The sequence below is a fragment of the Oncorhynchus masou genome, chromosome 5 (genome assembly GCF_036934945.1).
Source record: "Oncorhynchus masou masou isolate Uvic2021 chromosome 5, UVic_Omas_1.1, whole genome shotgun sequence".
Taxonomy (NCBI): Eukaryota; Metazoa; Chordata; class Actinopteri; order Salmoniformes; family Salmonidae; genus Oncorhynchus; species Oncorhynchus masou.
The window spans coordinates 32,869,763-32,941,851 of NC_088216.1; the positions used below are offsets into that span (position 1 = coordinate 32,869,763).

General features: G+C 42.8%; 1 protein-coding gene across 1 annotated transcript; it reads left to right on the forward strand.

Moving 5' to 3' along the window:
* The first annotated feature begins 2,508 nt into the window (after positions 1–2,508).
* On the forward strand, positions 2,509–59,704 carry LOC135539455 (heterogeneous nuclear ribonucleoprotein L-like). The gene is made up of 13 exons (XM_064965348.1): positions 2,509–2,873; positions 29,346–29,464; positions 33,209–33,446; positions 38,472–38,557; positions 41,653–41,749; positions 41,863–41,935; positions 48,439–48,510; positions 49,969–50,189; positions 50,668–50,789; positions 53,303–53,504; positions 53,952–54,009; positions 54,435–54,533; positions 58,390–59,704. Exons 1-13 carry the CDS (start codon positions 2,661–2,663, stop codon positions 58,443–58,445), a joined length of 1,656 nt encoding a protein of 551 aa, XP_064821420.1. The 5' UTR covers positions 2,509–2,660; the 3' UTR covers positions 58,446–59,704.
* Positions 59,705–72,089: the final 12,385 nt, after the last annotated feature.

Consider the following 72,089-nt stretch of genomic DNA (forward strand, 5'->3'; position numbering starts at 1 on the left):
GTATAGAGAGAACCTCATGAGAGAGCTGCTGGAGGAGCACCACACCCCTTCGGCGCCGATCCACTGGGGGTCGCCCTGTTGCGGACAATACCCTACGCCTCACTGCATGGCATTTTCCCTGCAAAGTCCCTCAAACTACTGCTCAAGGTAGTCACACATAGAGGCACTGCAAAGTCTGCCTGTCTGTCACCAGGGGAAGTAAGCAGAGGAAGTTGACAAAATACATGTGTTTAGCTTGTGATACACCTCTATGTATTTAACCATGCTTTGATCAGTATCATATGCTCAAGCACTATTGAGCTTGAATTAAATATGGGTTATGCATATTCAGTTTTTTTCAGCTCCAAAGATGTCCAGCTCCAGTTATGATATTGGCAAATCCTGTTTGTGGTTTCTGAAAGTACAGAATAAAGAGAAATTATTCAATAGAATACAATATAAGGATATAGCAATAAAACAATATTACAAAGAAGTAACATAATAAACACTGCTATAAAAATAGTATATTGCATTGACAAAATCACAAATTTGAGTTATGACAATAAGAAACTACCTTTTGAGCTCCACAAGGGGGCAAGGCAGGGCAGAACTGAGCTATGCTGAATAGACCAAATAAACAAACCATGGTCATATTTTTATTTTATTTCACTAGGCAAGACATTTAACAACAAATTATTATTTACAATGATGGCCTACACCGGCCAAACTCGGACAACACTGGGCTAATTGTGCGCCGCCCTATGGGACTCCCAATCACAGCCACGTGTCCGCGGTTATACGGAATATACACAAATAGATTATGCTCCACACATACAGTAAGCTACAATACAAACGACATACAGAAACTATTACAACGTAATAAGGCACTTACTTTGATAGAAACGCACACATTTTGAAAGTTATTATTAGTAACTAAAACAACAATGACTGCGATGCAGGCAACAGGTGGAAATGTGAACACGTGTGCAGATCCTGTTCTGACGGAAGAAGCGCAAATGTCTGCAGACTTGAACTGCACAAACATTTGGGAAGTGCTTGGGGAATTTCGTCTGGGTCAAAAATGTCCCAAAAAATAAGTTGTCCGCAAAAGTAAAAATTACTATTTTTAAGTAAATGAATGAGGAGGCGGAACACACCTCAATTCAAACTGTTCTTAGAAAATAAAAACTTGTTAGAAAATAATTTGAAATTGAAGTTGAAATAATAGCTGTCTAAATTTCTTGGTTTAAGGGCAGCGCGGATTAAATGTACTGTTGTGTAACAATCGCATTCTGGAATGGAGAGAACGTTCTAACATCACGTGGATTAAAAAACTCATGCTGGGACAACCGTTAGAGATATTTGGAACTCATGCATAAATGGGTTAAGAAGGAAAGAAATTCCACAAATGAACTTTTTAACAAAATACACCTGTTAATTGAAATGCATTCCAGGTGACTACCTCATATAGCTAGTTGAGAGAATGCCAAGCGTGTGCAAAGCTGTCATCAAGGCAAAGGGTGGCTACTTTTAAGAATTTTAAATATAAAATATATTTTGATTTGTTTAACACTTTTTTGGTTACTACATGATTCCATATGTGTTATTTCATTGTTTGGTGTCCTCACAATAGAAAATAGTAAAAAATAAAGAAAAATCCTGGAATGATTTCTGTGTCCAAACTTTTGACTGTTACTATATATATATATATATATATATATATATATATATATATATATATATATATATATATATATATATATATATATTTGTTTACTTAAATACAAAAGTGTTGCCTCTTGGGCCCCCCACTGGCCTGGGCCCAGGGGCTTCAACCCTGGTAAGCCCCTGCATTATTCCAACCCTGCTGGTTCTACAGCCTTTTTAGGTAAGGTGCCCAAATACATTTGGGAGCTAAGTTTGCTCCAAATATTTTTTAAAGTTCAGGTAGGCCGAACACGTGGATCCAGTTACTTAATAATTAGTTGAAACAACTAGACTGTTTTCTTCATTGTGTAGTTCTAAGTCTAATACTACCGTACTAGTACATAGTAATAACAGAATAGTACTTGACCAATAGCCTATGGATTGCCTATAGAAATGAAGTGCTATTTGCATGTGAAAGTAGGGCGGCAGGTCACCTAGCTGTTAAAAAGGTCGCTGGTTCGAAATTCCTGAGCTAACTGGGTAGGTCGGTTACGTAACTATAATTGCTCCAGTAAGTCAGAGCATCTGCTAAATGACTAAAATGTGAAGTGTCATGGGATACATTTGCTTCATTGTTTACCTTTTAATTAGGCCTAGTGTTCTACTCTTTGATGGTATGCACGTAGACTACAGACTTTGGCTCGTCTTCCGCGATACAGAAGCTTCTATCATATATTCGCTTTTTACGCCTAACCGCCATAGCCAATCAACGACTATATTCAGAACAGAAGCATAGGTTGTCCAATGGAACAAAATCTGCAATGTGAAAAAAAGAGTGAACGTGCACGCACAAGAAGGGGGCGTACTGGAGGGTGGCATTACCGTCAATGCGCACAGCTGTCAGAATTCTAGTTCGCTTGGTCGACATTCTGTTTTAGAGCCACGTGCATGCAACTTTCCTGACTGCTTTTTGTGATTTATTTCTCAGGTGTTGAATTAATCTAACACCCAAAAATTGTTGCTATTCATCAACAATGTCTCTCATTGAGGAATACGAGGAAGGGGAATACGAGAGAGCGCCTAAGCGTCTCAAGACGATGGATGTGGAGGAGGGAGAGGATTTGGAGGAGGGGGAGGATTCAGATACAGCTTCCGCGGGGCTGCTAGGAGATGAGGAGGATGCTACGGGGACCGCCGGGGAAAACCGAGCCCGGTGGTCAACAAAAGAATATGGGTCTGGAAGAAAGGTGGGTGTAGACATAACATTGCCCATTGTCTTATGTTCCTTAGATGGATGCTTGGCTTTGAAAAAGAAAGTGAGCATCATCAATGACCGTATTCAAAGAAACAAGTCAGTGTTGTTTTCTATCTCTGGGCAAGTGACAGTCTTCAATAAAGTTTTTTGACTTGGATTGACAGATGGGCCTTTGATCCAGCTGCAGTTCTGAGAATCTTTAGGCTACTTGATTATTTAAGGACTGATTTCCAATAATGACAATTTAGTTTTGTGTCCAATATATCTAGGAATTTTCTTTAGAAAGCTTACAAAATAAAAATGAAAGATCTAAAATTGTCCATAGAAAGTGTGTGGAGCTGTGTAGCTCATATCTATCAGAACATAAGACTTGGGAGTTCTCTGCCGAACGAAGCACGCTATTTAACTTCGTTACCCCGTAATTTGATTTTACATTAGTGTCCCCGACAGTCTGGCGGCTTGAAATCTATTTTGTCTTAATAATAATGAGACAAATAATACGCAGGCTGCCATCGATTTAAAGACTGCCCTCCGAAGAAATTTGTCCGTGGGTGTCTTAGCTTAACTAAATTTAGACAAACGCTATGAACTGGGGCTTAAAATATTTATTATAACATTTGGATGAATGTCACTGTGAAGAACCATATCCAATTTCTCACCCAAGGCTAACATTGTTTCACCAAAGAGTATGACAGAGATGCTCTGAAGTACGTACATTCACATTCACAGTCACAACATAGTATTATCCTCATAAATATGTATTTACACGGTTATATACAAAACTATGAACATATATGTTTATCCACATGCTGAAATAGACTTCAAAACCCAAAGTATTCTATATCTAGATTTGTGGTCTAGGATCCTTTATGAGAAATGCAGGAGGGTTAGTTTAGGATTCCAAATCACACATGCATCAGGTCCATCTCCAGAGAGAGCAGTAAGAGAAATGTAACTATTTGAATACAAAGTGGTCATGGAGTCTGCCTGGTTGAGCACTGCTTATCTTGCCGTATTTGACATTTGCTGCTCCCTGTGAAGCCTCAGATAGCGCTATCACTCGTCCAATCAACCGAAAACACACACTCTTGTTCAATCTTTGGACCAGTCCGTACCTTTGTGGGCTGCCAATACATCCAGTGTGTTCCTCCTTGCGTTTCTTAAAGACCCACAGTCTAAATAAACGAAACATTAGTTTTAAAAATTTCTGTCCTAGTCCTGGAGTAAAAAAAACATTCTCAATGGATATTTTCAATTGAAAGCACTTTTTAGTCCAAGACTCGCCTAATCTGTGTCTGAAAAACTGTCCCAAATGTTCTCAATCTTGGATATTGGATATCCTTCCCCAAACTGTTGCTGTAATAATATGTGTCCTTAGTCAACCTAGTACTTACTAAAATAAGAGTTTTTTTGTATTTCGCCCTGATGCCTCAAATTGGTAATTTAATAAAGAGTTAAATCAAGAAGGAACACTTTTTCACTTTGGCATGCTTTGACTGTAACGAGCGCCCTGAGAGTCGGGAAGCAAGTACAGGGAGTGAGTGTTTTAATAAATAAACAAAACAATAGCCACAACCAACGCACCGACATGAAACTGAGTCCGTAACACCTGAAGAAAGAACCAAGGGGAGTGACAGATATCGGGAAGATAATCAAGGAGGTGATGGAGTCCAGGTGAGTGTCATGAGGCGCTGGAGCGCGAGACGATGGTGACAGGTGTGCGGGATAATCAGCAGCCTGGTGACCTAGAGACCGGAGAGGGAGTATACGTGACATTGACACCTCCCCTGTGTTCAACGGTAGCACCGCTCCCCTTTTGATAGATTGTCCGTTAAAGGATTATCAATAAGAGTCAAATCAAGGGGAAACACTTTTCAACCATGATATAACACATGACATCACACCCTCTCATGTGTTCAACCGTAGCATGTTGCTACGGTTACCTCCGCTCCTCTTTTAATAGCCTGCCTGTTAATCGGATTATCACCATCACCCTCTGGTAACTGATTGTCTATCATTTTTTATTGGCACGAGGAAGGGGGAAGTGGGGACTTCCTATATGGTTTTATTCGCTACACTTTTTTATTGGTATATCAATCTCCTACTTGGCTTTGCAACAAAAGCTCCTCAGTTTGGGCAATGGCAGCCGTGCATCCCAAATGTCAGGGCCCTGATCAAAAGCAGTGCACTATATGAGGAATAGGGTGCCATTTGGAATGCTTCCAGATAGCGTCCCCTATGTGAAAGTGATCCGCAACCCTGACACGCACATCAGAAGAGCCTAGGTGGGCGGCGGTAGGGCTTATCGGGGCTCAATAGAACATTAACATTTTTATTACGTGCCTAACAATGAGCCTCGTGGGTGTGTTTGATAGGGAGAGATAGATCGAGGTGCAGTTTGCATTCTTAATCGTATCCCATTGGCATATGCAAAGAGGGAATTACAGCGTGGTCTCGTGGATGGTAGTAATGCCACTATGGCGCGACGCTAGGCACTATCTCATAAAGCCAAGGGCCCTGGCTGATAAACATCTGGGTGCAAGGCAGAGCTTTGTTCAGATGCCGGGATGGATCTCCCAAATGGCAAAATATTCCCTATATAGTGCACTACCTTTGACCACAGACATATGGGCCCTGGTCAAAAGTAGTGAACTATATAGGGAATTAGGGTGCCATTTGGGAGGCATACAGTCCCTCAATTTGGCATTTTGTGGGCACAAAAGATGGCAATGTTTGCATTTTGTGACAAGGAATTAATCATTTCCACAGAATATAGCATGTTACAAACGACACCTCATACCAGTGTGACTAAAGCCTCAGCTTTGGGCTGCATGAAACCTGTTTTCAAAGCTGCGGTAGCTTAGCTAAGAAATTAGCTTCAGTGTGGATCTGGGTGACACAGCTCTGGGAGAACTTTGACTGGGACTATATTCCAATATCCATACTAACTGTGGACATTAGATCGAACGCTGCAAACATACATTTTCTCAATTCAAAACTTTGCTCTGCATATCCCCTTCCAATGTACTGTACATGTGTAATTATTTTACTGTAAATTAGTTTGAGTGCCTTGCTTGTATTTAAATTTCTGCTAAAAGTTAATCTATTTTATTCTACATCGCATAAACGGATCTAGGACCAGGCTAATTTACCAGTGTCTGGTCTACTTCCTTCACTAGATTTGGGAATTTTAATGTAAAAAGACCCATTAGCACTGACATGAGAAGTTCACAGGAGCACATCAAATTGGGTGTCAAATGACATCTAAGAGTAAATACCTTTTGAGAAATTGAGGCATAAATAAATGTCTACATTTTCCATCTTAAAAATGAGGAATAAGCAAAGGCTTTGATTTCTGGTCAAACAGATGGAAAATGGATCTTAGAAAACATCCAGCAGAAACAGGCTTAAAGGGTATTAGAAATACATCAAAACACAATAATGCTGAAGTAATGTCCCCCTACCAACTAATATAATTTATATTTAGTTTTGCCAAGATGATTGGCCATCTGTAAGTTTAAGAAATATTGCCTAGTGTCTTGTCATTCTGTTACCAAAACACCACATATCTTTAAGATATTTTCTAATTTCTGTCCCTCATGAGGAGGGAGGATGATGAAAGTTCACAGAAGTAACAAGTACCGTAAAGGTAGACCTGCTAATTAGTTAAAGTGTTTTTGCGGATAACATTTGGTTTATGATTTATTATGTGATTATAGCGTGTTATTCTGTTACCAAATCAGTAACCGAATGACTGAACTGAAATGGCTGCAATGAACATTTATAGTAGTCTCAAACCACAGTTGGGTTACCTTCTACTGTCCTCCCTTCCACTGGCATACTGTTATGTTCAGCCCATTACTGTTTACTTTCTCCTTCTGTCTCATGGTCAAACCAAGAGTGTGAAAACAGTCTGGACACCACCTCCCTCTCTCTCTCCCTGTCTATCTACTCTCTCTCCAGTTAATGTCACCACTTCCAGCTCTTATTGACACTTAGGGCTGAGAATTACCAGGGACCTCACGATACGATATTATGATGATACTTAGGTGCCAATATGATATGTATTGCGATTCTCACAATTCTATATGTATTGCAATTCCATACTGTGATTTATTGGGATGCGATGTTCCAAACATATTGCTCACCACATGTCTGCTGCTGAGGGACAAGAGAGAGCCATGAGAAAACTAGCTTTGATCAGTCATGGAAGTAAAAGTGCCGAAAACAAATTGGCTTCCTGTTTAAAAAGAAGATGGAGAACAAGCTATGAAGGAAAAATACTGGAGTTTGTGTGCCGGTACAGCAAACTAGCGCAAAAATTATATTGCGATATTGTCAAAACGTTACTATACGATATATCATCAAATAATATACCAATATGTAACTTATAGATCTTTCCCCCGTCACCACTGACACCTACCCATGAGCCCCCTCTCTTTCCATGTACTGTAGCCAGCCCTCTCACTCACTGAGCACTGACCGACACCGGACATCCATGGACATTGAAAAGTAGTGAAAATATGGTCAGTTCAAATCTGGACCAATCATAGACATCTGCTTCATGTTTGAACAGCACAATACACTACAGTAGAGTATAGTATTGGTCAGTGCAATAAAGTACAGTACTTTACTGTACAGTAGATAATGGTTTAGTACAGCACAGTAGAGCACACAAGTAAAGTACAGTATAATTTACTGTGTTGTATTGTACTTTACTGTACTAAACTATCTTATAGTCTACTAAACTGTACTGTACTGAACTCCACTGTATTTTATTGTACTGAACTCCACTGTATTTTACTGTACTGAACTCCACTGTTTTTTACTGTACTGAACTCTACTGTATTTTACTGTACTGTGCTCTACTGTGTTGTACTGGGATGTCCAAACTTGTGAAACATAGGCGTCTATGATTGGCACAGATTTGGTCCATTTCGGACCAACCAAATGTGGTATTATTTGGGGTCTGAGCTCATTATAATAATAGCTAGTGTGTAGAATAATACCCAACCATGCAAAGGAGGACATCCTGTCATTCTGAGGCAGACTGAAGTATACCAATCAGTCTTTGTCTTGGCCTGTACCTGTATAAAGTATGCTGATTTGCATTGAAAGTGATCCAATCCCATGTGTTTTCTTCAATCAAAATAAAATCTGAAATCGTATGCTTTTATCCTGTCATAAAGATGAGTGTCAGGGACAGGCTATCGGTAATCTAGTATTACACAATAAAAAAAGAGAATCATTCAGAAAATATGTTACATTTAAGGAGCGATGTAAAGTTGTTAGAAACTAAAAACCTACGTTTGAGCTGTGATAAAGGAGACTCCAAGGAGTTTCATGTTTGACGAACCAGCAATCAACACTGTCAAGGTTGAAGAACATGTCTGTGTTGCTAAGTGTTGTTCTGTTCGCTCAGTCTAGTACGCTTGTTTTCCACATTTCACCGCAAGGTAGTTACAACGCAAGCATCTGTTGACCTCTTAAAAAACACTATTACCTACGACAGATGCTGAAGATGCCAAAGATAGCTTATATTAAAGTGGTTGTGGCTCATTTTTTTCTTCTTTCCTTTTGACTTCCACGCACCAGAGGAAGTGTTCAACTGATGCTATCTTTCTTAGCTTCGCTGTTTGTGCTTTCCAGCACTCTCTCTCTCTCTCTCTCTCTCTCTCTCTCTCTCTCTGTCTGTCTCTCTCTATCTCTCAGTCTCTCTCTCATAAATTCATTGAGCTGTAGTGGGAAGGCTTAATGCTCCCAGGGTGGTGTTTGAAGTGAATCATTATTGTCAGTTTTTTTCTATCTCCTACCCTTCTTCTTCTTCTTCTTCTTCTTCTTCTTCTTCCTTGCTGACAGGCTCTTGGGCAGATTCCCACTGTGCTGATGTTATCAGGAGTCACTTAGGAGCTTATGATTTAAACTCAGCCGAAGCCTGAGTGTAACGAAATTCTCCACCTTTCCCCATTCTCTTTCAGTCTCTCGATCTATTGTCTCTTCCTTTTCCTCCAGTAGCTTAGCTGGCCCCATAAGTGTCAAGCAGTGAGGCAGCGAGGCAGCTATGCCCGCTGTGAATGCCTTTCTGTGAACACTGTCACTATTGGACTGTTTTCTATTTGATATCATTTTGTATTGCTCCCAAATCAGTAGGGAAAATGAGGTTTGCAGTCTAATCTCAGAACTGTTTGTGCTCTGTAGCACTCCTATCACTAGAAAAGCAGGGCCTCGAGGGACCCCGCTTTGAGCCAATGAGCGGTCATTTTGACTGCGACATTCAAGTATAAGTCTAATAGACACATTTCATATATGCTATCGTATATGCTATTTGGTTGTGTTTGTGGAGATATTTGATAACATTAGAATAAATGAATACATAAATTCAAAGAACACAATGGCATTTTCATGAAGTTATTGTAGGCTGCCTGCTGCCACATGCTCATTATGTGTAGTGCATGGAACAGGGGATATTCTCTGAAAAAGTGACATTTTGAAATAGAGCTAATCTCTTCAATCTTGAGAGTTATTGTCAAAGGTCAGTGTTTTGGACACGTCAAAATCTGCTCTTTCTGATAATATCTAGAAATCAAAACGTCTTACCTGCATGTGACTCTGCAAGAGGATTTGATGCTCTGCGGAACATACCTGCATTAAATAGACTTATTTAGGAAAAGTCGAGGAAGGTGGGGGGGGATGACTTTAAAAAGAGAGATTTCAATTTGATTTGAATATGCAGTCAACCTTTCTGCCTCTGTGTTTCTAGTGCTATGGCCGTTAGCATGACAGCGCAAAGAGATATGGGACCATGCTAGAGCTGTAATGCCACAGAAATACACATTTTGAAACCTAGTCTGTAAAGATGGCCGTGATGTTGAGATCGCCTTAAGCTATTGTCCCTAAAACATGAAAACAGTACTACTGTCCAATTGAAGAGTGTAACAAGAACTGAGCAGCTAGTGCTGTGAAGTGTATTCCCATCGGAAATCACTGTGCAAACAATTGAAAAGGAAAACATTAACAGATGACTGGAGCAGAGGGAGAGAGGGATAGGATTTTTGCTGGTGGCTTTGTTGACCATCCCTCTTCATTACCAGGATAAGGCTCTCTGTCCAACTCGCCCTCTCTTTTGCAAAGGCCTCCCCTCTGCCTTGGGCCTCTCCCTTTCTCTCATTCTCCATCTCCCTTTCACTCCCTCCCTTTCTCTATCCCTCTCTCCATCTCTCTCTCCTGTGAACACAAGTACAGCAGTAGTTGCAGCGTCACGGCCAGAGTATGCCAAGAGCTTGCGCTTGATGAAGCCACTGCTGTAAGACATGGGGAATAGTGTGAGTCCGAGTCCGTTCCCCCTTCCAAGACTGACATGGCGATGTGGAAATACTGGTTAAGATCTCTGATGACGGTCGGTGAGGCTGAAATGTCGGCATTCAATAAATAAGTGATACTCTGCAAGCGCAGTGAGAGAGCGCTTCTTTTCTTTCGACTGTTATTCAACATTTCCTAAGGCTACACACCTACAAAGCAATGCCTAGATGTAAAATTGCAGTGCATTTCACCTATTTTCTACGGTGCCAGTCCAAACAAAGCAACATGGAAAATCTCTTGAGGCAATACTGGTACCCCAGAATTTTTTTTGAACAGCAATTCAATAGTAATATTAGCAAGGGCTGAAATGATATAGGTGGTGTTGGTTGTGGCCTTGCCAGTGGCCACCATCTTCTTCGAGACTCCCTTTATAAGCATACAGCGACTGGTCTGGCAACTCTCTCAATGCAAATCAAATCCAATTTTATTTGTCACATGCATCGTAAACAACAAGTGTAGCTAACTGTGAAATGCTTACTGACGGGCCCTTCCGCACAATGAAGAGAGAAGGAAAAAAAGAGAAATAATAAAATAAAGTAATAACACGTATTAATAAAAGTAATAATAAATACACAATGAGTAATGATAACTTGGCTACATTCACTGGGTACCAGCATGACTTCAAGGCTGTGCTGCTGAACTTTGGCTGCTCGTCATTGCACTGCAACCAGCCAGGGACCGGGCAGCGCAGCTCCGTATTAACTCTGCTGCCCTGTCTGTCTTTATTCAAGTTTAATTTTGAGACTCGAGTGGGGGTGGGGCGCAGGAGGGAAGGGGATGGAGGTGGGGGAGTAGAATCACAGGCGCTTTATCTCCGCAACTCTGTGATCTCAGCATCGTCTTCAGAGGGAGAGCTTGAAAGCAGCAGTTCGCCCCCTTGCAAAAGGAGAGTTCTGAAGGCAGGCGGGCTGGCGGTGGCAGCTCCCGACATGCCCTACTTAGCTGGCACATCGCACTGCGGGACGTTATTTCTCCCAACCCTTTCTGACATCAGAGATACTGGCGGAGAGGCGTTTCTTAGTATTCCTTGGCTTTTGCGAGTCAGTGTCTTATGTAATCCGGCGCTGGAATTAATGCTGATCCCGACAGTTTTTTCTTTTGTGTGGTTTATTGAAGTATATGTAAATGAGGCCTGTGCCCTCGCCTATTAATGCTTCTCCAAAGCTAGCGTCAGGTGGAAGCCTAGAGACGAAATGTTGGTTTTCCTGCACCATTTACATTGTTTTTGGTGTTGTTAACCATGGTAAACGTCACGCAGAGATAGGCACACTTACTGAAACAGGTGTTGAGGACGTGCTCGAAGCAGAGAGACATTTCTGACTAATTTACATTTTGAGGAGGCTTTATTTACATATAGTAGCTGTTGGCATTTTGTCAATACGATTTTTTGATTTTCCAACGCAGGAACACCAAACAGACGAGATGAGGATATTACATATGTTGTTATTGCTGCTGATTTATTTATACATTTTCATTATCTTCTTTGATTTCCTGTTTGGGGAATGTACTGCAATCTTATTGTATGTGTAGAAGGAGATTTACTACCATTAGTAAGATGAAGTAAGATACACCTGGAGAAAGCTGTAGCACATCAGAGACGGACTGGCCATAGGGCCATATTTTTGCCCATTTGGTTTGTCTAAATTGGGAGTTTTGCGCAAAATGATCATTATTTGGCTAATAACGGGGCCTGGAGGGAAAAAATATCCCGGTGTGTTAGAAATGCTGGGCTGATTTCTGGTCCCAGTCTTCCCTGCACTAGATTCTACATTAAAGCGGCAAGCAGCAGTTGAAACAATAACAAAGCATACTCTACGCCCCTGTTTCGGTAAAAAGCTGAGGGATGGGGCAAGAGAAATGTAACCACTCGTTAGTGCATAGGCAGAGCTATGGATGCAAGGACTGACCATCCATGATATCAAAATGATTCCCCCTCACACCGTCAACTTCTAGGAGAGCCTCGACATTGTAGTCAGTTATAGAAGTGAAAAAAAACCTTATGTCATTTGGAGTATTGGAGACAATGAGCGAGATTCAGTCCAAAAAATAATAAGAATTCAGTATGAGGGTATATTAGGCACTAGGCTAAATCCTGCTGGTCTGTCAGCATGATGAACAAGCCGGTGGCCTTCTTGAGATTCCTCAACCAGGTGTGACTTTGAGAGTAGTGGCAACATTCCGTGATGTAACCCACTGTGAGATTGTATGGCCGAGCCCTTCCCTTCACTATCACCATCACTCTCAAACGCATTTACGTATTTAAAAAAAATGTTTTATTGGACAGAGATAGTGAAGGAAGACAGGAAAGTATGGGTGCGGTGCGAACTAAATTCAAACGCCAACACCTGCGTACATACTGTATGTCATATCTTAATTTGACCAGTTTCTCACAGCACGAATGTATGCACTCACTATTGTAAGTCCTTCTGCATAAGAGTGTCTGCTAAATGACTAAAATGTACATGTAGGGAAATAATCCTGCAGTAACAGGAAATGTGAATTATTATGTGGATTGTAATTAATTTGTCATTTTGGTAGGGGTTTACAAATTACAAACTTTAGAAGCCTTTTTAAACCTCTAATACAAGTTCGCATTTCCCGCTGTGCAGGAGGATTCTTCGCAACAACAGAGTGATCAAATTAATCTGTACATCTGTACATGTGCTCTGAAACCGACAGCAACAGTAACTGCTAGACCAATCCAGGCCACTGTCTTTACTGTTTCTGTCAGCCTCAAAACAATGGACCAACATCATCAAAGTCTGCCAATCAATAATCAAGGAAATGCTCAGCATTTATTGTCGCTTTTCAGCTTGAAATGCAATCAGGCTACATAATGGCACGTCTTAATGATGGCCTAAACTGAGTAAGAGACGGACACACCTCACTGGCCCTTCTGAAACATTTGGAACATTAGTTTATTTTGAATAGCTGCGTTTCAATGGCTGTTTCGGTATGGTTCCAACTAGGGTTCCTATCAGGGTCTCTCGTGTGTCACAAGACTGCTAGCTCGCTGAGCTATAGCCAAGGCTGGTCATTAGCTCGGGAAGTTAACCCAAATCCTCAGGCCTCTGGCAAGGTTAGTCATCTCATGAGAATGGTTTCACCTCATTACATGTTCACTCATCTGGTAGTAAAGGTCCTCTTCACCTTTTCCTGTATGTTTTAGACAGCGTCTGATGAGAATAACAATCGGTTTGTTATCTCTTCGTGTGATTAGGGTGATTATGCGTTTGAGTGATTAAAAATACTCGTCTGATATGTAAAGATATGAGAATGAATATTCCACCACATCTGTTGACAAGTTTGGCCCTTTTTTACGTTGGCATAATTATAGGACATTTGCATTTCAGACAGACCTGCATGCCAATGATGTTACCCAAATTAAAATTGGATGAGAATCTTTTTTCTTTTGCGATAATTAGAAGTCAAAGGCACATTCCAATGTTGAGCCACTGAGGCATATGGGTAGTGTGTCTGTGTGTGTGTGCGTGTGGGTGTGGTGTTAGGATGTATGTAAAGCATGTTCTCTCTCATACTAAGTAGTTATTAACCTCACATTCAAAAGATATGCTGATCAGTGGGGACATTATTTAACTTCAAGGTTGAAGGTGATGTTTCTCAAAGGAGCACTGGGATGTATTAACTCTGAATACATTGTAATCAACGAGAGGAAAAGCAATATGGTGGTAACTGCACTGCTGTTTGAATTAAATGAATAGAACAATTATCATATTCAAACAGCAATGTAGGGATAGTTTCCATCCATGCAACTAGAATCTTTACACAGAAGAAAAATCAAGAAACCGGATCTTGGATCAGGTGCCCCCCGCCCATATAATGTATCATGATCTAAAAAGCCAAACTGATCCTATATTGACACTCCCAGACCCTCTCCGATGAGGTCTCAGGGGGAGAGGGATATGTCAAAAACCTCACACCTGTACAGGTTACCCTCTTGTACATATAGTGAAACAAGACTATATACAGTAAGCATCCCCAAATTATGATTATGATTATTTTCATACAGGCCCTAATCCATCAGATAGAATCTATGGACAGTTAGCAACTTTCTGTCAAAGGCTGATGATCAATTTAAATATGGGGATTATCATAGACAACGACCTTGAATGATTTTCAAAATACACACATTGATTGCAATGCACCGTGCGCATCGCGGTCTCTTTAAAGCCTATTTTCTTTCACATGCGAAACAACGCATGATCATTGATAACAGTTTCATTGTGCACGCAACAACACAGAAACAATCCAAAAGCCTTGTGAAAATAGGCTTCCCCTTTGAAGTGAAAATATAAAAGCAAGCTTCAGCACGCACAACGTTAAAACAATATAGAGAAAGAGATGGGGGGGGGGGTCTGTGAAGATCATCAAAGCGGTGGAAAATTCCTCCCGAATGTCAATGTGTAACTTGAAAAGTAGGGCATAGAATCCAATCATATCCATATTAATAACCTCTGTGGCTGAATGGTTGAGAATGAAAGGAGAGAGAAGGTGTACGTCTCAAATGGCATCCTATTCTCTGCATCACTTTTGACCAGGGCCCATAAGGCAGAAAGGGCACGGGAAGCTGGACGATGGGGATATTTTGTGCCTTCACCCAGTTTCTGTTCTTTTATTTATTTTTAATTTACCAGGTTAGTCTCAATATAATTAAAAATCTATTTTACAAGAGAGACCTGGCCGAAGTAGTAGCACACAAAGTTTCCGAACACTTTTACAACATAAAAAAACAAAGCACTACAGTTTAAAGGCATACATTTACACATTGAGCAGCAAGATGGTTCAGGGATGTGTGGAGCAACTAGGGTTCAAATTATCGACAGCCCCCCACTTCATTTTCCATCAAAGTGTTTATCTTACCTTTAAACTAATTTTAAGGGATGAGCTCCTGTAACTTCAGGGACTTTTGTAGCTCATTCCAAGAGGAAGGGGTAGATAACTGGAACTGTAGGGGCCTAAGGCACAGTCAACCAAACACTGTCATATGAGCACAGGCAATAGTTGTCTTTTGTCTGATGGACAGGTTAAATGGGAGCTGCCTCAGTTTGGCCTTATTAATAAAACCTTAGTTAGTCTTTCCTTCCTTAGTCTCCGAAGAGCTAAGGAAGGCCAGCCCACTCTCATATAGAGGAAACAGTGATGAGTCATAATTTATTGGATGGCGCACTACCTTCGAGTGGGCAAAAGTCCAGAGTCCCGCTGGGGTTAGGTTGTCATTGCGTTAATGCTAGTTAGCATTGTCTCGTGAAAATACCTCTAACTTCCTTTATACAGGACTCAGAGACATAAAAATGGTATCCATGGGTTTATCTGACTCTGGGGAGTAGATACAGAGCTTCATTGCCAAAATCCTGAACTATCCCTTTAAGGCGCTGTTTGTGTATATGGGTCGTGTGCTCTCCCAATTGCCCTCCAGATGATTGTTTGAGAGAATAGCCATCTATTTAATGAAGAAGGATACAAAAATAGCCTCCAACATCAACTCAAAGGGCATTAAGGATAGGGATCACAATATAGCCCTTTCTTGAGTTGTGTTAGTGTCTGCTGTGGCCTTAGCCTGATGACGCTAACACTGTTTGAACATTGTTGATTACCGTGGCTTTGGAGGGGAGTTGACATTGGCCAATGCAATGCAGTATTTTTCTGACGGCTGGCTTCGAAGGCGTCCCTAAGTGATATATTGTGCAGGATATTGCTTGCTATGCCCATACTCTGCAGTTCTGGGTTGAGGAGTTGAAAAGATTGGGCCGTGTGTTTGTGTGGGTGTGTGCGTGTGTATGTGTCTGTCTGAGAGGCACACACACACACACACCAAAATTGATTGACAAATAGACGAGTGGAGATCTCCTCTCCTGTGTTCAAGGACTTTGGGAAATTATCTACTTACATTTTTTGGGGGAAGTGCCTTTAATTGAACCAAATGAACAATGGTCCATCTTTTCTCATATGAAAGACTTGAAGCAAACCTCTGTTTTGTATACTCATCCTCAGTTTGTATATTTCATGAAGAAGTTTTAATGGAAGGATATTGTCCCAGAGTGCCTGAAACACTAGTGTCCACGTTCTCCCTTTACCTGAAAAAACACAGATAGGTACTGGCAGAGAACAAAAGCTTCAAAATGCCGTCTTGTCTCACCTTCTGGCCTCTGGAATTCTGCCTGAAATACTAATTTGTCCAAAGCAGGAAAGATGGTTGAGTTCAATATCCTGTGTATGGTGCAGACCTGGGTTCAAATACTATTTGAAATCCTTTTATATACTTAATGTGTGCTTGACTGAAACCACACCCATCTGGAAATCCAGGCAGGCTAGAGGAAACACTTGAGGTATTTGACTAGATGTAATAATACTGGAACCCAGGTCTGGTGGTGTGAGCTAGGCTCTCTTCATCTTCCTTGTTTTGCCTTGTCCATCAAATAAAATACAATTTTGTATTTGTCACAACCAACAATGCAGTTCAAGAAATAGAGTTAAGAAAATATTACTAAATAAACTAAAGTTTAAAAAAGTCACACAATAAAATGACATAAAAATAACGAGTCTATGTACAGGGGGTACCGGTACAGAGTCAGTGTGCGAGGGTATAGGTTAGTCGAGGTAGTTTGTACATGTAGGTAGGGGTAAAGTGACTATGCATAGACAATAAACAGCAAGTAGCAGGAGTGTAAAAACAAAGGGGGTGGGGGGTCAATGTAAATAGTCTGGGTGGCCATTTGATTAATTGTTCTGCAGTCTTATAGCTTGGGGTAGAAGCTGTTAAGGAGCCTTTTAGACTTAGATTTGGCGCTCTGGTACTGCTTGCCATGCAGTAGCAGAGAGAACAGTCTATAACTTGGGTGACTGGAGTCTTTTGACCATTTTTTGGGCCTTCCTCTGACACCGCCTAGTATATACTGTAGGTCCTGGATGGCAGGAAGCTTGGCCCCAGTGAAGTATTGGGTCGTACGCACTACCCTCTGTAGCGCCTTACTGTCGGATGCCGAGCAGTTGCCATACCAGGCCCTGATGCACCCGTCAGGATGCTCTCGATGGTGCAGCTGAAGTAATGTGACATGGGGGTATCAGAGAAGAAGGGGATTGTGGGGGTTTGTTGCATGAGGAAACAATATAAAATATTTAACCAGGAATTTTCTAACAGAAATGGGGCCCTTCCGAACCCAAGTGGCGAGCAGAATAATTGAATATGACGGGGGCATTTAATTTGTCGGCTAAACCGCATGCTTGATCGGAGAACGATCCAGAACCATTTTTTATTTATGTGATTAAAGTGTGTCAAACTTTTGGCATATGGGGACATGGCATAATTTTTCTGGTTGAGGAGACAATATATAACCATATTACAACCAATTACCACAACTACTACAGATTATAAGAACTGCTACTATGCAATGGTGTCTACGTTTAGGAACCAATTCATGTTGTATCTTTTGTTATATACGTATATCACTCTCTATATAATCTTCAAATTCAGTTTCAAATGAGGTTATGCAGTCTCTACTACCCGCCTACCAGGTTTGCTCAATAAAACAATGTTAATAGTTCATGACCAAAATATATTAATTCAAATGTGGTTCCATGCAGTAGAAGAGGAGCCTTGTTTTCATGTCATCCCCAGAAAAGTAATCGCTTTTGACAAAAGAAAGCCCAAGATATTTCACACTACTTGCACCTCCTGATTTTCTTCCATTCTATCCGACAGCCTGAAGGAAATCTTCATCTGACATTTTATATTTACACACTATTCCCTATATAGCACACTACATTTGACTAGAGCCCTATGAGCCCTGGTTAACAGTAGTGCAATATATAGGGAATAGTGTGCCATTTGGGACGCCACCTGAGACATTATCAGAATGGTTAAATTAATGACGACTCTCGAAAAACCGCACTAAAACAAATGTTCCCTCGTCAGATTGTTTGTTCTGTGGAACCTTGGCTGTTGGCGAGATAAATTATGCATTACTTCTGCCTTGTTAGCCCTGTTTGTGCAGCGTTTGACCTGGCAAATGTTTACCGCTCTCATTTAGCGGTAGCAGACAAGGCCAGGTTTAATGAGAAACATTCTGGAAGAGAAGAAGGACGTAAAAAGAAATGAGAGATTAGTTAATGGCCCTCGCTCGGCAAAACCAAAATGCCTGTTAGTCGCAAATCAACGGGTGGCTAGAAACTAAGTAGCAAGCACTGATGATGAATATGTATGTTAAAATTGTAATTATACATACATCCGTCCTTGATCGAAATGTCACTGAAAGGGATGTGTCAAAGCTTGTCACCCCCTCACCCCTTATTCCTCCCCCCAAAAAGTGGAGATCCTGTTGCTATGGAGATGTAGAAAAGGGCAAGGGAGGGGAGCGGGGGGTGGTACATAATGCCCTTTGCCGCGGCTGTGCCGCGACTATGAGATAGCTGTTCTCCTGTCATATCCACTCTGTTCTGTCTGATGGTGGTGGTAGTGTGTGTGTGCGCGAGGGGTAGAAACATGGTCGTCTCGCCTGGCACGGATGATAAAATCGCCGACCCCTACTAACGTCATGTGAAACAAACTGCCACAATGATTAATGCCACAGGCTTTACGGTTGTCAGGGATGTTTCACTGATGACCTACAGCTAGCATCACCCTCTGCTCTACTCTGCTGCTCTGGTCCCAAAGGCTAAGTGCTAGTGAGCTAGCTAGCAATGACAACAAAAATAACCTGCTCTCAATTTAATTCGAACTTTGTGTGGGGAACTGCTTTGAGACAGTTAATGCGTTATAAAAGGCCATGTTCCAACTCAGCCCAACCTGAACGGAAAGTGATGCGTGAAGAGACTTGTCTGGCCCGAATGGTGACTGACTCAGCAGAAAACCACATCCAGCCAGTGACAGGAGAGGTCGTGCTTCAGCAGGCAGGGCATTGCGGTGAGCATAGAGCCAGAGCGAATCATCAATGCCGTAAGGTTTTCTGTGCATTTGGGTTGGCAGGCTGTGCAGTTAGAGAAAGTATTGGATATTTGTAGCTCGAAGTCGATAATCTGTTGGTTTCTAGATTGGTTCCTCTCTAATGAAATCTCTACCGTAGATTTTATGGTGTAGATCAGCGTGTTCCCAAATGTTTTGTAGTCCCCTACCCCTTCAAACATTCAACCTCCAGCTGCGTACCCCCTCTAGCACCAGGGTCAGCCCACTCTCAAATGTTGTTTTTTTTACCACCATTGTAAGCCTGCCCCACAAACACTATACAATACATGTATTAAACAAAAGCATGAGTTTTTGTTACAACCCGGCTGGTAGGAAGTGGCAAAGAGCTCTTATAGGACCAGGGAACAAATAATAAGAATCAATAATGTTGCTCTTTATTTAGCCATCTTACATATAAAACCTTATTTGTTCATCAAAAATTGTGAATAACTCACCACAGGTTAATGAGAAGGGTATGCTTGAAAGGATACACATAACTGCAATGTTGGGTTGTATTGGAGAGAGTCTGTCTTAAATAATTTTCTACACACATTCTGTGCCTGTATTTAGTTTTCATGCTAATGTGGGCCGAGAATCCACTCTCGCATAGGTACGTGGTTGCAAAGGGCATCAGTGTTTTAACAGCGTGATTTGCCAAGGCAGGATGCTCTGAGATCAGCCCAATCCAGAAATCTGGCAGTGGCTTCTGATTAAATTACATTTTCACAGGGCCGCTTGTTGCAATTTTGATGAGGCTCTCTTGTTCAGATATCGGTAAGTGGACTGGAGGCAGGGCATGAAAGGGATAACGAATCCAGCTGTTTGTGTTGTCCGTTTTGGGAAAGTACCTGTGTAATTGCACACCCAACTCACTCAGATGCTCGCTGTATCAGATTTGACATTATCTGTAAGCTTGCGTTCATTTGCACACAAAAAAATCATACAATGATGAAAAGACCTGTGTATTGTCCTTCTTAATCATAGCCTCAATTTTGTCCCGTACATTGAATTTAGTTGCTGTAATTCTAGATTCAGATCATTCAGGTGAGAAAAAACATCACCCAGATAGGCCAGTTGTGTGAGAAACTCGTCATCATGCAGACAAGTGAAAATGATGGTCGGTAAAGAAAACTTTAAGCTTGTCCCTCAATTAAAAAGAAAACGTGTCAATACTTTGCCTCTTCATAACCAGCGCTCTTCTGTATGTAGTAAAAGTGTTACATGGTCGCTGCAGTATAGGTGGACGCTGAAGTATAGGTGGATGCTGCAGTGTAGGTGGATGCTCAAGTATAGGTGGATGCTGAAGTATAGGTGGATGCTGAAGTATAGGTGGATGCTGCAGTATAAGTGGATGCTGCAGTGTAGGTGGATGCTGCAGTGTAGGTGGATGCTGCAGTGTAGGTGGATGCTGAAGTATAGGTGGATGCTGAAGTATAGGTGGATGCTGCAGTATAGGTGGATGCTGCAGTAGGTGGATGCTGAAGTATAGGTGGATGCTGCAGTATAGGTGGATGCTGCAGTATAGATGGATGCTGCAGTAAAGGTGGATGCTGCAGTATAGGTGGATGCTGAAGTATAGGTGGATGCTGCAGTATAGGTGGATGCTAAAGTATAGGTGGATGCTAAAGTATAGGTGGATGCTGCAGTGTAGGTGGATGCTGAAGTATAGGTGGATGCTGCAGTATAGGTGGATGCTAAAGTATAGGTGGATGCTGCAGTGTATTTGGATGCTGAAGTATAGGTGGATGCTGCAGTATAGGTGGATGCTGCAGTATAGGTGGATGCTGCAGTATAGATGGATGCTGAAGTATAGGTGGATGCTGCAGTATAGGTGGATGCTAAAGTATAGGTGGATGCTGAAGTATAGATTGATGCTGAAGTATAGGTGGATGCTGAAGTATAGGTGGATGCTGAAGTATAGGTGGATGCTGAAGTATAGGTGGATGCTGCAGTATAAGTGGATGCTGCAGTGTAGGTGGATGCTGCAGTGTAGGTGGATGCTGAAGTATAGGTGGATGCTGAAGTATAGGTGGATGCTGCAGTATAGGTGGATGCTGCAGTAGGTGGATGCTGAAGTATAGGTGGATGCTGCAGTGGTGCTGCAGTGTAGGTGGAAGTTTGGATATAGGTGGATGCTGCAGTATAGGTGGATGCTGCAGTATAGGTGGATGCTGCAGTATAGATGGATGCTGAAGTATAGGTGGATGCTGCAGTATAGGTGGATGCTGCAGTATAGGTGGATGCTAAAGTATAGGTGGATGCTGAAGTATAGATGGATGCTGAAGTATAGGTGGATGCTGAAGTATAGGTGGATGCTGAAGTATAGGTGGATGCTGCAGTATGGATGCTGGTGGATGCTGCAGTATAGGTGGACAGTATAGGTGAATGCTGCAAGTGGCGTCGGGAGCAGGTGGACTGCAGTATAGGTTCCACGCAGTATAGATGGATGCGTAGGTGGATGCCACTCCACTATGTCTCCCTGTCATGACTTTTGCGCCATCAGTACACATACCAACACATCTTGACCACCAAAGTCCACTTGATGTCACAAAGCTGTCCAGTACAACACTCCTGTTGTCCTGGTTTCTAGTGTTTTGCAGAAGAGGATGTCTTCCTTAAATGACCCCCCCCCCCCATAAACGTAACGGACATATACCAGGAGCTGTGCCAGGCCGGCCACATCTGTTGACTCATCCAGCTGTAATGCATAGAATTCACTGGCTTGTCCCAGCCATATCCACGGCAGCAGGAAGAATGAAGTCCTCCACAATAGTATGTGGCTTGCCTGTCCTCGCCACTCAGTAGCTCACCATATAAGACGCTTCTAGCCCCTTCTTATTAATGGTATCTGTTGCTTTTATACACGTCTTACTACTCAAGTCATCATAATATGCGCTCAAAAAACTCCTGTGGCTTATTTTTCTAATTGGCTGATGGTTAGTTTCTAAATGTCTGTGCAAGAGTGACGGTTTCATCGAGTTGTGAGATAGTACTTTTGCACATATAACACACTGTGGCTGAGGAAAGGCACTACTCCCAATATAAGTGAACCCCAGATCAATGTCGTTCTCATCATATTTGCGATGGTCCAACGTCCCTGTCTGTTGTTGGGTGTTTTCCCGGGTAAGGGGGCAGTAGCTCTTCAGCTGCATCAGATTCACAACTTTCAGTGTCCATGCTAACTGGGCTAGCAACACATGTAGAATTACTGATGCTATCAGTGAATGTGCTTGTGGAAGCAGAACAACTTGTGCAGTTGACAGGTGCAGGTGTAGTACTGCTGGTAGTAGCAGTACTACCAGTAGAGCTGGTATGAGTCTCTATGGAGACGGGCCTTCCTTTTTTTGGACCATTTATCAATTTTAGAGAAAAGGGAAAGAGCAGCAGCTACGTTTGGCTCCATACGTTAGTGGAATTCCCGCGAGAGAGTAACGGTTAATGTGATTTGATGTTAATTATTTGACTTGGCTACCTGTATTTGACATTGTGTTGTTATTTTGCTGAACACGAGATGGTTTATTTTTATTTTTGGCAGTGAAACAAGGTTTTTGTCTCGCCTGAGTAGCATCACCCAAATGTATAGCCCTGTTTTATTTGGCGTATCCCCCGACGGCATTGTGCATACCCCTGGGGTACGCATAAGGCGGTGTGGTGTAGACAGTGTGTAGACACACACTCTCTCACATACACGAACATACACACACATAACCTGGCACACATACATTCTCTCACAAATGAACACTCTTTCTCTCTCTCACACACACAAACATGCACATACACATGCGTGCACTCTCTCTCTCTCACACACACACACACACACACACAAACAGTATGTCAACCCCCGTATCTAGCCTACAGTTACACCACACTGTTAAACATGGCTAAGTGTCTATTCTCTGACAGAACCCTCTTTGCCCTAAGTTGCTCTTTGAGTGTCTGCATCATTCTAAATATAACATGTGCGAGTGGAGAAGAGATATCTGATGCTGACACCTGATGTTAAAGTGCACACTTTGCTTAGAAGGCTGCTGGAGAGGTTAGTTGTTTTTGGGGATGGTTTTGTCAAATGATTCTATAACATCTAAAAAGGATAACAATCAATAATGTGTGTGTGTATGTGTGGATTGTAACAATGGGTTCTTGAGATGTGCTTTGTGGCAGGCAATGGTTATATCTACACTAGAATGTTTTTTAAAGTGTACTTTAAAGAGCCTTTAGCAGAGTTATCCCAAAAAGGTTGCTCAAGCAACGACAAACCAAAGTGTGTGTCTGTGTGTTTAGTGTTGGCAGATGGTTGTCTCCCAGGTTTTGTACTGTATCGTGAGATGAGGTAGTATGGCCTCACAAAGCCTTCAATTCAGCTGCCGGAAACAAGGTCGAGGTCTGCATTGAGCAAAAACTGCACGCTCTCGTGCTTTTGCTCATGCTAAGGTGTTAGTGGCAAAGCTTAGGAAGGTTGACATTTTGTTATTTCGTTGTTGTTTTTACCATTTTGAGTGTGGGGATTTTCCAACCACAACTGCTGACTGTTCAGATAAACCAAAAAAAGGACTCCTGAATTAGCGGGTCTCTCGGACGACAGAAGAGGTACTGTTTCAACATCACAGGGAGTAAAGCATGTATCAAAAATTCAACAAAAAAAATAATAAAAAAACACTTTCTGAGAATATTGCTCAATAGGGCATTGTTCTGCAAGGTGTAAAGCCAGAGGGACATGGCTTGCATAGCAGTAGAGGTGGAGTAAGTGGTGCAACAGCCTTTGATGTAGCTATATCTCAGATCAAACTGCAAAACAGAGCCGGGGAGATGTGTATCCTGTTGTGTGTGTGGCCTGCTAGGCCCTCTGCTGCTGTGTTCGTCTGGATGCTGTTCACAACAGCAGCATAAGCCTGTCACTGTGGTTGAGCCTGAATCAGTGGGAATTGTCATTATCAGCTACCGTGGGAGAGGAGTGTGTGAACAATGTGAACAGGTACTGTTTACAAATACAAGAGTTCCTTAACCTCTTGTGACATTGCATTTTATCTCCTCGGCTGGCTGCACTGGATTATTGGCTGGATTCATAGGATGAATCGTTGCTCCAAGACCCCCTTTCTCGTGGGGACAGAACTTTTGTCCACGTTTCCTCAGTGCTATTTTTAAAGGACGAAAGAGGCAGACTGCAAGTGTCAGTTGGTGAAAATAGCTTTGCACGTGGGACTGCCAAAAGGGGCCAAGGTCTGTCTAGGTGTGAGCGACAGAGAGAGAGAGAGAGAGAGAGAGAGAGAGAGAGAGAGAAAGAAAGAAATACAGACAGACAGTGAAAGAGAGGAAGGAGGAGGAAGAAATACAACTGAAGACAGGAAGAAAGTCTAGATAGTAAGAAAGAGGGAACAAGGAATGAAAAAAATGGAAGAGGGAAAGGTGCAGAGAGACACGTTCAGTTTTGAAGACACCCTTGAAAGTTCGGGTAGTTAAAGTAGTGGTAGGTATGCCTGACTGTTCAAGTGCAGGCATCAAAAGAAGACAGCTCAGATATTTTCCAAACAAGCAACTGCTCGAGAGCCACAAAGCAGCTTTGAAATAGTTTCTATGCTTAATTTTACCCCAGCGAAAAGCACACCAGTTATTCTGTTATTCGTCGTCTGTCTCGGCGTGTCATAGAACTGCACAAAAGAAACTTGAGTCTTTCCTTTACCACTGTGACAGGCGGCAGTTTTGCATGTCGTCCCCCCCCCCCACTCTCCAATTTCCTGAGCATTAAAAAGATCCTCAGTGAAGGGATATGAATATATCAACGTCTTTACTGGAGCTTGTTGAGCTACATGTTGCTTTCAGAATGAATTGACGCTCTGCTTCAGACAAACACCGTCCCTGGATTGCGGTTGTCATTTCTAGGGCGTTTTTGAGTTGTTTTCAGGGACGTTTGCCTGCGTCCTGATTCTCCACACTCACCCACTCCCCGTTATGGAATTGAAAGCTAATGATCGGTGTAAACATTGGCTGTAGGGAGTTTCCATCATTGTTAAATCCATGGAAGAAAGTGTGCATATTCCGGGAGAAGGGTGGTGAATCGGGACACAGCCTATCTATCTCTCTTTCTAGATAGGCTGGGGGGTAAGAATGTGGTCAATTGTAAACGAATATCATCTTAAGCACAGTGCCTGTCGGCGAGGATTCAATTTGTCTCTGTGTCTGAAGCCGAGCCGTGCGGGGCTCGGCGTTGTCCCAGAGCGCATGGAGGGTTAGACTAGGCGGGAGGAATCCGTTGCGACGGACAGCTCCCGTAATGAACCATTCTGGGCTCCTGGAAGAGCTAGCTTCGAACAAAGAAGAGGGCCAAATAATTGGTTGCCTCAGAAGTGCTGTGCCCCTTGTCGATGCGGTTTCTCAAAACCGGTCTACGGTGGAAACAAGGCAGGCCAAGTAGTCTGAAGAATACAGCGTCAAGACAGTCTGATTACAATTACTGTTAGCTTCTTTTCTTATGTATTGTAGCTCCAGTCTCATCGGGGTGACATGTTTCTTCATTCCCACAATTTGCATCCATTTGGAAGATATATAAGAATGGATGCTGTAACCTGTTCACCGCAGCTGCTGCTTTTTTTTAAGGTTCATTGTGATTCTGAAAAAAAATCTCATTACTTAAAATTGGGCTGAGGTCATTCATTCATCGTGAAGTGGTTTTAGAGTAATTTCATATTGGCCTTCCCAAATTCACTCCTCTTGTTTCATAGCGGCTTTTAGGGCATCATTATTTTTTTAAATATTTTTTTTTGTGTGCTGTTCATCATTGTTTGTAATCTGTTTTCCAATTTAATTGGAGACAAAGAAAAGCTTGTTGCATGTTACAGCTTTCAATTCGCAGATGAATTGTGTAATTTTTAGGTATTGGCTCTTGGTGCTGTTGCCAGACTTGCATTTTCATGGTTGGTCTGTGAAGCATATAAGCAATTTTGGCAATGACTCAGAACAGTTTTCTTTTATATTTCAAACATACATATTTGAATGCCTGAATAGCCAGTCCAACATGGATGTATCAGTGAGTATTCAGATATGGTTTTCCTCTACTTTCAATTCCCCTTGTATTGTCGTATGTAAAGCATTCATGAATTTTCAAACAGCTCACAAAGGTGTTGTGCAACAGTTTACAAAATGATTCTTTCAGAAGTCCTTCCGCTAGAGGTTTTCATCATTAGCATATTTTCCTCACTTTGAGAAAAGTGCGAAGGGCGTGTGAGTTGTGAAGCCACTGTAAAACAGGTGTGAAGAACTACGGATTAACAGTCTGTGCTGCGATTTAACAACACCCAGCTGCAAGACAAGGCTTTCAGTAGTGTTAGGTTTAAATTATGTTACATTTAAGTTGTGTGACAGACCAGGATATACAGTGCATTCGGAAAGTAAGCAGACCCCTCTCTTCCTTCCTCATGCGTATACTTCTTTCCTTTTCTCTCTTTCACCTCTGCCGGACAACGAACCCTCTGAAAATCAGTAGTTCTACTGAGATTTACATAAGTATTCAGACCCTTTACTCAGTACTTTGTTGAAGCACCTGTGGCAGCGATTACAGCCTCGTGTCTTTTGGGGTATGATGATACCCGCTTGGCACACCTGTATTTGGGGAGTTTATCCCACTCTTCTCTGCAGATCCTCTCAAGGTCTGTCAGGTTGGATGGGGAGCATCACTGCACAGTTATTTTCAGGTCTCTCCAGAGATGTTCAAGTCCGAGCTCTGTTTAGGCCCCTCAAGGACATTCAGACTTCTCCTGAAGTCACTCCTGCATTGTCTTGGCTGTGTGCTTAGGGTCGTTGTCCTGTTGGAAGGTGAACCTTCGCCCAGTCTGAGGTCCTGAGCGCTCTGGAGCAGGTTTTCAACAAGGATCTCTCTGTACTTTGCTCCGTTCATCCTTCCCTGAAAGACATCCTCTACAGCATGATGCTGCCACCACTATGCTTTACCGTAGGGTTGGTGCCAGGTTTCCTCCAGACGTGACACTTGGCATTCAGGCCAAAGATTTCAATCTTGGTTTTATCAGACCAGAGAATTTTGTTCTTTAGGTGCTTTTAGGAAAACTCCAAGCAGGCTGTCATGTGCCTTTTACTGTGGGATTTTCAAAAGGTTCTACGATCCTCGAAAGGTTCTACAGCTGCACCATCGAGAGCAGGTTGCGTCACTGCCTGGTATGGCAACTGCTCGGCCTCTGACCGCAAGGCACTACAGTGGGTAGTGCGAACGGCCCAGTACATCACTGGGGCCAAGCTTCCTGCCATCCAGGACCTCTATACCAGGCAGTGTCAGAGGAAGGCCCTAAAAATTGTCAAAGACTCCAGCCACCCTAGTCATAGACTGTTCTCTCTGCTACCACACGGCAAGCGGTACCAGAGCGCCAAGTCTAGGTGCAAGACAAGAGGCTTCTTAACAGCTTCTACCCCCAAGCCAAAAAACTCCTGAACATCTAGTCAAATGGCTACTCAGACTATTTGCATTGCTCTCCCCCACAGCACACCACTGCCACTCTCTGTTGTCATTTATGCATAGTCACTTTAATTAACTCTACCTACATGAACATATTACCTCAACTAACCAGTGCCACCGCACATTGACTCTGTACTGTCACCCCCTTGTATATATTGTTATTTTAATGATGCTCTTTAATTACTTGTTCTTTTGATCTCTTATTCTTATCCATATCTTTTGAAACTGCACTGTTGGTTAGGGGCTCATTAGTAAGCATTTCACTGTAAGGTCTACATCTGTTGTATTCGGCGCATGTGATTAACAAAATGTTATTTGATTTATATAGACAGGTGTGTGCCTTTCCAAATCATGTCCAATCAATTGAATCAACGGAAATGGGATGCACCTGAGCTCAATTTTATTTTTCTTATATTTTTTTTCACCTTTATTTAACCAGGCAAGCTAGTTGAGAACAAGTTCTCATTTACAACTGCGACCTGGCCAAGATAAAGCAAAGCAGTGCGACAGAAACAACAACACAGATTGACATGGAATAAACAAGCGTATAGTCAATAACACAATAGAAAAACAAAGTCTATATACAGTGTGTGCAAATGGCATGAGGAGGTATGGCAATAAATAGGCCACAGTAGCAAAGTAATTACAATTTAGCAGATTAACACTGGATTGATAGATGAGCAGATGATGGTGCATAAGTAGAAATACTGGTGTGCAAAAGAGCAGCAAAGTAAATAAAAACAATATGGGGATGAGGTAGGTAGATTGGGTGGGCTATTTACAGCTGGACTATGTACAGCTGCAGCGATCGGTTAGCTGTTCAGATAGCTGATTTTTTAAGTTAGTGAGGGAAATGTAAGTCTCCAGCTTCAGCGATTTTTGCAATTCAATTTCGAGTCTCATAGCAAAGGGTCTGAGTACTTATGTAAACAAGGTATTTCTGTTTTTTATTTGTAGTGAATTTGCAAAAATTTCTAAAAACCTGTTTTCGATTTGTCATTATGGGGTATTGTGTGTAAAATCAAATCAAATTTTATTTGTCACATGCGCCGAATACAACAGGTAGACCTTACAGTGAAATGCTTACTTACACTGTAAGGTGTTGTATTCGGCGCACGTGAAAAATAAACTTTGATTTGATTTTACACACAATACCCCATAATGACAAATCGAAAACAGGTTTTTAGAAATGAGTAGATTGATAAGGGCATTTTTTCATTGAATCCATTTTGAATAAGGCTGTAACGTAACCAAATGTGGAAAAAGTCAAGGGGTCTGAATACTTTCCAAAAGCACTGTATTTGCTTGCCGGTCTGTAGGTGGCCCTCGTGTCAAGGAATCTGAAGAGGCTGAAGAATTTCCTTAGGCCTCAATAATGAGTTAAAATGTTAAAAAATGTTGATTCAAGTCATTCAAACCAAACCAACATTGCTACAAAACACAAACAAATGAACTATAAACATGCAGAAAACAGCGTTAAGGCATTGACAAGGGAACATTCTGCAATTCCGTGCACTCCAACAGCATGTCAACGGTGCTCAGTGCCAGTGCTGACGAGGGCTTTGGCGTTTGGATTTCCGTTATGTTAAACCTTCTTTGCTGTGAAAGCGGCCTTCGTATGTACCTTGTGGTATACCTCCTTTGACCTTTGAACCCCATTTGTCCGGTGTCCCCCCTTTCTCCTCCAGGACAATGGGGAGGATGCCCACAGGATCGCCCCCTCTCCGGTGGTCCACGTGCGGGGGCTCTGTGAGTCAGTGGTGGAAGGGGACCTGGTGGAGGCCCTGGAGAAGTTTGGCAACATCTGGTAGGTGATGTTTCTTGTTGTCTGTTCTGCTTTGAGGGACATGCGGCAATCCTTTGCCTCATTTCCATTACATGGATGCCTGTGCATATGATTATTTTAAATGTACTATAGAACTGTAGTGCATTACAAAACTGTATTCATAGTTCAGAGTGGCACTTACTGTGAGTTTTCACTTACCAACTATTATATTACTAAAATCAAATAAAATTTTATTGGTCACATACACATGGTTAGAGGATGTTATTGCGAGTGGAGCGAAATACTTATGACTATACATTTTAGTTAGTATTCTAATACTATTATGCTTCTGAGCAGCTCACTGATTGAATGCATCAACAGAATGTATTGAGATGCATATTTTTTCCCTGTGTGCAGTTTGATTGTTTTTCTCCAACATAGCTAGTCGGTCTGGACTCTTTGTCCTGTTAGAATACGACTCCCTTTTTCTTGATTTTTTTTTTTAATCTCCCATTAGCCATTTCTTGGGGAATACATTTTGAATCCATTTAAATCGAATAACAATCTCCCAGTTATCATATTTCTCATAGAACAAGGGACATTAAGGGCTTGGAAAACATTAACGTGTGCCATTTAGGACCTGTATTTTTAGCTCATGTCTTGTCCTCTAAATTGCCTGCTTTTAACATCAGACCACACATGTTTACTCAAGAGTATAGCTGCTCAGGGGACAAACATATGATATTCTTATTGCATGGACTGCCTGAGGAAGCCTCATTTGGGGCACTTACACAACGGGGAATACACAGCAGAGGCCTATTTGCAGAGCCCCTTCATGTTCACTTAGAGAATCTAGAAAGTTTTGATTTGAAGTTGAGGTGAATTTGAGTGAAATTTGGAAAAAGACAATGACCCCCGTAGACACGTTTAAGTTGCACAACTGATATACAACGCATTCAACGCAACGGTTGTGACACAAGGAGTTTTTCTGCACAAAAGTATTGATACACACGTTTTGCGGAGACACCGCACAATGGTTGTGTAGACTTTTTTTATGCAGACAAACTCTCCATTGTATCACAAGCATAGCAGTTGTCTCACAACCATTGTGTCAAATGCGTTGTACATTAGTTTTACAACCTCAGTGTGTACGGGGCCAATATGCCTGTGATTATTGTAAATATCTCTCTGCCTCCATCCATCCCAGAGTCACTTGATATTTCCGTAACTCGGGGGTCACCGCTTTGAGGAAATTACGGGATGAGGATTTGATTGCAAAGGACTTGACTTGCGCACTGGTATAGTAGGCTTCCCGGTGCTGTAGTCGGAATTGAGATCAGGCGAGGTTATTTTTAGGTCGGTGCAATATCGATATACTGTAGACCCCTCCGAGAACGCCTTAGGCAGACATATTGTGACACGTTGAACGGGAGCTGTCAGCTCCACTCAAACAGTAGCCTCAAAGACAGCATTCCGATTAGAATGATGGGGAGGCTTTATTGTGCAATGCTATTTATGGGGGTGGAGTGTGCTCTGTCTGCAATTTAAGTAGCGCATTCTCTGGTACTTTTTGTTGTTCTTTCAAAAATCAATAAGGTATATATTTTTGGGCCTGCGGGTATAATGCATTATCATGCATTTATAATGCAGGGACGACCACCTTATAATGTCTTATAATCACAATCATCCAATACCAGCCATTCTTAGTATATATTGTAAGATACTAGCTGGATGAATAGTTGTTGACTGTAAAATAAAGCATAAGCAGAGGGACATTTTATTTTAACTTATGATGAACTCTTTCTAGTTCAACAGAAATAGAATGCACGGTGAACAACAGCACCTCCGGAGAGGCGAGAACTATAAAAGAGTTTGGTTTCTATCTGGGGTCGCTTCACAAATGTTGAGTTACAAAGCAATAACCTCAGTGTGTTTTGGGGTTCTGTTAGACGAGACAAATTCTCACTCGAGCATCCAGTTTTGTTTTACCATCTCTGCATGGGAGTCTGGTATAAGAAAAACATTGAGATGTCTAACTCGGGAACTGGGGGAGCTAAAATTGAATATGGGCCACTGAGTGAAACACTGGCTAGGTCTTCAGTGTGTGGGGACGCTTACTGTGTATGAATGCTGTCTCTGTTTCCTGTGGCAGGATGTAGATGATTCCCGAATGCTGATTCTGATCGATATGATTGTTGCCAAAGGAGAGCTGTGTAAAGAGAAACATATAAGCTGTAGGGCTTGTTGCTTACTAATTCTAAAGTTGAGGATGATAGTATGGTAATGGATTGTACATCAATTGAAGAGGATGTCTTCCTCCTAGGGAGTTTTTTCCTTCTGCTTGCTTTTTGAGGGACTAGACAATGTTACTGTAAAGCACTTTGTGACAAATGTTGTTGTAACACCCCCCCCAAACTAAAACATTTTTTTGTTATAAAATAAACTCGAATTTTCTTTGGATTGTTTGAGAACAAACAACATGGATTGTTGTTTGACAATCATCAAATGTCTGTAACATGTTTGTGGATTGATTTATTGATTGAATTTATTAGATCATTAAAAGTGGCTGCTCCAGCCAGATACAACATCACATACATAAAACATGATTGAGGATAAAAACACATTAACGCCCTGAGGTTTATTTCCATTCTGGTCCTCTTTGGCAGCAAGATGGCAGGTACTGTAGACTCCAGGTAGTTTCCACTATCACTGTTTTCAACTGATATTGCAGTCTGATTATTTTGGTCGAGTGTTACACAGCATCTGACAAAAAGGGAAACCGTTTCTCTGTCATGAGACAAAAGGACAAACCCGCACGACAATCGTGTGCCGTATTCCATAGATGAAATCTCAGAACCCATAACCACATTCATGCTAGGTGACGTAAACTCACGTAAACTCGTACATCGTCTTGGTCTGCACAATTGCTCTTATTTTAGCGCCCCAAAAACATAATACTTCCAGATCAACTGTAATGTCAATACCATTGTAAAGCACAATTTCTCCTCTGTACAACAGAATCAATAACATGACCAAAACGCTGCCCGTTTCTGCATAATTCAAGCAGGCAATGAGCCCCGTCGGGTCTTTTTAAAAATGGCGGGTGGGGAAGCTAAACTAATGCGTTATAGTGAGAAGGAGAGATGTTGTGTGGGAAAATTGCTTTTTTTCACTCGATCTGTCCAACTTATCACCTTATTGCCTCTAAAATGTAAATAAAACACTATAAAGAGTTTTATATAATGTGTCATTACATACCTGTTTGAAGGTTTTTAGGGTGGTGCTAAAGTGATCTTAGAAGTAAACAGCGGCTTTGAGAATGATGATCGCATGCAATGATGACAAAAAAAAAATACTAGGTATCCCCCCCTTACCCCCGTCACTGGTCCATTACTTGTTTTTAAAGGATGGTAGAAGTGCTCCACCTGGTGGAGAGAGATTTTAAGACAGAAATTGTTGCTCTATCCGTGCTGTACGTCACGACATGACACGTCAAGATGTAACGGAGGGTCAGTTTTTTAAACTTTTCTCCAATACTATAGAGCCATTACCAGGTCGATCAACGCTTGGATAGAAACCTAGTTTTGACGTCAACACAGTCGTTACAGTCCCATTAGTTTTCTTTGTAGCCTCGTTTAAATGTTGCGGTTGCGCACATTTGTACGGAATGGGGTGAGTTTACGTTAGCTATCAACATTTTCTAAATTTAGTCGGTCACCAGAGGTCAGCCTCGATGTTGCGGTGGGTTACTAATTGTGTCTTTGTCATTGGGTCTTCCTTTGACAGCTACGTCATGATGATGCCGTTCAAGCGTCAGGCGCTGGTGGAGTTTGAAGCCATGGAGAGTGCCGACCAGTGCGTGACATGCGGTGCCAACGAAGCGGTCTACATTGCCGGCCAGCAGGCCTTCTTCAACTACTCCACCAGCAAGAGGATCACGCGGCCAACTAACGCCGATGACCCCAACAGTGGCAACAAAGTCCTGCTCCTCTCCATTCAGAACCCCCTCTATCCCATCACCACTGTAAGTTCATGTACTTCATGCCAGTTCAGTGCAATGGTTGAGTTTACAATGTTGACAATAGTTTAGTTCACTATGGTTTAGTTTACAATGGTTTCGCTTTCAATAGTTTAAATTACGGTAGTCAACCCACTGGGCACAAGCTGGTTAAATCAACGTTGTTTCAACGTAATTTGTCAACATATTGTGATGTGGAATCTACGTGGAAAATACATTGGATTTGAAAAAAAAGTAATCAACTGTCATCAAATGTTGTTTTGAGGTGTGTCATTTCAACCACAGGATTATGTCATCGTGGTAACCAATTTTCAACATAGACAAACCTTGTATAAAATATGTTGAATTTGTACAAATTATAACAACGTCATATTTTCAACGTAATATCCACTATAAGAAAAAAAACAATAGGCTGGGCAGCACCTCCTACTGGACAGTCAATCTATCTACAGCCATTCCTTCAGTCTCCCATCCAGGGTTTTAACCCAGCCCTGCTTAGCATTGATATATGTCACTGACTATTAACCATAATATAATTATATATATGCCATTTAGCAGATGCTTTCATCCAAATCGACTTACAGTAATGCATGCATACACTTTACTTGTGTGTGGCCCTGTGGATGGTCCAGGGACTCGAACCCAAAATCCCGGCTTCTCAAGCGCCATGCACTACTGAGACGACCCTGGGTTTATAAGCGTGGAAATTGACTCTGCCGCTCGAGCATGCTTTTGCGACACAGTCGATAGCACGCCGGGCTAGAAGGTCGGGGGTTCGAGACCTGCTCACTGCTGTTTCATTACATTACATTCATTACATTACATTACATTCATTACATAACTGAGTCATAGAGGACGACTTTGTTGGCGCTGCGTGTCAGACACTGGTCAGCACTGTCCGTGGCTTTAAACTCCACCAGCGCCTGGCGCTTGAACGCCATCATCATGACATTGTGGTCAAAGGAAGAACCATTGGCAAAGGCACAAATTAGTAACCCGCCGCAACATCGAGGCTGATCTCTAGTGACAGACCAAATTTAGAAAATGTTGATAGCTAACTAGCATGGAACGTGGTCATAGGTTCAGAGATTACATCTATAGAATACGGCGCATGATTGTCATGCAAATGTAGTGATTGTGTCTTAGCACATTGGCAATCGTGAGAATGATTGTTGAGAAATCTCATCGTTGCTATGAAAGTCATTCCAAAGGGTAGGGTCACAGAGCAAATGGAATGTAACCATACTTTATCGATCATTCTGTGTATCATCAATGACGCTATTTAGGCCTATGTAGCATTTGGGACGTAATCAACAGCTGTTGTTTAAATTCAGCCCAGGATTCAACAAAAAATAGATAATGCCTAGGGTTTCACGCTTTGGTTTATTTTGAAATGCAATCTACGAGTTAATATTAAGTATGTTGGATTCAAGTTGAAGAATAGGATTCAATCAAGTAAAACGTCATTTAAAGTGAATATAAAGTTTGATTTGATTTAGCCCTATTTCTTTTAACATATATTGTTTGGTTGAAATGGAGACATGAATCCAACATATCAATTATTCATTTGTTTACAAACTGGAATTGAAGCCAAACTCAGTGGTACAGATAGTGCTATCCAAGCAGAAGATGTATTTCCTTCAAATGTTGATATTTGGTTGTGTTGACAGCCAAACACAATTGAATATCGCTTTTGTAACACGGTAAATAGCCTATTAACTTGTCGACAAGTTAACAAATGATATGTTGGATTCACGTCTCCATCGCAACCAAACAATATATTAAAGTCTAGAATAAAGCCAATGGCCCAGATGGAACTATCCAAGCAGTAGATACATATCCTTTAAATGTTGATATTTGATTGCATTGTCAACCAAACACAATTCAATATTTCCTTTGTAAGACAGTAAATAGCATAATGTTAAGGCTATCTTTACAAACTAAAATAACAGCATTTATTCAACCTCAACATGAGTAACACATCCAAGACTACATTTTGAGTTTACTGTAACTATAAATGTATTCTTATAGAAAGCGTTCAGGGTCGCAGGTCTGTAGAAATCTTTGCAATTGCTATAATAATCTGTACAAAAACTCAAACGCCATTTATCCACCATGTTCTTTAATGGAGTCTCAGGTTTCTGCAATCTAGGTCACGTGGTTGTGCTATTAGATCAAGCACAGTGATAACACATTAAGTTGTTGTATCTAGGTGAACTAAATATCTGACATTCCAATTTGAACTTTGGTGTGCTTTTAAATGGTTGAAAGCGCGGTGATAACACGTTGGGAATTCAACAAACTTTTGGCCGTCTTTTTGAGTGTGTGTAAATAGGTTGGAACCACAATGATCAAAGTATCTACCAAATATTACCCAATTCTGTAATGGTTTTCTTGTGGGGAAAGAGAGGCGGACCAAAATGAAGCTCAGGACTGAGAGGAAGCTCAGGACTGAGAGGAAGCTCAGGCAGGTTGATAAATCGAGCAGACCCTGGCTGGCTGGCGGTTCCGGCAGATCCTGGCTGGCTGGCGGTTCTGGCAGATCCTGGCTGGCTGGCGGTTCCGGCAGACCCTGGCTGGCTGGCGGATCCTGGCTGACTGGTGGATCCTGGCTGACTGGCGGATCCTGGCTGACTGGCAGTTCTGGCAGATCCTGGCTGAATGGCGGATCCTGGCTGAATGGCAGTTCTGGCAGATCCTGGCTGAATGGCTGTTCTGGCAGATCCTGGCTGACTGGCGGTTCCGGCAGACCCTGGCTGACTGGCGGATCCTGGCTGACTGGTGGATCCTGGCTGACTGGCAGTTCTGGCAGATCCTGGCTGAATGGCGGATCCTGGCTGACTGGCAGATCCTGGCTGACTGGCGGATCCTGGCTGACTGGCGGATCCTGGCTGACTGGCAGTTCTGGCAGATCCTGGCTGAATGGCGGATCTGGCGGCGCTGGGCAGACTGGCGGCGCTGGGCAGACTGGCGGCACTGATGGTGCTGGGCAGACTGGCGGCGCTGGGCAGACTGGTGGCACTGGGCAGACTGGTGGCACTGACGGCGCTGGGCAGACTGGCGGCGCTGGGCAGACTGGCGGCGCTGGGCAGATTGGCGGCGCTGGGCAGACTGGCGGCACTGGCGGCGCTGGGCAGACGGGTGGCTCAGGCGGCGCTGGGCAGACGGGTGGCTCAGGCGGCGCTGGGCAGACGGGTGGCTCAGGCGGCGCTGGGCAGACGGGTGGCTCAGGCGGCGCTGGGCAGACGGGTGGCTCAGGCGGCGCTGGGCAGACAGGTGGCCCAGGCGGCGCTGGGCAGACTGGCGGCGCTGGCGACGCTGGGCAGATGGGTGGCTCAGGCGGCGCTGAGCAGACTGGCGGCGCCTCTGGACTGAGGGGCGGAAACTCTGGTAGCGCCGGACAGGCGGGAGCCCCTGTGTTGATGGAACGGAGAGACAGCCTGGTGCGGCGTGCCGGCACTGGTGGTACCGGGCTGGGGACACCACCTGAGGGCGAATGCCTTGCATACTACGCCAAATCAACTCCTCTCGCTCTTCACACTCCCCCAATTCTATTAACACCTCCTCAAGTGTCTCCTCATCTCCCATCCGTTCACTCTCCTCCATTCTGTCCAATAACTCCTCGACCCTCTCAGACTCAGCCCTCAGCTTCGCCGATAGCTCCGATAACATCCATGGCTCCTTACGGTTAACAGGGGAAGTTGGCTCAGGTCTGGCTCCTGCCTCTGCCACACTCTCCCTGTGCCCCCCCCAATAAATTTTTGGGGGTGCCTCTCGGGCTTCCAGCCGCTCTGCCGTGCTAGCTCCTCATAATGCCGCCTCTCTGCTTTCGCTGCCTCCAGCTCGGCTTTGGGGCGGCAATATACCCCTGGCTCTGCCCAGGGTCCTTTCCCGTCAAGGATCTCCTCCCAAGTCCACTTCTCTAAATAGTGCAGCCTCTCCCACTGCTGCTGCTGTTGCTGCTGCTGCTGTTGCTGCTGCCTCTGTTTACCACGCCGCTTGGTCCTTGGTTTGTGGGTAATTCTGTAATGGTTTTCTTGTGGGGAAAGAGAGGCGGACCAAAATGCAGCGTGTTTAGTTTTGTGCATCTTTAATAAAGATGAAAGTACTACAATTTACAAAACAAGAAATGTGAAAAAACCAAAACAGTCCTATCTGGTGCCACAAACACAAAGACAGGAACAATTACCCACAAAACCCAACACAAAACAGGCTACCTAAATATGGTTCCCAATCAGAGACAATGACTAACACCTGCCTCTGATTGAGAACCATATTAGGCCTAACATAGAAATCGACAAACCAGACACACAACATAGAATGCCCACCCAGCTCACGTCCTGACAACACTAAAACAAGGAAAACACACACGAACGATGGTCAGAACCTGACAAATTCTCCACGTTGAAATGACATTTTGTGCCCAGTGGGAAGCTTGCAAGGATTTTGTTCACAATGGTTTAGTTCACAATGGTATGGCTTACGATAGTTTCGTTCATAATGTTTTAATTCATGATAGGTTTGCTTATGATGGTTTAGCTTACAGTATTTTAGCTTACGATGGTTTAGTTCACGATGCAATGGTTCAATTTGTGATAGTTCAGCAATGGTTTTGGTCACAATAGTTAAGAATGTTTAAGTTCAGAATGGTTTAGCTTTACAATGGTGTTGCTTACAATGATTTAGTTTACAGCGATTTAGCTTGGGTTTCCCGAAAGCCTTGTAGCTAATGTGGCATGTTATTTATCTCGACAACCCAGCTGCTCAGCCACAAGAGAGTAACATAAAGTCTAAAATGTATGTTTAACTGACAGCCAATGAACTAATATAATCAAAATGAACAAATATGAACAAATATAATAAAAATAAGCCAGATTAAAGACTTTTCGACGTGCGTTGTTGGTCTGGGTCATCTAGAAAAATACCACATGAACTACTAAGCTTTTAGGAAACTCACCCCTGAATTGCGACTTATTATTGTGCTCAGTTCGGCATTAGTCAGAACCCTGTCGTTGCTCTTCTGTCTTCTAGGATGTTCTGTACACAGTCTGCAATCCCATAGGCAACGTACTGCGCATTGTCATCTTCAAACGCAATGGAATCCAGGCCATGGTGGAATATCCTTTCTGGAGTCATGCTGGGCTACTGCAGGCGTGCGTGTGTGCGTGCGTGCGTGCGTGTGAGTGTTTGTGCATGCACGGGTGTGTGACGAGGATGCATCTACTGTGGATGCATGTACATGTGTGTGGATTCAGGAGTCTGTCTGTATGAGTGATTTTTTTTGCGTACATGTCTGTGTATGTCTCTCTGTGGGTTTGTGTGAGTATGCACACCTGCATCAGTATGTCACTTTGGAGTGGGAAACAAGCTGTCATTCAGTGCTGGCCCCACACAGAAACACAGAAACACACACATGCACGCACGCACACACACACACACACACACACACACTCAGGCTGTAAAAAGCTTCAGAGTAGAGGAGCAGAACCCACTCCACTCGACCGGGTCCTCAAGAGCGCTGGAGCAGCATTCCAGCGGACGAGATGGCCCTTCATCAAATATGGATGACTGTCTCTCGGCATCACACACACTCCTGGCACACACACATCTAGCATGAATAAACACCTGACAGCATCAGCGCTCACTTATATGTCGGAAGCAGTGTGTGTGTGTGTCTATTATGGTTTGCACACCTCCAGTATGTGCAGTGGGTTAGAGGCCATATTTCAACACACTTTTCATTATGCAAGCCTTATATCAACCTTATATCAACCTTATATCAACCTTATAACAACCTTATAACAACCTATGTAATATTTAGCATGTTGTAGGCCAGTCAGTGCATATAGTTCTGGAGTGTGAACCACATTTGCGTTCAGTTTTTGTATCTTCTTGGAAAAATAATCAACAATGGGAAGTACTTTTTAACTGATATACTGAAGTACTGATATACCTAGTTCATAGTAGACTGTTAGACTGTAAACTCTCCTTCCAGATTCACATTAAGCATCTCCAATCCAAAATTACATCTAGAATTGGCTTCCTATTTCGCAACAAAGCCTCCTTCACTCAGGCCGACAAACATACCCCGTAAAACTGACTATCCTACCGATCCTTGACTTCGACGATGTAATCTACAAAAAAGATTCCAACACTCTACTCAGCAAACGGGATGTAGTCTATCACAGTGACATCCGTTTGATCACCAAAGCCCCATATACTACCCACCACTGCGACCTGTACACTTTTGTTGGCTGGCCCTCACTACATATCCGTCGCCAAACCCACTGGATCCAGGTCATCTATAAGTCTTTGCTAGGTAAAGCCCCGCCTTATCTCAGCTCACTGGTCACCATAGCAACACCCACCCATAGCACGCGCTCCAGCAGGTATATTGCACGGGTCATCCCCAAAGCCAACATTTCCTTTGGCCGCCTTTCCTTCCAGTTCTCTGCTGCCAATGACTGGAACGAATTGAAAAAACCCGGAAGCTGGAGTCTTATATCTCCCTCTCTAACTTTAAGCATCAGCTGTCAGAGCAGCTTACCGATCACCGTACCTGTACACAGCCAATCTGTAAATAGCACACCCAACTACCTCATCCCCATATTATTACTTAACCTCTTGTTCTTTTGCACGCCAGTATCTCTACTTGCACATCATCATCTGCACATATATCACTCCAGTAGTAATGCTAATTTGTAATTATTTTCCCCTCTATGGCCTATTTATTGCCTACCTCCCTACATTTGCACACACTGTAATAGATCTTTCTAATTTTCTTTTCTGTTGTGTTATTGACTGTACGTTTGTTTCTGTGTAACTCGGTGTTGTTGTTTGTGTCGCACTGCTTTGCTTTATCTTGGCCAGGTCGCAGTTGTAAATGAGAACTTGTTCTCAGCTGGCCTACCTGGTTAAATAAAGGTGAAATAAAATAACATAAATAGTCATTTGATAATTATTTCCCATATTGTTCCCTTATTTGTAGTTACATTGTAACGCAATGGGCCTCTGTTTATATTTACTGTCTAGCATTATAAGACATTTGGCGTTGTCCCCAAGTTGGCTCATTATGTGGATCATGTACAGATATCAGTCCAGAGATTCTTGCTAATGGTACCACTAGGAGCAGAGATTGGCCAATGGAAACCCAGGAGACAAGAGATTGTTGTCACTGTTGTTTCAGGTTTCATGGATGCTTAAATCCCCTGTTTTATTGCCACTGGGAGGTGGTTGCCGCGGCAATGGGGGTTTCTAAGGCGCTCTGTGTTGCATGTGTGTTTGATCTGATCTGATCTGATCTGTGTGTGTGTGTGTGTGTGTGTGTGTGTGTGTGTGTGTGTGTGTGTGTGTGTGTGTGTGTGTGTGTGTGTGTGTGTGTGTGTGTGTGTGTGTGTGTGTGTGTGTGTGTGTGTGTGTGTGTGTGTGTGTGTGTGTGTGTTCCAATGGGAGTACCATCACATACTGTATTTTATCATATAACAATGAAGACATTGGCTCAACAAGTGAGAAACAGAAAGACAGTTTGGCCCGCCTCAATTAGATTTCAATTAGATTATATTACCACAGCCATTTTGGACCTTTTTATGCTCTTAGGTTTTTATACTGCATTTTACTTTTACGACCAAATTTGCATAAAGATCTAGCCGTCTGCATTTTACTGGAACCAGAGCAGCTTGATCAGATTGCATGATGAACCCAGTGCAACTGTGCTTTAGAGTAGCTGGAGTCCGCTCAGTCACTGCCAGTACGGATATAGAATAGGGCCTTGTTCAAACACTCTTAAAAATTAATTCTTCCTTCCTACCTTCTTCAGCTAATTACTGATCTGACATGAATGGATTGATGTAAGCAAGCTTTCCATTGTATTGCACCAATTATGCCATGTCAGATGAGTGATTACTTACAAGGAAGCGAGGGAGGAGAATGCTTTTTAGGAGGATTTGAACCGGGCCCTATTCTATAAACAAATCTGCAATTGCTGAGCTGATTACAGCTTCGCCGAAGCATAATTTCATTGGGCTGAGTGACCTAAAAGTATGCGAGCAGCCTTAGTCATCTGCAGGTTTGGCTTGTGGTTCTTGCGCCATCTCTTATGTTATTGCCTTCTGGTCATTTGTGATTCTACACTGATCTATTCTGTTTGCCACACAATGTTTTGAATTATTCCACTGAGATCCTCCTAGTTGCTCTTCCTTAATGGTGTCGCCACGTTCGAAACTGTCAAAAATGCCCAGAAGGCAAAATCAGCACTCAACGGAGCAGACATATACGCCGGCTGCTGTACCCTGAAGATAGAATACGCTCGGGTAAACACACTCACAAACCCACATACACACACAGTGCTCCCACACACTCCACCAGGATTCCTGTGGACCCCTAACACACATGCACCGGTGCTCTGCTCTCTCTCCCCATGCAGCCCACGCGACTCAACGTCCTCCGCAACGACAATGATAGCTGGGACTACACCAAGCCCTTTCTCGTCAGGCGAGGTACGATATCCTTCCTTCCTGCTGAATCTCTTCATGTACTAGGGTTGTATTTATTACGTAGCAAATTGAAGAAAACGGACTAGAACAAGGAGAGACTACCTGGACGTGTCCAATAAGAAACGCACATTTTAGTTCTAGGTTGCAAAATGTTTTAAACTATTCTCCCGTTGCAGCTCTAATGAATACGACATTTATGTGTGTGCGTTGTGTGTGTCACTTCTGTTTTACAAAGAGCTGAAATTAAAATATGGTGAGCAGAGCAACCCTCACATCTGTAGCCGTGGTTGTCAAACCATTTCAAAACCATTTCAACCTTCACACTCCTACAGACGCATAATCAGTTGAAATGGGCTGTGACAAGAAATGAGTTCCGCCATTGTGGTTTTACATTCGTTCCTTAAAGAGTGGCCATGAATCTCAATTTGCCAGTTCGTCTCTTGATTTCTCTTCAACATTAGGCCTCAGTCTTTGTCCCTGCCTAGTCTTCTTCATTGCCTAACTAAAATGAGTCAAAATGACATTTTCTCTTTCAGTCATCCGCACTTGTTCCATCAGAGAACCTTGGTTACATCCAGATCCTTCTGTTTTACGCATGAATTGTTAATAGAAATGTCAGATTTTGTTGATGATGGTCACCCTCTCTGTGTACCACTTCCTGTGCTTATAGTGCTGTAGCTCGCTGTTGCTTTAGCGTCCCCTACTTCTCAGTGCTGCAGATCAGAGTGTGTACGGCCCAGTTGTCACTGTCTAGAACAGAGTTTCCCAAACTCATCATCAAGATTTGATTGTTTGAATCAGCTGTGTAGTTAGTTCTTGGGCAAAAAAATAAATGTGCCCTCAGGCAGGGCCCCAGGACCGAGTTTGGGAAACCCGGGTTTAGTAGTACCTTCATTTTTTAATCACAAATGGTATTTTATCCACTAACCCCAACCTTATCTTATCCACATGTGTTTATGTATATAGTTAGGAAGAGAGCCATCTGATTGAATCAAGTCCTGATTGTGTACACGTACTCAAATAAATATTTTATTGCAACCAACCAATCCATCACATTTATTTTACAAAGCTCTTTTCACATCAGCAGTTGTCACAAAGTGCTATACAGATAACCAGCCTAAAACTCCAAACAGCAAGCAATGCAGATGTTGAAGCACAGTGGCTAGGAAAAACACCCTAGAAAGGAAGGAACCGAGGAAGGAACCTAGAGAGGTACAGGCTCTGAGGGGTGGCCAGTCCTCGTCTGCCTGTGCCAGGTGTAAATTATAACAGTACATGGTCATTTAGGCCAGATCGTTCTTCAAGACGTTCATAGATGACCAACATGGTCAATAGTTTAACACCTCAGGAGTAAATGTCAGTTGGCTTTTCATAGCCGAGAAATGATTAAAGTATCTGTGATGAATAACATATATGTTTATTCGTCGTTTCGTCACAATATTGTTTTGAACTGTCCTTTTTAGGACTGATGCACAGCTGAGCATTCTGCTCAATTCAGTCTCAATGAATGCTGATGAAGATTTTGTCTAAAGTGCATCACTGTGGCTTTGAAACCCGATGACATTTCAAAAGGAGGCAAATCATGTTTAAGACAAGCTTTTGTCATTGTGATGTCGCCAGATTTACTTTAGATACCGTATAACTTCAGCTAGCTAGCTAAGATTGAGGGGAGAGCGCTGACATTTTATCTAGCTAACGTTAGCAGTGCTAGCTATTTCTGACAAACTTTTGTAGCTGAGGGCAAAATTGCCATCTCTCTAAAATAAACTTGATGGCGAAGTTGTTTTCCACAAATGATTTGTCTACATTAGCAAATGTCATTGTATTTCCAGGTCACTATAGTGTACATTTGACGGTCATTAGCCCCCATTCAGACTCAGCATTAACAACCAGACATCAATATGCTGCAGCATCTGGCAATGACGCGATTGATGGAGGTGCATCCCATGAATATGCCTCCACTTCTATCAGTCTGTCCTTGAACAAATCTTCATGGAAACATTGGATGTTTTTATCTAATACAGCCCGTCTTTGAAAAAGAAAAAACATTCATCCCTTTGCCGTGGCCATGGTAGCCTACATTGCAGGGTACAAATGCTGACAGGAACTATTGAAAAACAATAACGACGCTCGAACCCTTGGATTTGTCAGTGTCGAGTAGGTCCAGAAAATAAAGCAACTCGGGTGAAATGGCTATTGCTACCCCCCCTCCTTTAATCTTTCATTTTCTTATCTATCTATCTTACTACTCAATCGGTGAAAACACCATAGAATCTGTTCATAACAGAGCCTATTCCCCTGTCCCTTTGCTGAGCCCATACCAATAAATTGATGCATATTAATCTGATATACAGATACACAGTGCATTCTGGAAGTATTCTGACCCCTTTCCCTTTCTTCCACATTTTGTTACGTTACAGCCTTATACTTATATGGATTAAAATGTTTTTTCTCAGCAATCTACACACCTACACCTACCCCATAATGACAAAGCAAAAACATTTTTCGAAATTTTTGCACATAAAAAAAACAAAAAAACAAAAACAGAAATACCTTATTTACACAAGTATACAGACCATTTGCAACGAGACTCGAAATTGAGCTCAAGTGCATCCTGTTTCCATTCATCATCGGTCAGATGTTTCTACAACTTGATTAGTCCACCTGTGGTACATTCAATTAACTGGACATGGTTTGGAAAGGCAGACACCTGTTTTTTTATAAGGTCCCACAGTTGACAGTGCATGTCAGAGCAAAAGCAAGCCATGAGGTCGAGGGAATTGTCCGTAGAGCTCTGAGACAGGATTGTGTCGAGGCACCGATCTGGGGAATGGGCCCAAAAAATGTCTACAGCATTAAAGTTCCAAGAAGTTCCAAGAACACAGTGGCCTCCATCATTCTTAAATAGAATAAGTTTTGAACCACCAAGACTCTTCCTAAAGCTGTCCGCCCGGCCAAACTGAGCAATCGGGGGAGAAGGGCCTTGGTTAGGGAGGTGACCAAAAACCAGATGGTCACTCTGACAGAGCTCAAGAGTTCCTCTGTGGAGATGGGAGGACCTTCCAGAAGGACAACCATCTCTGCAGCACTCCACCAATTAGGACTTTATGGTAGAGTGGCCAGAAGGAAGCCACTCTTCAGTAAAAGGCACATTACAGCCCGCTTGGAGTTTTCCAAAAGGCACCTAGGACTCTCAGACCATGAGAAACAAGATTCTCTGGTCTGATGAAACCAAGATTGAACTCTTTGCCCTGACTGCCAAGCGTCACATCTGGAGGAAACCTGGCACCGTCCATACGGTGAAACATGGTGGTGGCAGCATCATGCTGTGGGAATGTTTTTCAGCGGCAGGGACTGGGAGACTAGTCAGGATTGAGAGAAAGATGAATGGAGCAAAGTATAAAGAGATCCTTGATGAAAACCTGCTCCAGAGCAGGACCTCAGACTGGGGCGAAGGTTCACCTTCCAACAGGACAACGACCCTAAGCACACAGCCACGACAATGCAGGAGTGGCTATGGGACAAGTCTCTGAATGTCCTTGAGTGGCCCAGCCAAAGCCCGTTCTAGAACCCGATCAAACATCTCTGGAGAGACCTGAAAATAGCTGTGCATTGACGCTCCCCATCCAACCTGACAGATCTTGAGAGGATCTGCAGAGAAGAATGGGAGAAACTCCCCAAATACAGTTGTGCCAAGCTTGTAGCATAATACCCAAGAAGACTTGAGGCTGTAATCACTACCAAAGGTGCTTCAACAAAGTACTGAGTAAAGGGTTTGAATACTTATGTAAATGTGATATTTTGGGGGGAGGGGTATTTATACATTTGCAAAATGTTCTAAAAACCTGTTTTTGCTTTGTCATTATGGGGTATTGTGTGTAGATTGACATGGGGAAAAAACGATTGAATCAATTTTAGAATAAGGCTGTAACGTAACAAAATGTGTAAAAAGTCAAGGGGTCTGAATACTTTCCGAATGCACTGTACAATAGCATTGTCCCCACACCAAATATTAAAGCTTTGCAATGCTCAATAAAAGAGAACCCTTGGTCTCTGAATTTGAAGCTTTCATGTACTGGGGCTGCTTTAACAATATGAGGTGCTGTAGATAGACTACAGCCCATAATCATATTCATATAAATGGGAGCATGGTTTTTAACCAAGCAGAAAGCCTGCCTTGTGTGACTTGGGCTTGATTAAACGTCCGTTGGACGGTGTGATTGACACGCCAACTCCGATTCCAATTCTCTCGCCACAAATGGAGGGTAAACAGTGTCTTATCACCCACAAGCCAGGGCTGCTCTCCAATCGATCGCCTTGCCGTGTATTGGATTTGAAGGTCTGTTTGACTTTGACGGCGTCAAGGACTTTTTGCCGTGGAGTTGAAGATGTGTGGTCAGCTTCCAATTGTTTCTATTGACTGGAGGAAGGAGACAGACAAGCATCTAGAAAAATAGCAAGAGGCTGAAAATAAAATGCTGACATGAAAAAAGGCTGAATAATAATGGGTTGGAAGCACTTTAGTGCAAACAGAGAGACATTAACATAAAACAGCCCCACACAATCCTCTTGAGCCACAGACGGTACATTTAAATCCTAATCAGCTTGCATTTTGGGGAAATTGAAATGCTATATTCGCACTTGAGGCCCTTACCATATCAGATGCTCTTCAAAAAGGATTTGTTCGGTGTCTATACAGTAACTTATTATACAAACATAGAGAAGGACAGCGTGTAAATAGATGTAATTCTTCTCATCAGAATCACATAGTAGTTTATGGATGTTGTCTTTTAAACCTCTCGTTCGTTCTTTTGAGTACATCTCCTCGAAGGTACTCAAGAACATTGCCTCAAAACACTTCCAAGTAAAGTCTCGAAGTGTATTCACACCTACAGGGGACGTGCCTTATTAAATATTTTGATAAGACACGAGGGAAACACGTCAGGTGTGTTCCACACATCTCTTACTCTTATCTGTAAAAAAAAATAAAAAATAAAAAAAAACGTTTCACAGTGTAATTTTTGCCGCTCTATCGTTTTTTAAATGTATTGATCCCCTATGTACTGCCAGCTTTATGTGGGCAGATACAATTTCCATAGATTTATCCCAACTACTGGGATGGCGTCATTGTCAGAGGCCTCTCTGTATCTTCTCGCTCTCTCTCTCTCTCCCCTCCTCGCTCTTCCTCCCCCCTCTCTCTTTCTCTCTCTCTGCCACTCTGTCAGGCGAATGGCGAACCTGTCGGCTCAGTGCAGGCATCAAGGCCACTCCTCCTCTCCTCTCAGTTAATCCTTCTTCTCTCTCCTCTCTTTGGGGTTTCTGTACAAGTACGGCAACCCACCAATCCCACCGGTTCTTGCCCGCCTAACTGCTCGTTTTGTACCAATTAGCTTAGCTCTGCATGAGCTCGGTCCCCTGTGGACGACATGCGTTCTCTTTTAACTCAGCGCTGCACCTTCCGTTTGTGTCTGCGTGAGCAGCACCAGTTCTCCCTCGCATTGTTGAAATGAGACTTTGAAATTATGTTCAAATGATGTAGCGCAGGTTGAGTCATTGGTGCTTGTGTTGAAAGACACGTGCACGTGAACAGCACGCGCACACGCAGTCTGGCACACACATTTCTCTCAAATCCCCAGTGTAACGGGGTTCACTGAGTTGACGGCTGTGCATAGGTCATTGCAATACTCACGCCGTCCAACTCCCACCAGCACCTCGAAAATGTTATGGAATCCTTTCGTATTAGATGGCATTTGTTTGATGAGTGAGGGATGCAGTGAGAGAGCCTGGTACCTATATCTGCTTGTGCTGTACAGACAAAGCCCCATAGAGGTATACAGCACAAACAGATCTGGGACCAGGCTAACAAAGACGGAGGCTGTTTCCAGCAATGCTCCATATGGTAGTCTGTAACTTCATTGGGACACCTTACATGAAAACAATTACATTACATATGCTTCAGTCTTAGTTCTGACAGCACCTAGAGTGGGTTTGTCTGCGACTCTGCCAGTAAGCTGCATTAGGGAAAAGACGGGCTGAAAATACTCTTATCTTTGTTCTGTTTGTCCCCTTCCTGGTTCACAGTAAGAGGATTAGGGTAGAAGGCTGCTTGATATACCTTTTTCCATGTCAATGCATTTTCCCTCCTATCTGGGTCAACGTTTCCACCCGAGGCCATTGAACTGTAACTGTGACATTTTAACTGTCATTTTCACACACCCCTCTTCCTGACCCCCTCCCAATTTGTGTGTGTGTGTGTGTGTGTGTGTGTGTGTGTGTGTGTGTGTGTGTGTGTGTGTGTGTGTGTGTGTGTGTGTGTGCGTATATGTGCTTGTGTGTTAGACTTGTGTGTGTTAATCCCGTGTGTGTGTGTGCCTGTGTCTGTTAGTCTCCATGTGTGTGTATCTGTGCGTGTCTGTGCATTTTTGAGGGGATTGATGTGCAGTTGGCACCTGGTGGCATTGTCACTTCACATTTGCCTTACACTGTGTATTCTCTCTGTGTTGCAGAGCGGGGGAAGGGAAGGCAACGCCAGGCCATTCTGGGAGAGCATCCGTCCTCCTACAGCGACAACGGCTATGGTCAGTGTCGCTTAAATTAGCTGCCTCTCTTTATCCCTACCTCCCTCCCTAGCTCATTCTCTCTTTTTGTCTCATGTCTCTCCCTCACACACACAAACACACACACGAGGGCACACACGCTTACTCCCTCTCTCTTTATCCCTCTCATTGACTCATCTCTCTCTTTCTCCATCTCTCGCTCCCCCTCTCAGCATCTCTCTCTCTCTCTAGATCCCTCTTTCAGTCTCCTCTCTTTCAGTCTCTCTTCTTCCACCTTTCTTTCTCCCAGCCTCTCCCTTTCTCTGTATCCCTCTCTCAGACTCATCATCGCTCTCTTTCTCAGAATCTCTCTTTATCCATCCCTCTCTCTCTCTCTCTCTCTCTCTCTCTCTCTCTCTGTGACTGTCATTGTGCAGCTGGGCTTTGGGTATCCTGTAATTAAGCTCCATCCCCTACAGACACTTACATCTGGAGGAGGTGGTGGAGGTTGGATGGATGGATGGAAAAACAGGGGGAGGAGGGGTGGTGTCTGCGTATGTGTGTGTGTGTGTGTGTGTGTGTGTGTGTGTGTGTGTGTGTGTGTGTGTGTGTGTGTGTGTGTGTATATGTGTGTGTCGGTAGTTTGGAAAGAGTGTGGTGATGTGAGCGGCTACTCTTGAAGGCCCTTGGTAATTAGCAAGATCTGCGGGGGAAACAGGGTGCAGTGGTGTAGAAAATGGTCTAGGACCTATTTTAGTACTGCTGGAATTTTCTTTCCTTCTTTGTGGAGGGCTGGGGACTGAGGGGCTGACGGGCTGGGGGCTGGGGGCTGAGGGCTGGGGGCTGGGGGCTGGGGGCTGAGGGGCTGAGGAATGGGGGGGCTGAGGAATGGGGGCTGGGGCCTGAGGGCTGCGGGGCTGGGGGCTGAGGGGCTGGGGGCTGAGGGCTGGGGGCTGGGGGCTGGGGGCTGGGGGGCTGAGGGCTGGGGGCTGAGGGCTGGGGGCTGGGGGCTGGGGGCTGCGGGGCGGGGCTGAGGGGCTGAGGAATGGGGGCTGAGGAATGGGGGCTGGGGCCTGAGGGCTGCGGGGCTGGGGGCTGAGGGCTGGGGGGCTGGGGGCTGGGGGCTGAGGGGCTGAGGAATGGGGGGCTGGGGCCTGAGGGCTGCGGGGCTGAGGGCTGGGGGGCTGAGGGCTGAGGGGAGAAGTTTGCACTGTCATCTCAACCATCCCCAATAAGGTCATCCTATGTCTATGGCAGCTTTTTCTTGTTCTTTCTCTTTTTCTCTCTCTGCCCACTCTCTCTCTCTCTCACTCTATTTCTTTTTCTCTCCCACTTTCTCTCTCTCCCCTCATCTATATATATATTTTCTCTCTCTCGCTCTCTCTCTCCCTCTCTCCTTCTCTCTCTCTCTCTATCCCCCTATCCTCATCTTCCCTCTCTTTCTCACTTTCTCTCATTGTCTTATTCTCTCCCTCTCACTCTCTCTCTCCCACTCTCCAGGGCCACACTGCCCCCTGCTGCCCGTGCCAAGCAATAACAGGTACAAGAGGAGCTCTCTCCATGACGCCCAGGAGGTGGTCGTCTACCCCCTGCCCCAGACCTCCTCCTATATGGGCCACACCTCCAGCTCGTCGGTCGCCATGGTGAGCGGCCTGCACCCCGCCAAGATGAACTGCACCCGCATCTTCAACCTCTTCTGCCTGTACGGGAATATTGAGAAGGTCAGTGTCAGCAACTGTTTTCACATGCAATTAAAGCTAGATTGGATTGCCCCTTTTAAATGAGAGGGTTGAGGGCAGTCGAATGACAGCTAGTGTGACTAGGGGGTGGATACAATCAAAGTTGCCATGGCAATCTTTATGCAGTAGCTTTGGTTACAGAATCACTGCCAGCAACCTACCACTGTGAGGGGAGTACCTACCAGTTTGATTCAATTGAACCCTGAACCGAAATATGTTTAGATTGAGACTTATTTCATTTGGTCTCTGTATTAATGTGGATTAAAAACAAAAGTGTGCTTAGTGATTAATTGACCAATTGAATCAAGTGTGCTGGTACTGGAGTAGTACTGGCGTAGTCGAAGAGAAGCCATCAGTAGAGGAAATACAAAACTGACCCAAGATCAGTGTCGCCTAGTAGAATATCGGAAGGTCTGTATTGATTCACAGTGATGCCATTCGGTCTTATTTACGCCCCCAGGTGAAGTTTATGAAGAGCGTCCCGGGCACCGCACTGGTAGAGATGGGAGATGAGTACGCTGTGGACCGATCTATCACACACCTTAACAGCATCAAGGTGTTCAGCAAGAGGCTCAACGTCTGGTGAGGAGGTTACATGTTTCACCTTTGACCCCCACCCCTTGAACCCATAGCTTGATGAGCGTGACGTTCATCTTTCCTTGCCTCCTTGTCAAAATACGTTGGATGAACAGGTGCAAGGGAAGAACCATGGATTTTCTCCTCAAATGCGTTTTGAGAAGGAGGCAAGAAGAGAGGATGCAAGGTCATTTTTTGAAAGGGATATTGTTTGAACACTTAGAACCCTTGGTTTCATCTAATTTCAGATCAATAATTACTTCTAAGAAGGAAGGAAAGGAGGATTTTAGAAGGATTTTAACAGGGCCTATACCATGATACTTAACACATGCTTTCGCTAAAGCAACAGAAACCAAAATGTATAGTTTGGCTCTTTATTTCGGCCTTACATAAAATAAAACTTTCCTTCAGTAAATGTTGTAATTTATGACCTAAATATAGGATTCTTATGTTTCGATAAAAAATGTCAACATTAACTTAGAAATAGCTATTAAAAATAGAAATAGCTATTACCATCATCATTATCATCAATCTGTTGGTTTAGCAAGTTTGTGTTTTGGAATCTTCAAAAGCGTTATAGACAAAAGGACAGAGGAGTTGCACTTATTTGTCTCGACAGCGTTGGCTGTTCAATGCCTCTGTGTGGGTTGCGTTGCGCTGTCCTATCAAATTGGCAGCCTCCATCTATCAGAATAATGAATTGCCTTAGCTGCTAGATCCAGTTTAGAGGAGGCTTCGTTCAGCTCCACTGGGCCTCAAACTCGCCGCAAGGAATTCAAACAGCGTTTCATTATGTTGGCGGACGGTCCACCACCAACCCACTGCATACCCAATCTGAAGACATTGCTGCAACATGTGGGGCGTTGTTTGTAACATGCTATATGTTGTGAAAGAAATGGATTTCGTGGCATAAAACACATCGTTTTCCATAGCATGTTATAAACAATGCCCCAAAATAGTATAGAATGTTACAATACAAACAATGCCAGAATAATTATAGCATGTTAAAAAATTGTGCTGCAATAGTTATATCACTAGGCCTCTATTTGAGAGACTGCATATCATTGGAAAACCTAAAGGGCATTTCATAAATCCCCTTCAACCCGTTGGGAGTTAGTCTCTTGCAGCACTAAGCCGATACGTACCTAACCTCTTGTTCCCCTCAGCCCTTGAGAGCCAATTTGTTATTTGAGGGTCAAGACACGTCTTCCTATACCTATCTGTACCTTGGCCTCATGAAGGTATATTATTTTGATTTATTTCACCTTTATTTAGCCAGGTAGGCTAGTTGACAACAAGTTCTCATTTGCAACTGCGACCTGGCCAAGATAAAGCGTAGCAATTCGACACATACAACAACACAGAGTTACACATGGAATAAACAAAACATACAGTCAATAATACAATAGGAAAAAAAGGGGGGGAGTCTATATACAGTGAGTGCAAATGAGGTAAGATAAGGGAGTTAAGGCAATAAATAGGCCATGATGGTGAAGTAATTACAATATAGCAATGGAATGGTAGATGTGCAGAAGATGAATGTGCAAGTAGTGATACTGGGGTGCAAACGAGCAATATAAATAAATAAATAAATACAGTATGGGGATGAGGTAGATAGATGGGCTGTTTACAGATGGGCTATGTACAGGTGCAGTGATCTGTGAGCTGCTCTGACAGCTGGTGCTTAAAGCTAGTGAGGGAGATATGAGTCTCCAGCTTCAGTGATTTTTGCAGTTCATTCCAGTCATTGGTACCAGAGAAATGGAAGGAAAGGCGACCAAAGGAGGAATTGGCGTTGGGGTGACCAGTGAGATATACCTGCTGGAGCGCGTGCTACGAGTGGGTGCTGCTATGATGACCAGTGAGCTGAGATAAGGCGGGGATTTACCTAGCAGAGTATGAAGCGAGGGCCACCCAATGAGAGCGTACTGGTCGCAGTGGTGGGTAGTGCTTTGGGCTTTTGTGACAGAATGGATGGCACTGTGATAGACTGCATCCAATTTGTTGAGTAGAGTGTTGGAGGCTATTTTATAGATGACATCGCCGAAGTCGAGGATCGGTAGGATTGGTCAGTTTTACGAGTTTGGCAGCATGAGTGAAGGATTCTTTGTTGCGAAATAGGAAGCCAATTCTAGATTTTATTTTGGATTGTAGGTGCCTAATGTGAGTCTGGAAGGAGATTTTACAGTCTACCCAGACACCTAGGTATTTTTAGTTGTCCACGTATTCTAAGTCAGAACCGTCCAGAGTAGTGATGCTGGACGGGCGGGTATAAACCCCATTTAAAATGCTTCCTTTTTGTTCACCCACTAAAGGAGAGCTGGAAACATAGAATTACATAGATTTTCTATGGCTGGAATACTATCAGCTGCGTTCTGATTCCTCTCCTTTACTCATCTTCTTATCTCTTCCCCATCCCTCCCTTCCCTTGTTTATCATTCCTGTTACACACACTCTGTCTATCTATCTATTGCTCTATCCATTCATCCCTCCCTTCCTCGATCTTTCCCTCCCTCCAGTGTGTCCAAGCAGCACGCGGTCATCCCCAGTCAGGTGTTTGAGCTGGAGGACGGCAGCAGCAGCTACAAGGACTTCGGGATGACCCGGAACAACCGCTTCAGCAGCGTGGGCCAGGCGTCCAAGAACATCATCCAGCCGCCCGCCACTGTGCTGCACTTCTACAATGTCCCGCCCTGCATCACTGAGGACGAGCTGCAGAGGGTGGGTGTGGAGGGGAGGGAGGAAGGAAGGGGTGGGTGTTTAGTCTGGAATGGTGACTGATGTCTTGAGAGGCGGGAGGTTGGGTTAAGGGGAGGTTGAACCCTTTCTATAATGGAATTAAACATTTGGGTGACCCTGAGAATGGGTAACAGGAGACTCTTGCCTATAGGGTAGAGAGGACACAAGCAAGTGGGGCGATTGTTCTTAACATTTTAATAATCAGGCATTAAAATGTTTGCAATATGTTTTTTGGCATCAGACAGACAGTGGCCCAGTGGCCCTCCAAGACCAGGTTTGAATAACACTTGCCTGTAGGAGCCTATTTATTGTCCGGTGTTGAGATTCACATCATACCATCGCCATCTAGTGGATTATTTACACAAAACAAAGAATGAAGCAATGTTGATGCAATAGCTGAATCCTTTCTGTTGTGTGCTTTATGTTTAGTTATGTACAGAGCATGAGGTACCCGGTTTCATCAAGTTCAAAGTCTTCGATGCAAAACGTAAGTGCTCATTCCATTCATTGTGTTGGACTAAATGGACGATATACAGCATGAGTCAATTCAGTAGAGGTACTTGTCATAGACATTCAGCTGTTTTTCTAATTGTGTCAGCAACAGCTAGGCACCTAAATGTAATTAACAAGGAATAAAATAAATAGATAAATAGTATTCTACTATGATTGATATGAATAGACCACTATGGATGCTTTTCTATAAATGTTCATAAATGCTTTCCAAATTATCATACATGTTGTAAATGCTTATAAATTGTAAGGCGTATCAATGTTTACGAATGATGAAATACTTAATAAATGCGCATAACATATTGTTATTTATTATTAACAAGCACTTTCACATGTTATCTTTTCCAATCACTGTCTTTTCAAGATGGCCAATGTTTTTCCCTCTTCCCTTTTTCCCTCTAGCCAGCTCCAAAACGATCTCAGGCTTATTCGAATTTGACAACAAGACACACGCTGTGGAGGTTCTAACAGTCCTCAACCACCACCAGATCAGAATACCAAGTAAGTACTGTGTCTTACTCTGGAGAGAATGCTTGCTTCAATGACAGAAAAGTAGAGCGAGAGATGATGAGAGAATGACTGAAAGCGAATGGGTCACAAGGCAGTAGGCTGGATTCAAACCTCTGCCAGCACCATATGTGTGCCAGAGACTGCAGCCCTAGAAAACCACTAGAAAACCCATGCCAACTCCTCTGTCTCTTTTTAAATGACATCTTCGAGACATTTAACATGGTTCTGCAACTATCCACCTAAAAAAAAAATATATATAAGGTTAACGTCCACACGGAAATCTAATTGGCACAATGCAAATGCAATTATTAAGAGGCTAGATAAAAAATAGCTAATCCTGGCGACCAATGTTCTAGCATGAATTTATTGAGGCGTGCAGCTCAGGGATGTGAAGGTGTTACAAGCCTGGTCTATGTGTTTAGTGTAATTAACAACTATCAAATGAAAAGCAAAGAGTCAATCAAATAATGACTCCGTAGAACGAGGAATGCATTTACTCAATTCAACTAATATTAATGTATTAAGTCACGAAATCAATGAGATTCAAACAATTACAGTGTACATTAAATACGTGATACATTACAGAATAACGCAGAGTAAATGACTATCACCAATAGGCTAAGACTTCACGTGGTTACACACGTCTTCAGTTCAGAATCATCTCTTTAAGAGAAAAAAACTGTGTGTGTCTGATACACGTAGGAGCTTGGTAGCAAGTTCTCAAAGTATGAGCAAATTCACTTCCCTCTTAACGCACCCCCAATCTGAATGAACACTTCTTAACACTTCACTAGTGAAAACAAAAGGTAGGAACAACACACCCAGATTCTTATATAATCAACTCAATTTTAATGTTATGATGGACAACAGGAATGTGCAAAATAACCTGTCAACCCAATATACAATTTTTTTTTTTTTTTACCTTTATTTAGCTAGTCAGTTAAGAACAAATTCTTATTTACAATGACGGCCTACCCCGGCCAAACCCTAACCCGGACGACGCCAATTGTGTGCCGCCCTATGGGACTCCCAAACATGGCCCGTTGTGATACAGCCTGGAATCAAACCAGGATCTATAGTGACGCCTCTAGCACTGAAATGCAGTGCCTTAAGACTGCTGTGCCATTCGGGAGCCCAAAGACTCGTCCCCATACCGGGAGTCAAACCCAGGCCGCCTGGGTGAAAACCAGGAATCCTAACCGCTTGAATATACCGCCATCCATCCGGACAATGTCAAATAGAATCAACACGCCAGGCTAGCCGCTAGACGCCTGTTCATCACTGGCCTTCATCATCGTTCACATTTGTTCACTCTCTCTATTTTTCAACTACAATACAAGTTAAAGACATGTTTGTTTTATTCTTCCCTTGTGCTCCTCCCTTACACAGCAGGTATTCACCTTCACACTGGCCCGACAACGCAAACAAAAGCCAGTAGACTTTGGGTCTTTTTTTATTTTCTTTTTACTGTGAGGCAAAACAAAAATGGAGCCCCCCTCAAACAACTCCATCTTGTGCTTTCATTATTTGTTTTTGTGGCAGAGGAGGAAAATTGCAGGAGAAAGCTTTGTTTTCTCTAGTAATAATGGCTTTCATACAGACAGCCTCAATCCACAGTCTCTTTGTGGGTGGCAGGCGTAAGGTCCCCAGTTACCTGAAAATAGTCAGAATACAGAATATAAGGAATAACCCCTTGAGGCAACACAACACACACACAAACACTCACTCCTTCATTCGCTCACTCACACATGTACATATAGTGGGGCAAAAAAGTATTTAGTCAGCCAACAATTGTGCAAGTTATCCCACTTAAAAAGATGAGAGGCCTGTAATTTTCATCATAGATACACTTCAACTATGACAGACAAAATGAGGGGGAAAAAATCCAGGAAATCACATTGTAGGATTTTTTATGAATTTATTTGCAAATTATGGTGGAAAATAAGTATTTGGTCACCTACAAACAAGCAAGATTTCTGTCTCTCACAGATCTGTAACTTCTTCTTTAAGAGGCTCCTCTGTCCTCCATTCGTTACCTGTATTAATGGCACCTGTTTGAACTTGTTATCAGTATAAAAGCCACCTGTCCACAACCTCAAACAGTCACACTCCAAACTCCACTATGGCCAAGACCAAAGAGCTGTCAAAGGACACCAGAAACAAAATTGTAGACCTGCACCAGGCTGGGAAGACTGGATCTGCAATAGGTAAGCAGCTTGGTTTGAAGAAATCAACTGTGGGAGCAATTATTAGGAAATGGAAGACATACAAGACCACTGATAATCTGCCTCGATCTGGGGCTCCACGTAAGATCTCACCCCGTGGGGTCAAAATGATCACAAGAACGGTGAGCAAAAATCCCAGAACCACACGGGGGGACCTAATGAATGACCTGCAGAGAGCTGGGACCAAAGTAACAAAGCCTACGATCAGTAACACACTACGCCGCCAGGGACTCAAATCCAGCAGTGCCAGATGTGTTCCCCTGCTTAAGCCAGTACATGTCCAGGCCCATCTGAAGTTGGCTAGAGAGCATTTGGATGATCCTGAAGAAGATTGGGAGAATGTCATATGGTCAGATGAAACCAAAATAGAACTTTTTGGTAAAAACTCAACTCGTCTGGTTTGGAGGACAAAGAATGCTGAGTTGCATCCAAAGAACACCATACCTACTGTGAAGCATGGAGGTGGAAACATCATGCTTTGGGGCTGTTTTTCTGCAAAGGGACCAGGACGACTGATCCGTGTAAAGGAAAGAATGGGGCCATGTATCGTGAGATTTTGAGTGAAAACCTCCTTCCATCAGCAAGAGCATTGAAGATGAAACGTGGCTGGGTCTTTCAGCATGACAATGATCCCAAACACACCGCCCGGGCAACGAAGGAGTGGCTTCGTAAGAAGCATTTCAAGGTCCTAGAGTGGCCTAGCCAGTCTCCAGATCTCAACCCCATAGAAAATCTTTGGAGGGAGTTGAAAGTCCGTGTTGCCCTGCAACAGCCCCAAAACATCACTGCTCTTGAGGAGATCTGCATGGAGGAATGGGCCAAAATACCAGCAACAGTGTGTGAAAACCTTGAAGACTCACAGAAAACGTTTGACCTCTGTCATTGCCAACAAAGGGTATATAACAAAGTATTGAGATAAACTTTTGTTATTGACCAAATACTTATTTTCCACCATAATTTGCATATAAATTCATTAAAAATCCTACAATGTGATTTTCTGGAATTTCTTTTCTCATTTTGTCTGTCATAGTTGAAGTGTACCTATGATGAAAATTACAGGCCTCTCTCATCTTTTTAAGTGGGAGAACTTGCACAATTGGTGGCTGACTAAATACTTTTTTGCCCCACTGTACATGTATACTGACTCTACACACACATCCTGTTGCCTATCACCTTACCCCTATACATATCTACCTCCATCACTCCATTGGAACTGACTTTTTAAATATTTCCTGTATATAGTATGCTTATAGTATGCATTTCACTGAACTTGTGCATGTGACATTAAAACTTGAAACACGATCCTGACTAATAAATACCAGTTGAAATGTTGATGCATAAAGAGACATGACATGTTATAAGCATTATTAAAAAACATTATAAAGGCGTGTGCATCCTTATAACAAGAAGTAAACAATTATACCTGCAGGCTACCTCCCCTGTGATCCAGGAAATCTATTGTGCAAACACACACCTACACACACACACACACACACACACACACACACACACACACACACACACACCACAAAGTAAATGTATTGAGTTAAAGGTGTGTGCAAGTCATGCATTTTTTAATCTTCTCCTCATTCCTTCTTCCTATTCTGTCTTTCCATCTGCAGATGGTTCCAACCCTTACACCCTCAAGCTTTGCTTCTCCACTTCCTCACACCTCTGAGACCTGGAAAAACCAAGATGGCCGCCGTACTAGTACGCCATCAACAAGGAGAGAAGCGGATCGGGGAGAAAGGAAGAGCACCCAATGAAGGAGAGCGAAAGAAACAACGCCAGAGTGGAGTCAACACACTTTCTCGGACCTGAGAATGGAAAAGCGAGGAGTTAAAAACACTCAAGATCCCCCCCCCCCCCATGTGAACTATCTTAATGGATTATTTCTGTAGTATTTTTTCCTATGTTTACAAAAATTATTTGAAGGAGCTGCAGTGGTTGGGCTGACAGTTGTAACTGGCAGAGGGAGAGGAAAGCCCAACTATGCATCCTAGCAGGGCTGCTTACTCTGCACCACAATTTATTTGACATTTCCTGTGCTGACTTGATGAGGGCCGAATTTGACTTGTGTCTTTTTGTTGCGTGACCTATTTTAGTGGTCAAAAGACAGTGGCCTACGGTACATTTTCATTCCTAAACTGATGTCAATGGCCAGTGGCCAGTTTTATAACTTTCAGAAGATTCCCAAAGGGCAGCTGGGATAAAAAATTACAAATTGAAACCAATGGAGGGCCAAACAATTTAGGCGGTGGAGGCCTGCTCTGAGCTAGGGGAAACACTGGTGGAAACTAGTGGAAATGCGTGTGCCTAACTCTGCAATATAAGAGATTACTCAGTGTTTGTAAATGAACAACCTGTTCACATTATATTGTACATATGTGTGTATAGCAGTTGAGTGGGTGTCCGGGCACTATGTTAATAAGAGCAGTTCCTTATGGAAAAAAACTACATTTCACATGTGAATTGTTCCAAGAAAAAACATTTCCATGTGATTTCAAATCATATGATTTTCCACATGTGAAATCAGGTGGTTTTTCTGTAAGGGGTGTTTCTAAACTTTTTCTGTCGATGGTCCTCTTCTTTGGAGGGCCATTTGAATGAAAACTAAAATGAACACTTGAGACTGTCAGCTTACTATCTGATGGTCAGCAGCAACCCGCCGTGTCGGTCCCTGGATCAAGGGTTGGAAAATACTCAGCCGTTACGAGACGTCTGTCTTCTCTCAAGACTACATTTTTTGAAGAAGAAGAAGACATTTCAAACTGTGTTTCAAGTGTTCCAAACCCTGAAGGTCCATGCGGGTTGGATGTGTTTCGTGTTCCCAGTTATACTGTGTCTCCATGTTTGTACTTGGCCCACCACCACCACGTCTGAAGAATTCACTGTGAGCATGTGCAGTCATTAAAACATTTGCCAGTCGATACACAACGATGTCATTTTATTCTTATTCCGATAGGCGCCTATCCATTTAGCATTCTATTATATATTCAGTTCTGGTAACACTTTGCAATAAGGTTACCTTTAAGGGGTTATCATTTGTTTATTATTTAATTAAACATTTATAGAACATCATGTCGCTACTAAATTTCATTTGAACAATGAGAACAGTGAGACTTGAGATTTCTGCTGCTTTGTCATGTTTCATGATACAGAGAGGGAAATTCAGCAGTTTAGCTAGATCAAAGTTGGACTGGTAGTTTCTGACCAAGAATTTGGTGTCCTGACATCTAGGTCACAGGGTTATGGAAACCACTTTTACACTTTAGACCATTTGAAGTTATGTGGAAGCAATTGAGCAGGCAAATCATATTATGATTATGAGCAAAATTATTTGAGGATATTGTCGTCATCGATTTTGGTCGCATCTTGGCATTCGGCTGGTCCCCACGGTGAAGAGGTTTGCAAAGCATCTTGCTTGGAAAAACAATTGCCAAACTATCAATATGCAATACATTCGGGAAAGTATTCAGACCCCTTGACTTTTTACACATTTTGTTACTTTACAGCCTTATACTAAACAGTTTTCTCCCCTCATCGATCTACACACAATACCCCATAATGACAAAGCAAAAACATGTTTTTAGAAATGTTTGCAAAAGTATATAATATAAAAAACTGAAAAATCACATTTGCATAAGGATTCAGACCCTTTACTCAATACTTTGTTGAAACACCTTTCGCAGCGATTATAGCCTCGAGTTTTCTTGGGTATGACGCTACAAGCATTGCACACATGTATTTGGGGAGTTTCTCCCATTCTTCTCTTCAGATCTCTCAAGCTATGTCAGATTGGATGGGGAGCATCACTGCACATCTATTTTCTGGTCTCTCCAGAGATGTTCGATCAGGTTCAAGTCCGGGCTCTGGCTGGGCCACTCAAGTGTTGTTTTGGCTGTGTGCTTAGGGTCGTTGTCCTGTTGGAAGGTGAACCTTTGCCCCAGTCTGAGGTACTGAGCACTCTGGAGCAGGTTTTCATAAAGGATGACTCTATACTTTGCTCTATTCATATTTCCCTTGATCCTGGCTAGTCTCCCAGTCCCTGCCGCTGAAAAACATCCCCACTGCATGATGCTGCCACCACTATGCTTCACCGTAGGGACGGTGCCAGGTTTCCTCCAGACGTGACACTTGGCATTTAGAACAAAGAGTTCAATCTTGGTTTCATCAGACCAGAGAATCTTGTTTCTCATTGTCTGAGAGTCCTTTAGGTGCCTTTTGGAAAACTCCAAGCAGGCTGTCATGTGCCTTTTACTGAGGAGTGGCTTCTGTCTGGCCACTCTACCATGAATGTCTGATTGTTAGAGTGCTGCAGAGATGGTTGTCCTTTTGGAAGGTCCTCCCATCTCCACAGAGGAACTCTGGAGTTATGTCAGAGTGACCATAGGGTTCTTGGTCACCTCCCTGAACAAGGCCCTTCCCCAATTGCTCATCTCTATGACAAGTCTTGGTGGTTCCAAACTTCTTCCATGTAAGAATAATGGAGGCCGTTGTGTTCTTGGGGACCTTCAATGCTGCAGAGGTTTTTTGGTACCCTTCCCCAAATCCGTGCCTCGACACAATCCTGTGTTGGAGCTCTACGGACAAATCCTTCGACCTCATGTCTTGTCTTTTGCTCTGACATGCACTGTCAACTGTGGGACCTTATATAGACAGGTGTGTGCCTTTCCAAATCATGTCCAATCAATTGAATTTACCACAGGTGGACTTCGATCAAGTTGTTAATAAGGTGTTTCTGTTTTTTACAAAGATTTCTAAAAACCTGTTTTCACTTTGTCATTATGGGTATTGTGTGTAGATTGATGGGGGGGGGGAATGTATTTAATCGATTTTAAAATAAGGCTGTAACATAGCAAAATGTGGAAAGAGTCAAGGGGTCTGAATACTTCCCGAATTAACTGTAGCTCTGGGTTGCATTATCGAGAACAGTGTTTCCAAGACATTTCCTTGAGGACCCCCAGTTGTTCCATTTATTTGATCTATTCCTGTACCAGCACACCTGATTCAACTGATCAACTAATCACGTTTTTAATTAGTTGAATCAGGAGTGCTAGTGCTGGACTAGACCCAATATGTGGAATAGCGGGGGGTCCTTGAGCAGAGGTTTGTTAAGCACTGATGCTGGTACTTTGGGAGAGGTTTGTGGAAAAAATTACCTGAAGACCATCCATCTGTATCTCTGCTCTATATTCAACTATAACCACGGTAGCCCATGGTAGTGTCTCCTGCCCGGATGCCCCTCTGGTCTTGGGGTCTTGAGAAGATGTGTGTGGGGTAAACACAGCTGTGTCCCAAAAAGACCAAACCCACTCAGCGTGTCTTTATGCTTCAGTGAAGCGTGAAAAGCAACTGTCTGGCCTCCCTTAATTCCCTCTTCTCTTTTTTCACACTTCCCTGGCTGTAGCGATCCATGTTTTTCTCACCAGGGTCATATTCACTTGGCACAAACGGAAGAAAACAGACTGAAATCCGTTCCAACACATTTAGCTATATTTTTCACTAATGTATACGACCCAGCTGTGGGAGCCTGAGATTGGATGATCTGGCTCTAAATTAACCCCAACCTACTACCGTCGTCGACGGCAATAGGTCTTTGTAAATTTCTAAAATGACAAAGGCCTAGTGCCACAAATGTGTGTAAATCAGCAGAAGTCACGGGGACCAGGTCGATTTACATATGGGACGAGTGTCAGACAATGTTTGTTTACAGTGCAGCGACATAGTGCAGCGACATGCCTCGTCATCGGTCAGTTTCCATTACTGCGCTGGCTTTTGAGTTATAACCTGGGTTCCTCCTGCGGCAGTGAGAGAGTAGCCTAGCTAGCCTATAGTGTGAGTAGCCAAAATGGGCTACTAATGTGGCGTGACTTTGTAGGCTATGCCTGACCCCTTTGTAAAAATGTAAAAATGTACTCAATGTACTGATAGAGAGAAGATGAGAAGTGCAAAGAAGTCCTCTTGAGCCATCAGAGAGAGAGAGAGAGAGAGCAAAGGAGATTATGGCCTTCAGTCACCCATGTCATAGAAACTCTCCGCTGTAGAACTATGTGGTCTAGTTTTGCCAGAGTTGATCTTCTCCCTCAAGACCACACTGGAGTATTAAAAGCTCACTACACACAAGCAGATGAAGAAAACCAACAACTCTCTTTTTCTCTGTTACATGTGGCACCTTACTCGTAATATACAATCACAATGAATTCCAGAAACCATCAGGTTATTATTTCAGAAAACATGTTTATTGGAAGCTTTTTGGTAATATTAATTGTTAATGGTTGGTGTGTAACCCTTAAAGGGGCACTTTACTCAAAATAAAAAATATATGTTTGGATACATCTACTCATTCAAGGGTTTTTATTTATTTAAACTATTTTCTACATTATAATTATGAAATAACACACATGGAGTCATGCAGTAACCAAAAAAGAGTTCTACAAATCAAAAGATATTTTATTATCTTCAAAGTAGTCACCCTTTGCATTGATGACAGCTTTATACACTCTTGGCATTCTCTCAACCAGCTTCACCTGGAATGCTTTCCAACAGAGTTCCCACATATGCTGAGCACTTGTTGGCTGCTTTTCCTTTACTCTGCGGTCCAACTCATCCCAAACCATCTCAGTTGGGTTGAGGCCGGGTGATTGTGGAGGCCAGGTCATCTGATGCAGCACTCCATCACTCTCATTGGTCAAATAGCCCTTACACAGCCTGGAGGTGTGTTTTGGGTCCTTGTCCTGTTGAAAAACAAATTGTCGTCCCACTAAACGCAAACCAGATGGGATGGCGTATCGCTGCAGAATTCTGTGGTAGCCATGCTGGTTAAGTGTACCTTGAATTCTAAATAAATCACTGACAGTGTCGCCAGCAAAGCACCCCCACACCATCACACCTCCTCCATGCTTCACAGTTGGAACCACACATGCGAAGATCATCCGTTCACCTACTCCGCGTCTCACAAACACACTGCAGTTGGAACCAAAAATCTCACATTTGGACTCATCAGACCCGATCTAATGTCCATTGATCATCTTTCTTGGCCCAAGCACGTCTCTTCTTATTATTGGTGTCCTTTAGTAGCAGTTTCTTTGCAGCAATTCAACCATGAAGGCCTGATTCATGCAGTTTCCTCTGAACATTTGATGCTGCAATTTCTGAAGCTGGTAACTCAAATCATCTTATCCTCTGCAGCAGAAGGTCTCTGGGTCTTCCTTTCCTGTGGCTGTCCTCATGAGAGCCAGTTTCGTCATAGTGCTTGATGGTTTTTGCGACTGCACTTGAAACTTTCAAAGTTCTTGAAATGTTCCAGATTGACTTATCTTCATGTCTTAAAATAATAATGGACCGTCGTATCTCTTTGTTTATTTGAGCTGTTTTTTACATAGTTTGGACTTAGTCTTTTACCAAATGGGTCTATATTCTGTATATCATCCCTACCTTGTCTCAACACAACTGACAGGCTCAGAGACATTAAGAAGGAAATAAATTCCACAAATGATCTTGTAACATGGCAGGTTAGCTGGTTGAGAGAATGCCAAGAGTGTACAAAGCTGTCGTCGAGGCAAAGGGTGGCTACTTTGAAGAATCTCAAATATAAAATGTATTTTGATTTGTTTAACATGTTTTTTTTGGTTACTACATGATTCCATATGTTTATTTCATAGCTTCGATGTCTTCACTATTATTCTACAATGTAGGAAATAGTGAAAAATTAAGAAAAACCCTTGAATGAGTAGGAAGAAGCAGTTCTGCTTGGCAGGGTATTGTTTCGGGGGACGCATGGCTCTTGACCTTCGCCTCTCCGAACGGGAGTTGCACCGATGGGACAAGACTGCAACTACCAATTGGATATCACAAAAAGGGGTAAAAACTCAGGGTTGTGGTCATTATGTACCGCACAAAAGACAATGGACTGAAACAGGCAGTGAATAGTTGATGAGCACCCCCCCCCCCCCCACACACACACACACTTCTGGCAGTGGAACAAGGACAGTAATACTTGGGCTAAAACTGACACACTTCCTCCCACCCCAGGATAACTCATACCTGTCTTGGGATCAGAGTGTAATCAGGCCAGGTCTCGTCCCTGCCAAAATGGTGGCATGCAGATTCAAAGCAGTTACAGTGCCTTGCGAAAGTATTCGGTCCCCTTGAACTTTGCGACCTTTTGCCACATTTCAGGCTTCAAACATAAAGATATAAAACTGTATTTTTTTGTGAAGAATCAACAACAAGTGGGACACAATCATGAAGTGGAACGACATTTATTGGATATTTCAAACTTTTTTAACAAATCAAAAACTGAAAAATTGGGCGTGCAAAATTGTTCAGCCCCTTTACTTTCAGTGCAGCAAACTCTCTCCAGAATTTCAGTGAGGATCTCTGAATGATCCAATGTTGACCTAAATGACTAACGATGATAAATACAATCCACCTGTGTGTAATCAAGTCTCCGTATAAATGCACCTGCACTGTGATAGTCTCAGAGGTCCGTTAAAAGCGCAGAGAGCATCATGAAGAACAAGGAACACACCAGGCAGGTCCGAGATACTGTTGTGAAGAAGTTTAAAGCTGGATTTGGATACAAAAAGATTTCCCAAGCTTTAAACATCCCAAGGAGCACTGTGCAAGCGATAATATTGAAATGGAAGGAGTATCAGACCACTGCAAATCTACCAAGACCTGGCCGTCCCTCTAAACTTTCAGCTCATACAAGGAGAAGACTGATCAGAGATGCAGCCAAGAGGCCCGTGATCACTCTGGATGAACTGCAGAGATCTACAGCTGAGGTGGGAGACTCTGTCCATTGGACAACAATCAGTCATATATTGCACAAATCTGGCCTTTATGGAAGAGTGGCAAGAAGAAAGCCATTTCTTAAAGATATCCATAAAAGTGTCGTTTAAAGTTTGCCACAAGCCACCTGGGAGACACACCAAACATGTGGAAGAAGGTGCTCTGGTCAGATGAAACCAAAATTGAAATTTTTGGCAACAATGCAAAACGTTATGTTTGGCGTAAAAGCAACACAGCTCATCACTCTGAACACACCATCCTCACTTTCAAACATGATGGTGGCAGCATCATGGTTTGGGCCTGCTTTTCTTCAGCAGGGACAGGGAAGATGGTTAAAATTGATGGGAAGATGGATGGAGCCAAATACAGGACCATTCTGGAAGAAAACCTGATGGAGTCTGCAAAAGACCTGAGACTGGGACGGAGATTTGTCTTCCAACAAGACAATGATCCAAAACATAAAGCAAAATCTACAATGGAATGGTTCAAAAATAAACATATCCAGGTGTTGGAATGGCCAAGTCAAAGTCCAGACCTGAATCCAATCGAGAATCTGTGGAAAGAACTGAAAACTGCTGTTCACAAATGCTCTCCATCCAACCTCACTGAGCTCGAGCTGTTTTGCAAGGAGGAATGGGAAAAAATGTCAGTCTCTCGATGTGCAGAACTGATAGAGACATACCCCAAGCGACTTACAGCTGTCATCGCAGCAAAAGGTGGCGCTACAAAGTATTAACTTAAGGGGGCTGAATAATTTTGCACACCCAATTTTTCAGTTTTTGATTTGTTAAAAAAGTTTGAAATATCCAATAAATGTCGTTCCGCTTCATGATTGTGTCCCACTTGTTGTTGATTCTTCACAAAAAAAATACAGTTTTATATCTTTATGTTTGAAGCCTGAAATGTGGCAAAAGGTCGCAAAGTTCAAGGGGGCCGAATACTTTCGCAAGGCACTGTATCTATGTCTTGCCCCTGTAAATAAATAAACATGTGTCTTCACTGCAAGGGAGAACGACTGCCCCTTCTCATTGAAGCCACGGTCGTTAAACGTACTGCAGACATTGTCAGCAGAACACAAGATCCCCCGTTACAGTGAAAGGAAATTTTTTTATATTCGTGGTCAATCATCGTGTAAATAATATATATTTTTTAAGACAGTCATGGTACAATAGTTACCAATATTTGCTTCTAAGACACCATGTCCTTGAAACGATTATTTAAAAATAACACAGAATAAGTTTTATATCGTTGCTAATAGCAGCCTGCAGTACCCCGGTCAGCCTTCTACTTGAGTTATTCAATGACAGGGAGCAACACTGAGCTACCCTGCAATGTCACTTCCTGGAGTAGCTCAAACTACGCATGTTATGTCTCCATGAGACGCCATCTTAATCAACTTCATTTGGCTTCAGTGCGCAATTGACTTTTCACATAGGAATGAATGTGTGTCACGCGATCGATGTCTTTGTCCATTCATATATACAGTCATTGCTTCACTATGATGCTATTTGAATTTTTTAGGGCCGGTTTCCAGACACAGATTAAGCCTCGTCCAAGACTAAAAAGCCTTGTCAAATGAGAATCTCCATTGAAATAGCTATTTAGACCAGGACTAAACTGAATCTGTGTCTGGGAAACCACCCCATAATTTATAAAATATGCCATATAGCCACACTTTACCCAATTCAATGTACAGTACAGTGAGTGCATACATTTTTTTGTGTATGTGTCCCAGTGGGAATTGAAACCACTAACTTGGCATTGATAGAGCCATGTGCCCACCAACTGAGCCACACAGGATCATGTTCCCATTGACCTTAATTGAAGTCCTTGGTCTTAGGACCAGTGTGGCCTTCTTCAAACCCCTGACCGACCATATAAATAGCCCCTGATACAGGGCCATAAAGACGTCCTCCAGCCATTTAAAAAAAACTTTTTCTGTTGAAAAGCGATATCCCAAGTATAAATACAGTAAAGTACACATACTAAAGACAAAAAAAAAGTTGAGCAAAATAGTGTTTTTTATAGACAACTGCAAACATCAAGGAAAAGGAGACTGGACTGTCACTTTAAGGAAGGGATATCTGCTGGCTGGGGCATGAGGCTAATAGCCTGGTCCCAGATCTGTTAGTGCTGTTTTTTTATTTCATTTTTTATTTAACCTTTATTTTACTAGGCAAGTCAGCTAAGAAAAAAATCTTATTTACAATGACGGCCTACTCCGTCAAACCCGAACCCGGACAATGCTGGGCCAATTGTGCGCCGCCTTATGGGACTCACAATCACGGCCAGTTGTGATACAGCCTGGAATCGAACCAGGGTCTTTAATGACGCCTCACTACAGGGTCTGTGGTGATGCCTGTAGTGACTGTATGGTAGAAAACCACCATAATAATGCAAATAGTTGAATTAGGTTGCACACAAAAAAATAAAGATATATATTTTATTGAATCCATGATCGAATCCAGCCCTGAAGATTTGACTGCTGCCTTTTTCAAAGGGATATTGGTGCACAACATGATAATGACCACAGGAGTTTGCTCTACAGCACAAACATACAGTAAGTACAGTATCAAGCAAATTGTGCTTATATAGGATCAGCTCTCCAAATCAAATCAAATCAAATGTTATTAGTCACATGCTCCAAATACAACACCTTACAGTGAAATGCTTACTTACGAGTCCCTAATCAACAATGCAGTTTAAAAAAAATACGGATAACAATAAGAGATAGAAGTAACAAGTAAATAAAGAGCAGCAGTAAAATAACAATAGCAAGATTATATACAGGGAGGTACCGATACAGAGTCAATGTGCGGAGACACCTGTTAGTTGAGGTAATATGTACATGAAGGTCGAGTTATAAAAGTGACTATGCATAGATGACAACAGAGAGTTAAAGTGGTGTAAAGGGTGGGTGTGTAGGGGAGCAATGCAAATAGTCTTGGTAGCCATTTGACTAGATGTTCAGGAGTCTTATGGCTTGGGGGTAGAAGCTGTTTAGAAGACTCTTGGACCTAGACTTGGCACTCCAGTATCGCTTGCCGTGCGGTAGCAAAGAGAACAGTCTATGACCAGGGTGGCTCGGACAGGGAGAGGTTTAAAATGTCAGTGAAGACACTTGCCAGTTGGTCAGCGCATGCTCACTGTACACATCCTGGTAATCCGTCTGGCCCTACAGCCTTGTGAATGTTGACCTGTTTAACAGTCTTACTCACATCGGCTGCGGAGAGCGTGATCACACAGTCTTCCGGAACAGCTGATGCTCTCGTGCATGTTTCAGTGTTATTTGCCTCAAATCGAGCATAGAAGTAGTTTAGCTTGTCTGGTAGGCTCGTGTCATTGGCCAGCTCTCGGCTGTCCTTCCCTTTGTAGTCTGTAATGGTTTGCAAGCCCTCCACCGTCCATTTAGTCTTATTGTTTATAATCGAAAAGGCAAAACTGATCCTAAATCAACACTCCTACTCTGAGATGCTTGTTTCATACCGCCCCAGGCTAGCAGGCTGGGAAAAGTGGCTTAGAAACTAAAGTTTGAAGGCTGTATATATACACTATGTCCCTGGAACCCTAACACCAGTTTTACACAGGTCCATGCAGAGTTCTGCAGTATTGCTTAACGAGCTAAGACCAGAGCCTTAGCCAACCCTGAGGTCATTAGCCAAACTAGATCAATAGGGAGCTACAGGAAACAACATATTACAGCAAGGAAAGTGTGCCACTCCATGTTGCCCTCACCACGTCAGCAGACCTGTGTGCATTCCAAATGTCAGCCTGTTCCCTACATTTTGCACTATCTTTGACCAGAGCCCTATTGACCCTGGTCAGAAGTAGTGAAAAGGGTGCCATTTGGAACACAGTGTTGGTATTGATCTCTTACCATGTCCACTGTACATCACTATCCTAATGAACTCACCCATGCACCAAAGGTCACAGATAAATACTAGGCCGCGAGGACTCCATTTTTCATCCCCAGTCCATGTGACCAATCACCTCGGAGGAAGACGGAAGGTGTCTCTGTTATTGTTGTAAATGGGGTTGGACTTCAGAGACGGGATTCTAGAAAAAGTATTTTTATGCTGGCTGTAGTGTTTTAAAGGGTGTTCTACTTGGCTGAAGTCTTATCCCTGACACAGATGTTGGATCTATATTTCACTTACTTAGGTATTTGATAATAATATTGTGTTTTGTCTGAAAATCCTGAAAATATGTCTGAACAAACACCCTAAACCAATTCATTTGACAAGAATTATATTTATTATGCTATAACAACTAAATTAATCTGACCAAAATAAAGTCACTTTTCATAAATCTAATCCAATCTAATATACAGCAAATTACAGTAGGCACAGTCATGCTGTTGCAAATGATTGTCTAATAATGATGAGAATGGTTGCAAATATACAGCGACAGACGTATAGTGAATAATACAGCTATACATACATGTTATCTACCAAGATTCATATCGATGGGCAGTTAAATTCCTCCAAATGTGAAAATCAACTGTAATTTCATTAGATTCGATTCTATTCTATCACAGTTTTAGTTGCAGAATACAGTGAAATTCTTAAGCTCAGAGCTCCATGTGAATGAAACAATAATAATAATAATAATGACACCAATTAAATAATAAATTGTATTTTTAAATACATATTTACAACTGTAACAATGATAAATGTCCATTGGGGTGGGGGCAGGGTAAATGTCCATCACTATTAGTAACAGCTGTAGCATGAAAGTGGTGGCCTTTAGAATGGTTCGCCCACTCTAATCGAATCTCCCTGTCCAAACATTTTCTCTCAATGGAGTTTGAGGGCTCCGTGAGTAAGCCTTTGTGAGTAAGCCTTTGTGTAAATGTTGCTTTGGTAAATGTCTTTGTGTGTGTGCGTGTGTCTGTTAGTCATTGTGTGTGGATGTGCGTGTGTATCAGGACAGCTCTGGGCCTTGACATTTCTCAGTATATCAGTATGATTCAATCACCCTCACTTGCCCAGGTCGGGCCCCCATCACATGACATGGGCACAGGGCTTCCTAGTGCCCCAGGCCACTAAGAGAGAGGAAAACACGAAAAACAAGTCAGCACTGTGTGTATCCTCTATTCTCCAACACAGAAAGACCTGTGAAAACACCCTGTTCCTCTGTATGTCCAAAGAGAACACTGACGTGGGTGAAGGTCAACCAGAGGGCACTGATGCTAGTATTTACGATTTGGACACATGATGTGATGTTACTAACGTGTTCCAAGGGTAGGATGATGGGGTTTATTGATTTTATCAATGATTTGTGTTTATTGGCAGGTGTGTTGCCATGTGGTCGTTGGGTGCAGTGTTTAAATTGTTTATGACCATATATGGTCTTACAGTGCATTCAGAAAATATTCAGACCCCTTCACTTTTTCCACATTTTGTTACGTTACAGCCTTGTTCTAAAATTGGTACAATAGTTTTTTTCCTCATCTACACACAATAACCCATAATGACAAAGCAAAAACAGGTTTAGAAATGTATGCAAACGTATTAAAAATAAAACCTGAAATATCACATTTACAAAAACTACCTTTCAAACGTTTGGGGTCACTTAGAAATGTCCTTGTTTTCCATGAAAACATACATGAAATGAGTTGCAAAATTAATAAGAAATATAGTCAAGACGTTAACAAGGTTATAAATAATGATTTTTAGTTGAAATATGTGTCCTTCAAACTTTGCTTTCATCAAAGAATCCTCCATTTGCAGCAATTACAGCCTTTCAGACCTTTGGCATTCTAGTTGTCAATTTGTTGAGGTAATCTGAAGAGATTCACCCCATGCTTCCTGAAGCACCTCCCACAAGTTGGATTGGCTTGATGGGCACTTCCTACGTACCATATGGTCAAGCTGCTCCCACAACAGCTCAATAGGGAGATCCAGTGACTGTGCTGGCCACTCCATTATAGACAGAATACCAGCTGACTGCTTCTTCTATAAATAGTTATTGCATAGTTTGGAGCTGTGCTTTGGGTCATTGTCCTGTTGTAGGAGGAAATTGGCTCCAATTAAGCCATGTCCACAGGGTACGGCATGGTGTTTCGAAATAGAGTGACAGCCTTCCTTCCTAGATTCCTTTTACCCTGTACAAATCGTCCACTTTATCACCATCAAAGCACCCCCAGACCATCACATTGCCTCCACCATGCTTGACAGATGGCGTCAAACACTCTTCCAGAATATTTTCATTTTTTCTGCTTCTCACGAATGTTCTTCTTTGTGATCCAAACACCTCAAACTTAGATTCGTCTTTTTTCCAATCTTCCTCTGTTTGTGTTCTTATTTTTATTGGCCAGTCTGAGATATGGCTTTTTCTTTGCAACTCTGACTAGAAGGCCAGCATCCCGGAGTCGCCTCTGTTGACGTTGAGACTGGTGTTTTACGGGTACTATTTAATGAAGCTGCCAGTTGAGGACTTGTGAGGCGTCTGTTTCTTAAACTAGACACTCTAATGTACTTGTCCTCTTGCTCAGTTGTGCACCAGGGTCTCCCATTCCTCTTCC

What these genes read in the sequence shown, in the direction of transcription:
- LOC135539455 (XM_064965348.1), top strand. Translation starts at nt 2,661, where the DNA reads ATGTCTCTCATTGAGGAATACGAGGAAGGGGAATACGAGAGAGCGCCT. An exon ending in GAGAAGTTTGGCAACATCTG is followed by an intron (nt 29,465 to 33,208) that starts GTAGGTGATGTT and finishes TTCCTTTGACAG; the next exon opens with CTACGTCATGATGATGCCGT. An exon ending in CAAAGTCTTCGATGCAAAAC is followed by an intron (nt 54,010 to 54,434) that starts GTAAGTGCTCAT and finishes TTTTCCCTCTAG; the next exon opens with CCAGCTCCAAAACGATCTCA.